The following is a 72,089-nucleotide window of genomic DNA, read 5'->3' as shown; positions in this document are numbered from 1 at the left end:
TGCAGTTTATGTATTTTTCTCTTTCATACTGCTGGAGACAGATGTCTCTATGCTTTTGATTGTTTGAAGAATACTGGAAGCATGTGATAAGAACGATGTGTCCCACCGAAATTAATATGGCAACTTTACCATTGGGATACTAGTCGCTTCGGTATACAGTTTGTCGAAAGGCCCCGTAGGAATAATTTTGTTGCTCTATTCACAGAACAAAGCTGAAGTCCGAAGTGTTGAGGCTTTTGTACAGTGCGCTGCTGTTTCTTCAAGTGAAGAATTCAAAAAGCAGTAACCCCAAAAAAATTTCCTAGTCTAATATAAACGTTCAATATCAGCGTAAGCGTCCCCATTGGACCAGTTCCTTACTTACTGTACGGCGATGAGAACTTAATAGGGCTATAGTAGCCATGAGATATCTTTACTCCATGCAAATTTGTAATACTTCTAGAACGTAAATCACACACCTTCAGGCGACGAGTAAAATTAGACGATAGGTCCTCTTCTAACAGCAGCTTATAACAGGTCGCTGGAATAACGAAAGGTACTAACCCGATGCACACCAAGTAGGTCAGTCTTGTTTTCAAGAAGACACACGTAACTGCAGGCCTATATCACTGACGTTATACCGCTGTAGAACTGTGGAGCATATTTTATGGACACGCATTACGACCTTCTTGGAGATGAGAAACCTCTTCTACAGAAATCAACATGGATTCAGCAAACAGAGATGTAGCGACATTCATCTCGCTATGATTGACTGTGAGATCCAGAGCGCAGAAGAACACCGCGGTCAGGTTAACGTTGTGTTCCTTGACTGCGGTACAGTGCAGTAGTGTAGTAAAACAGAGCTTGGCGAGTGGCAGGCCAGGTGGCTGGCTCCAGGACGTGCTAGCAGACAGAGCTCAAAACGTGTAGCTTAAGGCCAAAGAGAACTCTATAGGGCCGTTACGTTTGCAATATACAGGATGTAATGGATATGAGCTGAGATATTTCTATTGGTGACGGTGATCTGAATAGCATTATAACAGAATTTATGTCATTTGCAGACTAACAATTATAGTTTATGGCATTAAAAGAAAGGATCGCATGATGCGAAATAGTTCATTTCGAGACTAATTTCGTAAGTAACTACGTGTTATCCAGAGAGATTGTCAGATCTCCCAGAAATATAATTACACGTCAGTCTCGACGACATACTGAGAACTTGCTCCAGTTACAATAATACAGTTCCGCATTGGTACGTCGAATATATGAAGCAAACAGGTGTAGAGCTGTGTTATTATAATTGGAGCATGTTCCCAGTATGCCGACAAGACTGGTCTGTTGTTATATTTCCGATATAAATGAGAATCTGCGGATGACGGCTTGCTATTCTCAAAACGGTTTCGAAATGATTTTACGTCAAACTTCTAATATTATAAATTACAACATAAGATCACCCCAGCAATATTTGTGGACTATAGCTATACAAGGATCGTTCAATAAGTAATGTAACACTTTCATTGTGAAAACAGTTTGGTTTTATTGACGATTCCATTTCGCCATATTATTCCCCACTCTTGTGGTCAGAAAAAATATATTGTTTCAACATAATTTCCATTCAGTGCGGTTGCCTTACGCCATCTCACTGATGTCTCTCTTTCCTTGTTCCTTTCTCGAATAGTGCATGGGAAGAACACCTTTCGGCAAAGCTTATTTCTCTGATTTTTTCGTCCTTCCGTGAACCATCTACCGGAAAATAACGTACGCTCACGGAATTTCAACAAGAAATCTCTCTGCGACGTACACTGCCTCTCTTACAGCGTCTGTAAGAATCTCGCACTTACCAACGACCCCACGATAAAACGCAACGCCTTCGCTGCATCTTGTTTCTCTTTACTAGTAGCTCTTTCTGGTAATGGTCCAATACTGATGAGCAATACTCAAGAAATTAGAGGACGAATGTTTTGTAAGTCACTTCTTTCTTGGATGAGTTAACACTCTGCTCAAGTATGCTACAATAAATGTCAGCCTCTTATCTGCTGGCTATTCTCAGGTTCTTTCCGGTTCTTATTGTCTCCAGTGATTTATCGCTTGTGGTATAAAAGAAAGGTAACGGATGCCCTGAATTATGTGTTTGTGTAAGATCTATGTCAACTACACAAGTCGTCAATCCTTTGCAGGTGTTCCTGGATTTCGATACAGTTTCGTGATTTACATCTACATCTACATGGATACTCTGGAAATCACATTTAAGTGCCTGGCAGAGGGTTTCTCTATTATTCCAATCTCGAATAGGGTGCGGAAAGAATGAACACCTATATCTTTCCTTACAAGATCTGATTTCCCTCTTTTATCGTTGTGATTTTTCTCCCTATGTAGGTCGATGACAACAAAATATTTTCGCATTTGGAGGAGAAAGTTGGTGATTTGAATTTCGCGAGAAGATTCCGTTGCAACGATCAACGCATTTCATTTAATGATGTCCAGCCCAAATCCTGTATCATTTAAGTGACACTCTCAAGAATCCGAACGTCAACGCAAGGCTTTGCAAAGGGCGCGCACCTACGGGGAGCTCACAAAACTTCATTGAATTGATCCTTCTCATCCCCCTTACATGTCAGATATCGGACCTTCCGACTTCCATCTGTTTGGCCCAATGAAGGATGCACTCTGCGTGAACAGTACGTGGATGATGGGGAGGTTTTTGATGCAACAACACGTTGGCTCCGTTGTCGACCACGCGTGCATACAGGTCCACGCAGTGAGGTGGCGTAAGGCAACCGCACTGAATGGAAATTATGTTGAAACAATATATTTTTGTAGACAAAAGAGTGGGGAATAATATGGCGAAATGAAATCTTCAATAAAACCAAACTGTTTTCACAATGAAAGTGTTGCATTACTTATTGAACGATCCTGTTATAGCTATAGTCCACAAATATTGCTGGAGTGACCTAATATTGTAATTTATAATTTTAGAAGTTTGACGTAAAATCATTTCGAAACCAATTTCGAGAGTAGCTAGCTGTCATCCGCAGATTCTCATTTCTCTCGGAAATATAATTACAGACCAGTGTTGTCGATATACTGGGAACATGCTCCAATTATAATAATATAGCTCTACACCTGTTTGCTTCATATATTCGACGTACCAATGGGGAACTGTATTATTGTCACTGGAGCAAGTTCTCAGTATGTCGTTGAGACTGACAAGTAATTATATTTCTGGGAGATCTGAGAATCTCAGGATGACACATAGTTACTTACGAAATTAGTCTCGAAATGAACAATTTCACATCAAGCGATCCTTTCTTTTAATGCTATAAATTATAATTGTTAGCCTGCAAATGACATAAATTCTGTTATAATGCTATTCAGATCACCGTCACCAATAGAAATATCTCAACTCATATCCATTACATCCTGTATATTGCAAACGTAACGGCCCTGTAGAGCTCCCTTAGACCTTAAGCTACACGTTTTGAGCTCTGTCTGCTAGCACGTCCTGGAGCCAGCCACCTGGCCTGCCACTCGCCAAGCTCTGTTTTACTACACTACTGCACTGTACCGCAGTCAAGGACCACAACGTTAAGCTGACCGCGGTGTTCTTCTGCGCTCTGGATCTCACAGTCAATCATAGCGAGATGAATGTCGCTACATCTCTGTTTACTGAATTCATGTTGATTTCTGTAGAAGAGGTTTCTCATCTCCAAGAAGGCCGTAATGCGTGACCATAAAATAAGCTCCACAGTTCTACAACGGTATAACGTCAGTGATATAGGCCTGCAGTTACGTGTGTCTTCTTGAAAACGAGACTGACCTACTTGGTGTGCATCGGGTTAGTACCTTTCGTTATTCCAGCGACCTGTTATAAGCTGCTGTTAGAAGAGGACCTATCGTCTAATTTTACTCGTCGCCTGAAGGTGTGTGATTTACGTTCTAGAAGTATTACAAATTTGCATGGAGTAAAGATATCTCATGGCTACTATAGCTCTATTAAGTTCTCATCGCCATACAGTAAGTAAGGAACTGGTCCAATGCGGAAGCTTACGTTGAAACTGAACGTTTATATTAGACTAGGAAAGTTAATTTGGGTTACTGCTTCCTGTATTCTTCACTTGAAGAAACAGCAGCACACTGCGCAAAAGCCTCAACAATTCGGAGTTAAGCTTTGTTCTGTGAATAGAGCAAAAAAATTATTCGTACGGACCCTTTCGACAAAGTGTATACCGAAGAGACTAGTATGCCAATGGCAAAGTTGCCATCGTTCTCATCACATGCCTCCCGTATTGTTTAAACAATCATAAGCATAGTGATATTTGTCTCCAGCAGTATGAAAGAGAAAAATACATGAACTGCAAAGAATAGGGGTTGTTTCAGGAAACAACATTCCTTCGGCACGAGGCGGTCGGCAGAGTCATTATGGCGCTGACCTACAGAATTTTAGCGTTAATTTGACCGGTGAGATGTATTGGCGTGGAAAGGATAGAACGCAGACAATACGACACCATAGTAATTGGTTCAGCTTGAGACTTGGATATCGCCCGTCGGGTCTGTGCTGTGATGTACATGTGTGTGTCAGATGACATACGCATACAGGCAAAGCAACAGTTGTTTTGCTTAGGGGCGCTTGTAGTGTCAGCTTATGCCGTGCTTACAGTTTGGGTTGGGTTTATAGAGAGTGTTGAAAATTCTGACGGTGTGGGTAGTTAGTGAAAGCATAAGTTTAGTTAATAGAAATAATGAGCTTGTACTTTGTTTACGCTCCTAATCATCCAGAGCTTAAATATTATCTTTGGTTGTCGTAGTAACGAGGATAACAGTGGTTACAACTTGTGTGTGCTTGGAATCACTTGTTAATGCATCTTTCTGTCGACATTTATTTCTCTCAGTTTATTTAGTGAACACTAGTAGTAATATCACTGAAATAAGAAAAGTTGATACTTTGACGATTACGAAATACGTAAGTCTGCAGATTTTAATTCTAAATAAAAACTGACTATTTTAACGTAACTGTAAAATGTGATACGTTTTGAGGTTTTAAGTTGTGCTGTATTGGTGAATCCATGGTTTCGATACTGTTTTAAGTCCGTTGCTGTAATTTCTTTCTTTTTGTATTGATATACAGATATTCGTTGTGCTATATAGGTCAGGTGTTGGTGCCAAGTGCACGGTCCATTTACACTCGACGGCTTTGGTCAGTGACGTCCCGTGTGCCGCCTTGAGTTTACGATGTTGTTAGCGGTGGCTGATTCTTTCGGGTGGACGTTTGGGTTTGTGATTAGGTAATTTCCAGGAACGTTTGCCTATCGAAGTGGCGGAGTCCAGACAGTACATATCGAACGTGCTGTCCTAAATCGATCACGCGACTCTGATGGCGGGCGTTATGAGTATGTTTACGGTTGTCACTGCAGCAATGACAAAAGAAAACTGTTACAATAATACTTGTAATTACAAAGCTTATTCGTCGTCGGTGTTATCGTCATGCGAAAGGCCATGTGTTTTGTAAGCTACGGGAACAATTCTCTTTTTGCCATTAATTTGTGGTGGTATGTATCTTAGAGCAACTAAGGGAACGACGGAAAACAGATAAAAATGACAATCGCAAATAATGGATCATAGCGCCGTCAGCAGAGTCACATGACCGATTTACAATCGCACGTTCGATATGTACCGTTTAGACCCCGCCACTTCGATAGGCAATTAATCTTCGAAATTACCTGTGATTTGGTTTGTAGTGAAGGTGCAGTTGAATAAGACCGACTCCTTGGTAGTTATTGGTTTGTTATTTGTTTTTCGTATCTGATGTGTTATTTTTCGTTTACAGCTTGCTGAATTTTTAGATTGAATGTTGTGCGTCATTTGTTTCTTTGGTGTTTTGCCTTGCAGTGGTGCTTGAATATTTTGTTGCTTGCTGTTTGGTGTGTGTGTGTGTGTGTGTGTTGTGGGGTTGGATCTCATTAATTTGAAGTTGTCTGTGGTTAGTAAGAAACTACGTATGATCTTTTTTATTCAGTGTGCGACTGTACTTTGCTTATGGATGGGATATTTCATACTAATGAGATTTTCAATTTTATGCTTGGTTAATTTTAATTTAGGGTACCATGGGGTTATGGCACCGATGACTGCATTCCGCTATATTCAATTAGTGAAATACACAATGCTTGTTATTATTGTTTTATTTGGAGGGGGGAGTGGGGAGGGGGTGGTCTACTCTGTGTTACAGCTATATACGTCAGATGGAATTCCCAGTACTAATTATAATGGCTGCTTTTTCGGTGGTGTGCGGCAGGGTGGGGGAAAGGGGGTATCGCTGCTTTTGTTTCAGCTATATAGATCAAGTAAAATATTCGATTCCAGTCGTGCGATTCTTGAATTTCTTTGTCCCCTTTATTCTGGAAGAATCCGTGCGCGTTATTATTCGATTATGTGGTTGTCTTGCAGTGATGTTACTCATTTTGTAGTACTTTTAGTTTAACCCCTCCCAGAACCCTAATTTTCGCTCTTGGACAATTAATTTCATTTCATTAAATGACTAAAATATTTCGCGTATTTCTTATGTTTGTCTGCAGCCGTAATGGTCTAACTTGCCGTCGTTATATTGAAGCATGTCAGCGGCCTGGTTATAAAATGTTATTTGTGGTTGTGTTTATCAAGTGGAGTAAAGGCGGAATCGGGCCGTGCGCTAATCCCAAATGCTGTACTTGTTACCGCGTTCCATTAACCGCTGCGACCTTTGGCCATAAGTATTGGTACTGCTTTTTGGCTTCCTGTATTGTTACCACTGTTTTCTTTTTATACTGATGCCTGGCTTTTCAGTTGAGTTATGTAGGACAAATGATGTTTCAAATACCAGATGCGCCGCACTAATTTCATGCTTCTACATTTACATTTTCGACGACAATCGTCGAATTGTGTTCTTCCGGTTGTTTTGGTTTGTATGTTTCACTATCATCGTGATATTGTTGTTTTTAGTTGATAATTGAATTTCTGTCCACCCAAAACCGCGAATTGGCCTGAGTTTCCTCGTTAAGTTGAATATTTAATATCCGTAATTTTTACAATTCTGTAATTTGTTTGTTTTTATATTGGCGCATGGGTGCTGGTGGTTATGACGTCCTGGTCAACATTTTTAAATCAAATTTGTGTTGCATTTTGGGTCTGTGATGAAGTAATTAGCCAAAGTGGATGGTAGGTATAGAAGTCTCTGGCTTATCCCAATAATTCACCAAGCACTAGGGGCTCACAAAGCAGTTCTGTCACCTGGGGGACTTTATCCAGATCACGTCACAGCAGATCAAAGGTGTAAATCAGTTTAGTAAAGATTTAATGTGTAATTATGTCGCAAGTGGACAATTATTTCACTAGTGAAGTAAATTTAACGATTAAAATGTTGGAGTGCCGTGCTGTGGTACCGTAATGACCAAAATAGCTCAAAGTTTCTGCCTCAGATACAAGACTCACTGTTAAATTATGGAGTCAAAGATCAATTCGCTACATTCAAAAGTCTTTGACACTCGAGAGTAAGACGCCTAAAAAGTCATTTTATTGAGAGGGGAAAAGTAATTTTTTCCTTGAAAGTGCGTATTATGAGAAAAAATTAACAAAGATATCGCCTACACAAACCTTCCAAATCGCTCATTAGTTTGGAGAAAGAGATAAAAAATAAAGTAAAAATGTGTCTCCTACCACATAATTTGCGTCTCTAGCATTGCTATAGTACTCAAAGTGAAAGTTAAATGATTAATAATCGTTGGGGAAAGGGTACGTCATAAGAAGCGACATCTGCAGTATAAGCAGTACTGGGTTTACTTGTTTCTGGTTGTATAGATATGCTAATGAATTATTGTTCGCGCAACGGGGTGCAATGAAATGCAGGATCAGTTTGATTACGCTAACAGTGCTTTAACTTATGTTTCCAACTTGCAGTCACTCGTCATGCTCCTGTTATGGCCAACTGTTAAGTTGTCAACATACCTTCTATTTGGCACCGATATAGTTTTGCAGGTACGAGTAAAGGTGGTCATTAATGAATAAAAACCACCCCAGTGACGTAACATTGTATCCTGACGACATCAGTTGTTGATTACGCTTTAGTTTCTGTGTATTTTAGGGTTATGTTGCATGTGGCACAGTGAGTTACTGAGTGATCGCCTGGATTACAGGGACTAACTTGTGATCCTTAGATGCATAGACATTTTAAGCCACTCTTCTCTTTTAAGTGTTATCAATAGTGCCAGTGATTATGCTATCAAATTTGCATAGCAAATCTTGAAAGGTTAATCCTGTGAGCTATAAATATTTGCATTCGTGGACCATTAGGACACCAACATTTTTAAAATATTGTCAAATCAATTTCTTACTCCAATGAAGTAGGGAAACAGAATTATTTGGGTCTAACGTCCATCGACGGAGAGGTGATGACAGGCGGAGCTCGCATTGGGGAGGAAATCATTGAAGTCTTATTAGGAAGAACTGGCATACAGTTGCCTTAATCTATTCAGAGAAACCACTCAAACCCTAGATCTTAATGGTCAAATAGGGACTTGTACCACGGTCAATCCAAATGCGAGTCACGTGTGTTATCACAACGCCACCGAACTAAAATAAATAACGCGACCAAGTTATAGCATTAAACCGAAGTTTTATTGAATTGGCGACTGTCATTACAGGTGGTGTTGGCCGCGGTATCGCAGTCTAGCGGTTTAGCAGCCAGACAGTCTTCTGCGGACGCCGAGTTGACGGCGGCGTCCCCAACGAGCAGCGTATGGTTTGGTGGCTCTGAACAGCTGCACGGTGTGGAGTGTGGAGCCTCCGTGGTTGGCGTGGAGGCTGCTGGACTCACCTGAAGACAAATTTAAATTTCAGAACTAAAAACGTGATAATATTACAGTGGGTTCCTATGACACGTAAAGAGAATTATCTGAGGACCAGATGTTTGATTTCTGTATCGATATTGCAAACACTGCGAAACAGATACGAAGCAAAGTTAGTAGTTTATATCCATTGGAAGAAATGTAGTTTTAGCAGAGGGATGGTCCTGTAGCCGCTATTCATCAACCCAAGGATACTAAGTATCGTAAATATGATCTTAAAATTAAAACCTACCAACAACGACTGTTTGCCATTACCCTCCTCCCTGAGTTCAGTTCCTTCTCAAGAAATTGATTACAAACTCGTTATATCATCATGGTAGATAGTTGATGTATAAGAATATTTCGACCATTATATCGACCGTTATACTCAATTAACATCTGCACATAATGAAACTGAGAGAACTGTGACTACTGGTGTACCTACGTATGCCGGAATTTTGGTGTTTCTTGAAAAGGTTTTCGAATTGTTCAACTGAAATTTGGAGGGCTTCATGGATAGTTACGTGATAGGAAAATAAACGCTGATATTGAATAAAAGAACGGAACCAAAAGAAAAGTAAAAGCAGCGTGGAACGCTCAAGGTGAAACTATACCCAAAACCTGATAACTCTTTTGTGGGAGGGAAGACACAGAGAGAAATGTTTTTTTTTCTTTTTTTTTTGTGATCCTCTCTATACTCTGAAAGTGTACGCAACCGTAATGTACAGTTGATTCTCGAGTTTAACTGGAACCTACCATTACTAGAGCAAAATAATCACTGCCGCTGAAGAGCTACGTCACATTTCATAATTCTTACAGAACAACAATATTGCATGTATCACGATAACTAACCACAGTTCAGTATAATAGAATTTACGGGTGGGCCATTGAATTTTGGATTTTGTTCGCTTATCGTTCTATCTAAGATGACAGATGTTTTGTGATATTAAAAGGTGCAATTGTAGATTCGGGAAAATAACACAGATCACCATTCTGAAGGTAGTTACGATGTGGTCATGAAACGAGAAACACTTAGAAATTAAAATCTGTTGTTCTCCATACAGATCGAAGTTTCACTCACCTTATCAGCATGACTTTATTCATCTTCCTGGAGCCGTTTCTGCAGTAGCTCCACAAAAAACTCGTCCAGTGTGAACTGACGCTCCTGTTGGAAAAGCAATTATTAGTTTTTGCTATTCAACATATCAAGTAACTCAGAAGTTAGGAATACAGAAGTTATGCTAATTCATATGATATAAAATTGTTATATTTATCACGAATTTAGCAGGTTACAATATCGATATTAAGTTTTCAGTGATTCACTCTCATGTCCAAGTAACGTCACTCGTCCTCACATATCAGCAAGTGGTAATACTAACAAATAACTAATATCCCGTTATCTCTAAGATTTTCGCGGCGTCATTGGTTAATGATGTGCTTCCGGAAGTTTTGTCGTGTTTCTGTTCCTATTTCGAGGGAAATATTTCAACAACTGATCTAGCCATCTCCTTCTGGTCGTTTGACGTTTGCGGAGTGGTTAAGAGTCCATGCAATGAGTACACGTAACAGCAAAACTCGCAGCACCCGAGGAAGACGGCTGGGACGTTCATAGAAAAATTGTGCACAAAATCAAACAACGCGGTAAAACACCAGGAAGCAGAGCCATAACCAGTATCACGTTAGGAAGTGAGTGTACATGTAATCATGATACGAAAATTACACTTTGAAGCACGAGCTATCATTGTCTATACTGATTGCAACTACACTCACCGGACTGGCACGGATTTCTTCTTTTTCTTCCTGCAGCCGTTTCTGCAGTAACTGCACAAAAAACTCTTCCAGTGTGAACTGACGAACCTGTGGAACAAGAACTTATTAGTTTTATTAAATAGAACATCTTTATGATTCAGACATAGCACTACAGGTGTTACAAGGTGTGACATTTATTGAGTATTTGTGGGTCTGGAGATAACGGTAGTGAGCATACACTGATTGGCTGCAACATCCAAGCTATACCTCTGTCCTTCCACGTTCACTTCCTTTATACTGCGGACGAAGTGTCAAGTTGGAACGCAAGAGCGCTACTATGATACAGTGGAACTACTTGAGGCACAGCTATAATCTTTTTATTCCGTTTTCTTGCTTGTTCTTGCGAACACAACATTAGGCTTGGACGTCTTAAATCCCAGTAGAAATTTCCTTTGGTCATCATATATTAACCCTGGTTAGCAGGTAATTCGTAGAGCAGTCAAATGGTCTGCAATTTCGTCTTCAACCAGTCACATGGTTTGGACGCATGTTAAGTGAAGTCCTGCTCTTACAAGACCTTTCAGCATAATTCTTTACAACTTAACAGGGACACTTCCATTGCCCCCCCCCCTCATACCACAATCATACTGCGAATGTTCTTAAATAATGTCACTTACACAACTTCCTGGCATGTTCATTATTTGGTTAGTATAAACTCACCATGTCTTAGGTCAGAGTTAAATCTGATGGCCTTCAACAGAGTTCTTGCAATCATTTAATCGGCATCTGGGATAAGATGTCAGCATTACCTTATCTAATGGCAGAAGTGGGGATATAATGTGCTAATAACATAGAAGAGAGTAGCTAGGGGCTGTGGGATCTGTGGAAAAGAGCAAGCAAATCATGCAGGCAAGGAGGCCTGTAGGAAACGCAACGAGACAAAACGTGCCATTATCCTGCAGGTCAGAAAAACATACGACTGCAGGAGAAGGTGTGACTGGCCAGTTGTCCGGCCTAGTACCACCACATACTTATCACTCTGACACGCTGAAGTCAACCTGACTGCCATCTGAATAGGACATATTTCCAACTAATGACTTAATACTCTGGAGAGAGGACCACACGATCTGTAATGCCCGTGGCAAAAAAAATTCTTGTATGCCATATTTTATGTGCATATAACCTTTTGATGAGAAGGCATAAGTGAATTTAAGAAGAGACAAGCTCTTTTTTTTACGTGAAATCGACACATGATAATTTTTTTTTAAAAATTCTGTAGTTCTGGTGTCGACATTGAACACTTTTGTGTGTTGCTGAGTGACTAGCTCATCTCATTTCGCTCTGAATGACTAGCTCATCCCATTTCGGCCCAGTAATCAACAAATTCACCCATCCACCAGTGACATTCATCTGTGGCGGTATTTTAGATGTGGCCACGAAAGCAGACAACAGCCCCTCCATATCTGCATCAAGTGACGCCTATCGGCTCAGGATGACATGACGGTCGGTCGGTGAGATTTTTTTATAATTTTTATATTTTATCTTTTAGTTGAATATTTACTGTTTTACCACCTCGAACCACACTTATCATAAACGCCCTGCCTTTCCTACACCCAACCCAACATACAATCGATATAAGCGCAACTCGAGCAGAGATGCCCGTTTAAAACATACTACTTACGATGACTTGTCACATGGGGTGCCTAAAGGAGCCACAGATTCATTTGCAGCAGGCATTCCCAAAGTGGTCGATATCGATCCCTTGGGGTCGATATCGGGTTCCTAGGGGTCGACATAAACGATAACTGTTCTTGGGGGTCAACGAGGTCTAAAAATCGACCCCTATTAAATTAACACAAGTTCTTATTTAAAACTTTCAAGATAGGTAGGTACTGTATTGTTTATGTTGTGTTACGTGTACTAAGAATTATTAATATTTTTGTAGCAAATAGCATTGTTGTAGTAATTTAATGTCTCAAGTTCGTGCAAGTCTGTGTGGACAAGTTTGTGCAAGATAATGAGTTCGAAAGTACGTCTTTCAGTCGCGTTTGAAAAAAAACACTCTGTAGCAGCTGTTTTAAGTTAGCGGACCAGTATGAATAAGGGGGTTGATCTTAAAAGTAGGCAATGTGGCCATGGGGGTCTGAAGTAACAGTTCATTTTCGAAAAGGGGTCACTTGTCCAAAATAGTTTGGGGATCCCTGATTTACAGTAAATACTGACAGTATGTAATATTTATTGACCATAAAATGTACAACAATGTAGCTCTAAGGCAGTAATGCTTTGCATATTATATCTATAACGCAAAGTGACATGGCTCACCTCAACAGCGACCAAGTTCTTCTCCAGTCGCAGACCTTCGTCTTTCTCCCCTCCCACACACCGGGAGAAAAACGTCCTCATGCGTCGGAACATTGCTGAAACGATAACGGGCAGTTCATTAGATATGGCCAGACCATCTCCATAAGTTAATTTAATAGCAGTCCCACAAGTGGATCGCAAGAAAAAACTTGAGATCGTGATGTCGTGTCTGTAAGCTTAGTCTTTGTAAAAAAAAATAGCTGTCAGTGTTAGAAACAACCTATAAAATCCAAATCGATGGAATCTCATTGCTTTACTTGAAAAAGCAAATCCATTTACTACTAGCCAAAAACTGCTTCAGTTCTTCGTCAGTAATTCATAATACTTGAATCAAAATAACATCAGTTCTTCGATTCCAGCCAAAGTCATGTTCATTATGTGCTACATTTATTCTGTAAAAAATAATTTTGTTTTGATAGTAAATACACTCCTGGAAATTGAAATAAGAACACCGTGAATTCATTGTCCCAGGAAGGGGAAACGTTATTGACACATTCCTGGGATCAGATATCACATGATCACACTGACAGAACCACAGGCACATAGACACAGGCAACAGAGCATGCACAATGTCGGCACTAGTACAGTGTATATCCACCTTTCGCAGCAATGCAGGCTGCTATTCTCCCATGGAGACGATCGTAGAGATGCTGGATGTAGTCCTGTGCAACGGCTTGCCATGCCATTTCCACCTGGCCCCTCAGTTGGACCAGCGTTCGTGCTGGACGTGCAGACCGCGTGAGACGACGCTTCATCCAGTCCCAAACATGCTCAATGGGGGACAGATCCGGAGATCTTGCTGGCCAGGGTAGTTGACTTACACCTTCTAGAGCACGTTGGGTGGCACGGGATACATGCGGACGTGCATTGTCCTGTTGGAACAGCAAGTTCCCTTGCCGGTCTAGGAATGGTAGAACGATGGGTTCGATGACGGTTTGGATGTACCGTGCACTATTCAGTGTCCCCTCGACGATCACCAGTGGTGTACGGCCAGTGTAGGAGATCGCTCCCCACACCATGATGCCGGGTGTTGGCCCTGTGTGCCTCGGTCGTATGCAGTCCTGATTGTGGCGCTCACCTGCACGGCGCCAAACACGCATACGACCATCATTGGCACCAAGGCAGAAGCGACTCTCATCGCTGAAGACGACACGTCTCCATTCGTCCCTCCATTCACGCCTGTCGCGACACCACTGGAGGCGGGCTGCACGATGTTGGGGCGTGAGCGGAAGACGGCCTAACGGTGTGCGGGACCGTAGTCCAGCTTCATGGAGACTGTTGCGAATGGTCCTCGCCGATACCCCAGGAGCAACAGTGTCCCTAATTTGCTGGGAAGTGGCGGTGCGGTCCCCTATGGCACTGCGTAGGATCCTACGGTCTTGGCGTGCATCCGTGCGTCGCTGCGGTCCGGTCCCAGGTCGACGGGCACGAGCACCTTCCGCCGACCACTGGCGACAACATCGATGTACTGTGGAGACCTCACGCCCCACGTGCTGAGCAATTCGGCGGTACGTCCACCCGGCCTCCCGCATGCCCACTATACGCCCTCGCTCAAAGTCCGTCAACTGCACATACGGTTCACGTCCACGCTGTCGCGGCATGCTACCAGTGTTAAAGACTGCGATGGAGCTCCGTATGCCACGGCAAACTGGCTGACACTGACGGCGGCGGTGCACAAATGCTGCGCAGCTAGCGCCATTCGACGGCCAACACCGCGGTTCCTGGTGTGTCCGCTGTGCCGTGCGTGTGATCATTGCTTGTACAGCCCTCTCGCAGTGTCCGGAGCAAGTATGGTGGGTCTGACACACCGGTGTCAATGTGTTCTTTTTTCCATTTCCAGGAGTGTATTTATAGGCTTGACTGTTGATAGAACATTAACAAACAAGACAGTAAAACACAACGCTACTTTCACACATACGCCATGTACAGTTATCAGAACTTCATATTTGACCAGTTATTATGCCATGCCTGATTACTAACCTACGTCCTGCGCAATATGGGACTGTGGGGCAGGAGCGGTAATCTGATTTGTATGTACCTGTGGCAGCGTCTTTTTGGTGGCATAGACTTTACTAATTAATTAACTATGTGACAGTGTGGTGGCTTTAATCCCTAATGTCTCAGCAGTGTGTGACGAGATTAAGATTTTTACAGCTACCCCTCCGTCTGTGTCAGTGTTTTCTCCACAGGCTGCAGCTTTCCTTTTCGTGTGGCAGAGTCATCAACAACGTAAGTTCAACACCAAACCTAGAAGCATCCTTCACCGCCATGTGAAATAAACAACAACACGTATGACGTAACAACCATACTTGTCATTGAAATTTACCCAGGGATATCTAAATGAAGAAAACACAAGTTCAGCTTATAAGCACACAACGGAATTAACATTTAACGATGCTCTAAGATATTAATTTCATTGCCTTAAGTGACAGGAAGAGAAAATACTTCTGCTTCTGTGCCATGACAACTCATTGTGACCCTATGCAGCTGGAACTTATTCACAGACGGCAGAAAGTAACATATTATGTGATAGCGATAGGCGACGCCCTTCCCGCTGTGAAACTAAGCAATAATTTTGAGAATACACGATTCCAGCAACTGAACATCGTCAAATGCTCAGTAAAGAGATCTGTACCTACAAGTAAAACACGCTAATAACTATTTTTAGCTGCATGACGTACGTGCAACAATGCACTGGAATGATATTCCCAGTACTTCTCCACTAAATACCTAGTTATTTAAAACATTTTACGATACTGAAACTGCATCTGCTTCTATACGGTAAAGAAACATTTGACAGCTAAATAAATAGCTCATACCACTTGCGGGTATAATGTTCTTGCTTCTGGAATAGGGCGTTCGCACACGAAGCTTACAAATGTCCTCAAGAACTTTGTCTTTAACTCAAAAACTCGGAGAACGACTTCTTTCAATTTCTAGAGAGAGTACGGTAGTAACTGCCAGACAAGCGATCCCGAGTGTTCAGACGACAACACTGTTGTTAGCATGGCCTGAGATCGACATTAAATAACAACGCCAGTAACTGCAGAGTGCAACACCATTTAGCAACGTCAACAGTAAAGGTTAAACGTGCAGCGGTGTAAAATTTTAAATAACTTTAATGTATGTAACACAAAATAATCATATTTTGCGACTGAAAGACATCCAGCAGTATCTGACGAAAACACCTGAATAGCTAACCAGCTCCCAACGGACTTAACAGCTACAACACTCCAAGATATTCAGTTTCTTTAAGCAACAGGAAAAGAAAACTCTTTTGTTCTAGAGCCAGCTTACTCTGCAGTTGCTACCAGTTTTCAACGATTCTTCTTCTTCACAGACGAAAGAAAGTTCCAGCATGTAATGGTGCTTGAATTACGTAACCATTACTTCACCTCACCTCAACCTCTCGATACCAGCAATATTCTGCTGTGTTTCTGTAAAATACTTATATATTTCTGTGACAACATTTAGATTTGATTTCATTAATGTAGAGCTACTTCGATACATCGATATGTGTATATTGCAATGATATTAATCTTATGTGTATTCTTTCTTTTTTCACTATGATCATTGACGTACTTGTAACTCTGATTTTTGGGCGCGTACTTTTTTACATCACCATTGTCCTAACTTGCAAAAGTTTAATTTTCAAGAATAGTTTATGAAACACATCTATAAAGCTTTTGAATATCGCAGAATGACACCTAGGCCTCTTTGCATCCGAGATTGGAATAATCACTATCTAGATTTTCGACGATTGAGCCATGAGTTCACAACGAGACCAGCGTGGGAGACACGAAAAGATGAGTGCCTAGTTATCCATTATTTCAAGACATGACTTTATTAACTGTGCTCTAATGACACCTGCCACGTAATATAACTTTGTTGTTGCCCGAAAATGCAATCTTTTTCAGCGTGAACAACACTAGAATCACAATTTTTGACCTTTGTTGTGGTAGGGTTGTTAGAAACAGCACGACGGAGTCATCATCGCAGGCAGTACGTATGGAGGCAAGGTTACCATTGTGAAACTAGGTAATTAATTTGAAAATATGAGATAAATGTACGGGAACTTCGTCAGAAACTCAGTAAACCTAGCTTGTCTCTACAAGTCAAGTACGAAACCTTTGAAACTGTATGAAAAATAAAGACAACGCGATTTTCACATCTTACACTGTTACTAATTACATGTTCCGAAATCACGGCACTGTCCGTTGTAAAGCTTCAACTTGTCGCTACTTCTCCACTAAATTCACAGTTATTTAAACACTTACACGATATTCTAACTGCAGGTGATTCTGTAAGGTGCAGATGATACTGTATGGTAAATAAATACATGATAGTTAAGTCAATGGCTCACACCTCTTGAGGGTACAGCGGGCCTCGCTTCTGAAGCTGGGCGTTCCCTTCGCTCAAACTTCTAAAGTTACCCAAAAACTTTAAAATGTTCCCTTAGTTGTTCCCGAAACACAGACTTAAACGCTATAACACTTTAATCAAATCTGATGCTTCTTTTACTCAATAACTTTAGTACTCAAGAGAATACGGAAGTAAGACAACGGTTCTCGACGGCTTAGGTAACAGAGAATTGTTGTTAGCATACCCTGCGATCTACATTAAACAGGAACCGCAGGAAATGTAGAGCACACCATTGTATAGGAACGTCGATATCAATAGTAAAACAAGCACACGAATGAAGTTTTAAATAATTTAAATGTATGTAAGACGAAATAATCACGTTTTGCTATTGAAAGATATCCAACAGTGTCTAAATGAGGAAAATGCCAAAATAGATAATAAACTCCCAATTAATTTAACAGTTAAAAATACTCCAAGCTATTAATTCAACTGCCTTAAGCAACGGGAGTGGTATACTCAGTAGAACTCCACACACTTTGCACCAGTTTCCAAAATGTGTTCACCTTCAAAGACGGAAGAAAATTACAGCAGAATGACCCTAGAAAGATCACGTACAGTATGTATGGGTAGTCGACAAGCGGGAAAGATCGCTGAGATTATTGACATTGTGGAACTAAGTAACTAAAGAGAATAGAGCACGCTACAGTTCTACCCCTCTACTTTGCCTCACGACGTCATATTTACAGTAAAGTTGATAGTTTGCACGTGTGAGAATGACAGCCACAGATGATATTTAATAAGAGTCTCATGACATTCTTCAAGATGGCAGCCACAATATAGACCATTATGGTCGAAAAGAAACATAAAAAATATTTTGTGGAAGTGGTGTTGTATAAATTTAAGGAATATTAAGAACTGCATTATACAGTACACAGGTGTAACGGTACATTTTACTAGAGACGATCGATTTCGGTCTAGAATCAGATCATCATGGGTGCAAAAACCGTCTCGGACATGCGTTTGTGTAATTGCAATAGCAGTTAGCAAGTGTACGTAGCACCATCATTGATGTTATCTGTAGATATGTAACATTGGGAAAGAACGTCTATGAGGTTAAATAGACATATTGTTACGTAAATACAGATAATATTACTCTTGGAACAATGTACATTCGATAACTGCGGCTCCAGTTATCGCAGAAGCATACCGGAGATAGTTTTTGGACGCCATGATGGTCTGTTCCTAGACCGAAATGGATCGTCTCTACTACAATGTACTGCTGCAACTGTGTGTTGCATAATACAATTCTTAACCAACATAAAAAGGCACGAAGTATTTCAATCAGCAAATAAAATGAAAGTAACGGGACAAAGGTAGGAATGAGAGAGTTTTGGGTGGGGATAAACTATAAAAAGTTTAATTAACCTAAGATCATTCCAGAGCAACCAAAATATCGAAAAATAATCCACTCTTATTCCTCAAGAATAAACCAAAGGAAAATATACAGAAAATACAAAGCTCGATTTGAATAATTCTCTTGACCTATACAGATCAAACAAAGACAGTGATACTAGACACAGCCCAACGAAACGACATAATCGATAAATAACACCCAGGAACTGGTCAGTAATAAACCCGATAAATATAAAAAACGTACCAAGCAGTGATATCTCTGTGTACATAGAACATATAGCCTGTATAGCTCAACATAAAACAACAGTACCAGTCTGCCCATCCACCCCCTTCCCACACACCCACCCACCCTCCAAAAAAACACAAAAAATCACCTAACCCAAAAATGAGACACGAATTTCTCGAGGGTAAACTGAACACAAGAAACAAAGACACAAACACACACACAAAACCTGACTCATGTCTTTCGAGTGACCTCTATTGCTAAAACAAGCACAGAGATACAAAGAAAAACCACGTGACATCATCTTAATCGAAGGATGACAACACAAATTCCTCAAGAACAAGCCGAAAGAAAATATGTACAAAAAATTGGAATCAAACTAAAAACAAAAATTAAAATCTCAAAAGCCTAAAATAAATAAGTGACCAATAAATACCAAAAACTCAATGCCATTCAGCTAAACCATTACTACGAACCACGGCACAAAAGCAATTAGGTAGCGCAAAAGTTAGTCACTGCAAAAACAATATGAGCCTAATATTAACAACCGATTTCACACACGCGAACCTCAGCGAAGTAACATTCGAAAAATAGCCAAATATTTGTAAATTAAAAAAATTATTAATAACATCACTACTCGTTTCACTCACGGCTATATCAACAAAGCAGTTAAGGTTCCTGGCTAACCTCAACCTCAACAAACTTCCTACCTTATAAAGACAGTTAAATAATTGTAAAAATCAACATGATAACTATCATCACTAATCGTTTCTCTCGCAAAAATTTATCTTTTGCTCTGTAGGTTCTGCCTACCATTACCCTCGGAAATCGTGCAAAATACAGAAAGAAACAGCCAAATATTTGTCAGAAAACAAAATAAGCTGTGACCTCAAGTTACATCCATACCACATAGGACATATTTGACATAAAAAACATGGTTTACAAACATCATGGATTACACTCGTCACTAACACAAGCACAGGTTAACATTTAGTAACAACCCGCCCGGTTCACATCCCTCGCAACGTAAATTCACAACGTCACACAGGGTGTCATAGGTCAAAGCAGATGTGTGGAACCGGGTAGTGCGCTAGACATGGTTGCCATTGTGGAATTAAGAATTTAATTTCAGAATACAAGGTGAAAGCACTTGAACTTCTCCAGAAACTAGGTAACGAGATCTGCCTCTCCAAGTAAGCACTTAACATTGCAAAATTAACACTATGCGCTATTTTATGTTATATACTGTCAATAACTTCACGTTCTGTAATCACATCACACTCTACCTGACACTTCTATTTGACAGTAAGTCTGCACTAAATAAACCGTCATTTAAAAGCTTATACGACATTCTAACTGCAGATGATCCTGTGTGATGAATAAGTAGGTGATAGATAAGTCAATGGCTCATACCTCTTGCGGGTACAATGCACCTCGCCTATGAGGCCGAGTATTCGCTTAGCTCATAGCTTCTAAGGCTCCCCAAGAACTTTAAAATGTTTCCTTAGTTGTTCTCAAAAAGCAAAATCCAACGCAAAATCACTTGATTCAAAGCTGAAGCTCCTTTTACTGAATAACTCACAGAACGAATTCGTATATACAATTCTAGTACACGAGAGAATATGAAAGTAATTCCTAGGCAACGGTCCTCGACGGTTTTAGGTTACATAGAATTGTTGTTAGTATACCCTGTGATCAACGTTAAACAGAAATCCCAGTAAATACAAATCATGTTGTTTAGGAAAGTAAATATCAAAAATTAGAAAAGCACTGCAACAAGGTTTTGAATAAATTAAATCTATGTACGACGAAATAGTCATGTTATACTATTGAAAGATGTCCTGCAGTTCCTAAATCATGAAAACGCCCAGATAGGTTATAAACTCAAAGTCGAATTAACAATTAACTATACTTCAAAATATTAATTAAATTTGAGGTAGGCCTAAAGGGAACATTGCCTATCAATAGTACAAGTTTTTCGCTGGCACAAATCACTTCTGTAAGGTCGACAGGACGTTGAAACTGAACATTTTTATGGAAGACCTTCACCTACGAAAACCGATGAAAATGTTGAACGTGTGCGTACTCTTGTCAGATCAGACCGGCATTTAATAATGCGGATAATTGGTGACCTGTTAAACTTAGACACATTTACCGTACATTATAGTTTGACTAAAGTTTTTCACATGCGAAAGATTTGTGCAAAAATGCTGCCGAAAAACCTCACAACTGAGCAGAATGACAATCTAAGAAACGTGTGCTTTTATCCTGTTAAGAGAGTTGCCAATGACAACGAATGGTTCAGTCGTGTTATCACAGCTCGTGAATCCTGGCTTCTTGAGCAAGATCCTGAGACCAAGTGACAAGGTAAGGGGTGGCACACAGAGACATCTCCTCGACGAAAATAGCTCGAATGAACAAATCAGAGATAAAAGCAAAGCTGATTTCCTTTTTTGACATTTGTTTTCTTGCATAAAGAATTTGTTCATCCAGAGAACACTGTCAACCAACTGTTTTAGAAAGATGTTCTAGAAAGACTTAGGGAAAGGTTGAACGCGAATGAGACAGGACATTGCAGACAAGTGGATGCTCCGTCACTCCAATTGTCACGCGGCCACTCCCAACAAGGAATTTTTGATCTCAAAAGGCATTGCTGTTGCTCCATAGCCCCCCTATTCACCTCACCTGAGTCCTTGTGACGTTTTTGTTTTGCAGAAATTGAACAGTGTCTTAAAAGAACGTAATTTTTTTCTGTGTAGAATTTTCAAACCTATGTGTCCGCCATGTTAAAAACCCTACCAGTTGAAGGCTTTCAGTGCCGCTGGGGAGACTGGGAACAACGTCGCCGCCGGTGTACGGCAGTCGAAAGGAACTGCTTTGACGGGGAGAATATTGTGGTTGAAAAAAAAAAAAAGTCTGATTCAAAATCTGTATCATTGCTTTTCTCGCACACCTCATGCTCCAATATATTTATTCAATTTCCTTAAGCAACAGAGGAGAAAAAAGCATTTGTTACGGTGACAGCTCAACTCAATATCACTCTACACAACTGGTATCAGTACCAGAATGACTTCATTACAGACAAAAAAAAAATAAATAAAAATTGCAGCAGCACAATTCTGCAATGATACAACGATCACGGGCAACATTTAAGTGTAATCGACAAGTAAGAAAAATCGGTTACACTGTCGTCGTTGTGAAACTAAGCAAGTCATATGCGAATACACTTAATACACTTAATTCGTGTCCTGAAACACATAACTCTTCGCCACACTCTTCAGTTTGCCAGTATTTCTCAGCTAAATACACAGTCTTTTACAGCTTATACGATTTTCTCACTGTTGATGCCATTGTTTGGTAAATAAATAGATGATAGTTAAATAAATGACTCATACCTCCTGAGAGTAAATGCACCTCGCTTTTGAAGCTGGGCGCTCGCTTCGCACAAAGCTTGTAAAGTTCTTGAAGAACTTTAAAATGCTTCGTTAGTTGTTCTCGAAACGCAAAACCCAACGCTACAACACTTCAATCAAATCTGATGCTCCTTTTACTCAATAACTCACAGAACGAATTCGTATAGGCACTTCTAGTACTCGAGTGAATACGGAAGTAATTGCTAGGCAACGGTCCTCGACGGTTTAGGCGACGTAGCATTGTTGTTGCATACTCTGTGATCAAAGTTAAACAGCAACCACAGAAACAACAGAGCACATCATTGAATAAGACGCTTACAAGACCACTGAAATGAAATTTTGAAGAAGTTAAACGTATGTAACAGCTTTTCAAAGCATCGAAGCGAAACGACATCGCACGCCCGCGTCCTCGATCCCACACGTAGTCTTACGTTCAAATGCTTTCACACGCACAAACATTGTTTCCCTCAGTGCAGCGAACTTCCACTTCGGTTCGATGTCCGTTTATTGATACCACTGATATATTTTTTGTATTAATTTCCTGTATCTTTCGATGTATCTCTCCGTGAAAATGGAAGACTGGTCAATGCGACGGATCGCGTGAGGCATAAGTACTTTTCTTAGCCTCGTCCACATACAACGATGGAAAAAACTGAATAAATCGAGCAGTACCAGTATGAGCCAGCAAATCATGTTTTCTGAGCGTTAGTTACCTCTGAGACTGGACGTAGTTAGTTGGTGTCACCCAAGAACGCCCTTAAGGCGACAAAGACGCCATTACCGTATCCTCACTGACTTCTAGTGGGATGGTGTAATAGGGCAAGGAGAAGCTGGTTGTTCCTTCTGCTGTATTGCGGTCTAGGGTGTGATTTCGTATGGCAGCAGGAGAACTCTTGTGGTTATCCCACTCACCTTCGCTGCAAAATTGTACATCAATTGGTGATTCGACCTATTCTGCTGCTAATCATGAACAGCATTCAAGTGGGTGTTTTCCAGCAGGATAACTCATTTCCACATACCGCTGTTGTAACACAGCATGCTCTTCAGAATGTCGACATGTTGCCTTGGCCTGAACGATCAACAGATCTGCTTCCAGTCGAGCAGATACGGGAAGTCATCGGAAGACAATTCCAGCGCTGTCCACAACCAGCAACAACCGTTCCTGTGTTGGCGGATCAAGTCCAATGGGCGTGGAATTCCGCCCCGCAAACTGACATCCGGCACCTGCATAACGAAATGCACGCACGTTTGCTTACTTGCGTTCAACAATTTGGCAGTTAAAACTGTTATAAATGTACCAGCATTTCACATTAGCCATGGCTTATCTCATGCTTACATTAACCTGTGCTCTTGCATTGTTAGTCATTTAAACATGTTGCCTAGACAAATGTATTCCCGAAATTTCTTTACTCTACATTAATAACTTTTTGGTGCTGCGATTTTTTGCGTCAGTGTATTTTACTATTTTATTAATACATTTAACGTATACAACTAAGGTCTGATGCCTTTATATATTTTAACTGGTATTCAACAGAAAGAACTATTTTAGGGGGCAAATTTTCACTGTCCAACTAAACTAGGGTGATTTCGAGAACAGAGGCTCAACATGGCGCTTTGAAAGCAAGTCTTGCATCCTGGAACTTTTTCTTGAGTTTCCAGACGGAGGAATAGTAGCAGGAAAGAATGTCAGCCCTGCGATTTCGAGGCCTCCTCCGCTATCAGTATTTTTATATACGGCGCGTCTGTTTAAATATCTAATAAAAGTGTAAATATTATCATTTCAAATTTTCTCGGCGGTTCGTTGGGTACGCGTCAGAGCACGAAACACAGAGGTAACGACGACTGACGGGGATAACGATCACGTATCAAAATGGTTCAAGTGGCTCTGAGCACTATGGGACTTAACTTCTGAGGTCATCAGTCCCATAGAACTTAGAACTACTTAAACCTAACTAACATAAGGACATCACACACACACACACACACACACACACACACACACACACACACATTCCCGGGGCAGGATTCGAACCTGCGACCATAGCGATAGCGCGATTCCAGATTGAAGCGCCTAGAACCGCTCGACCACCCCGGTCGGCGATTACGTATCCGTCTTTCCAAAGATGACTACAAAAATTCAATAATATTGAGTCCTGTTGGTGTGGTGTTTCTTACGCATTACGAATTAATTTCTCTTTTGTGTGAATCTTGTGACATAGTGTACAGAGACCGTACTGAGTGACCTAGAGTGTTTACTTCAGCTTTTTTGAACATACTAGAAAGGTATTATATTTTTATCTTAATTGTACTGAACAGCGTTGTTTAATTCCATGTTCCTTTGGATGTATAGACAGTATTTCACATTATTCATCGTAAAGGGATAAATTTGACTACAGTAAGGCACCAGGTGTGATGTGAATAGTAGTGACACAAGAACCTTGTTGTATAGTTATATCATTGTTGTTTGGAAACAATTCACTGCATCAAAATTCTGAATAAACTTCGTTACAATATACAGAGTGAGTCACTAACTATTGCCACCAAGAATAACTCCAAAAGTATGATAGGAGATGAAAAGTTTGAAGGCTAAAAGTTGCATGGGACAACGGGTGCCACAATATGACGTTGGTTTTTTGTTGCTAGGTGGGGTCGCTTCAGAGATATGAAGGTCAACTTTCTTTTTTAAATCAGATGCTACAGTTTGGTACTTATTTTCTGATAGCGGCTATCGAGACGAATCCAATGATGTGTAACAGTAAGGTCTTTGAAGGTCAACGAAGGTCACAAAGGTGGCATAAACGTCTATTTACAAAAGGTGTTCCAAGGGATGACCAATGGTATAAGTGCAGTGCTGCAATCTTCTTATCATACATTGAGTGGCATTCCTTATCACATCAGCACTTATCGAAGCACATGCTCTGACAGTTCTCTCTCGCATATCTTCAGGTGTAGTTGGAACGTCTTTATAAACAATGTCTTTTCCGAATCCCCACAAGAAAATATCCAGAGGCGTCAAGTCTGGCGAACGAGCCGGCCACGACACATCTCCTTCCCGTCCAAGCGAACGATTTGGGAATTATCTCTGCAAATCATTTCTAGCCATCAGCGAAAAATGTGCCGGACAGCCATCGTGTTGATACCACAATCTGTTCCTTGTTGCTGAAGGTATTTCTTCCAGTAACAGACCTAATGCTTCTTGTAGGAATGTGGTGTACTTTCTACCATTAAGATTTTCTTCGATGAAATACGAGCCTATAATTCTATCCTCCAGAAACCCACACTATACATTCACCGACCACGGTTTTTGGTGTGCAACTTGTCACAGTCAACATGGATTTTCAGTTGCCCAATAATGCATGTTACGAAAATTAATATTTTCCATGGTTCGTGAATGTAGCCTCGTCAGTAAATAAAATCAAATTAATAAATGTGTCATCCTTCTGAATCTGAAGCTGAACCCCGGCAGAATTGTATGCGACGCATACAACCCGTACCTGTTAATTGTTAGTAGAGGCTGATATGGTAAGGATGATATTCATGGTGATGCAGAACACGAGCAACACTACTCTGGCTCATGCGAAGTAACACAAGGATCTCGAACCACAGTGCAAGAGTACCAATTTCCGTTTCCTCGGTAGTAACCTTCCTCTGCCGGATATGTTTCCTATGAGTTAAAAATCTAGTTGTTATCAATTTATCATAAACATATTTAAATGTACGACGTTTAGGGTGAGTAGGTTGAGGATACCGTTCAGCGTATAAGTAGCTCTCACTGAACTTCGTTGGCATTATCCTTAGGTGAGAAGGATATCGATTTGTTCTTCCAAGAAATACGTCATTCACATTCGCTTGATTCGACGATACTACTCTTACCGTTCCTATTAGTATTGTTGTATTGCGAAACCGTAGAAGTTAGAGGGATAAGCGTATTTGGCGTTTATTTACTATTTACACGATAAGCGAGAGATAATTGTCAGAGCGTGTTCTTCGATAAGTGCCGAAGTGATAAGGAATACCATTCAATCCATGATAAGAAGATTGCAGCACTGCGTTCACACCAACGGTCACCACTTCGAACACCTTCTGTAATTCCACGTTCACGCCAGCTTCACAATAAGAAATTGATGAAATGTATGATGAGATAAAAGAAATTATTCAGGTAGTCAAGGGTGACGAAAATTTAATAGTCATGGGTGACTGGAATTCGAGAGTAGGAAAAGGGAGAGAAGGAAACATCGTAGGTGAATATGGATTGGGGGGAAGAAATGAAAGAGGAAGCCGCCTTGTAGAATTTTGCACAGAACATAACTTAATCAAAGCTAACACTTGGTTCAAGAATCATGAAAGAAGGTTGTACACATGGAAGAATCCTGGAGATACTAAAAGGTATCAGATAGATTATATAATGGTAAGACAGAGATTTAGGAACCAGGTTTTAAATTGTAAGACATTTACAGGGGCAGATGTGGACTCTGACCACAATCTATTGGTTATGAACCGTAGATTAAAATCGAAGAAACTGCAAAAAGGTAGGAATTTAAGGAGATGGGACCTGGATAAACGGATAGAACCAGAGGTTGTACAGAGTTTCAGGAAGAGCATAGGGGAACAATTGACAGGAATGTGGGAAAGAAATACAGTAGAAGCAGAATGGGTAGCTCTGAGGGATGAAATAGTGAAGGCAGCAGAGGATCAAATAGGTAAAAAGACGAGGGCTAGTAGAAACCCTTGGGTAACAGAAGAAATATTGAGTTTAATTGATGAAAGGAGAAAATATAAAAATGCAGTAAATGAAGCAGGCAAAAAGGAATACAAACGTCTCAAAAATGATATGATAAGTGCAAAATGGCTAAGCTGGGATGGCTAGAGGACAAATGTAAGGATGTAGAGGCTTATCTCACTAGGGGTAAGATAGAGACTGCCTACAGGAAATTTAAAGAGACCTTTGGAGCCAAGAGAACCACTTGTATGAATATCATGAGCTTTCATGGAAACCCAATTCTAAGCAAAGAAGGGAAAGCACAAAGGTGGAAGGAGTATATAGAGGGTCTATACAAGGGCGATGTACTTGAGGACAATATTATGGAAATGGAAGAGGATTTAGATGAAGATGAAATGGGAGATATGATACTGCGTGAAGAGTTTGACAGAGCACTGAAGGACCTGCGTCGAAACAAGGCCCCCGGAGCAGACAACATTCCATTACAACTACTGACAGCCTTGGGAGCGCCAGTCCTGACTAAACTCTACCATCAGGTGAAATACCCTCAGACTTCAAGAAGAATATAATAATTCCAATCGCAAAGAAAGCCGGTGTTGACAGATGTGAAAATTACCGAACTATCAGTTTAATAACTCACAGCTGCAAAATACTAACGCGAATTCTTTACAGGTGAATAGGAAAACTGGTAGAAGCTGATCTCGGGGAAGATCAGTTTGGATTCCGTAGAAATGTTGGAACACGTGAGGCAATACTAACCTTACGACTTATCTTAGAAGAAAGATTAAGAAAAGGCAAACCTACGTTTCTAGCATTTGTAGACTTAGAGAAAGCTTTTGACAACGTTAACTGGAATACCCTCTTTCAAATTCTGAAGGTGGCAGGGGTAAAATACAGGGAGCGAAAGGCTATTTACAATTTGTACAGAAACCAGATGGCAGTTATAAGAGTCGAGGGACATGAAAGGGAAGCAGTGGTTGGGAAAGGAGTGAGACAGGGTTGTAGCCTCTCCCCGATGTTATTCAATCTGTATACTGAGCAAGCAGTAAAGGAAACAAAAGAAAAATTCGGTGTAGGTATTAAAATTCATGGAGAAGAAATAAAAACTTTGAGGTTCACCGATGACATTGTACTTCTGTCAGAGACAGCAAAGGACTTGGAAGAGCAGTTGAAAGGAATGGACAGTGTCTGGAAAGGAGGGTATAAGATGAACATCAACAAAATCAAAGCGAGGATAATGGAATGTAGTCGAATCAAGTCGGGTGATGCTGAGGGAATTAGATTAGGAAATGAGACACTGAAGGTAGTAAATGAGTTTTGCTATTTGGAGAGCAAAATAACTGATGATGGTCGAAGTAGAGAGGATATAAAATGTAGACTGGCAATGGCAAGGAAAGCGTTTCTGAAGAAGAAATATTTGTTAACATCGAGTATAGATTTAAATGTCAGGAAGTCGTTTCTGAAAGTATTTGTATGGAGTGTAGCCGTATACGGAAGTGAAACGTGGACGATAAATAGTTTATACAAAAAGAGAATAGAAGCTTTCGAAATGTGGTGCTACAGAAGACTGCTGAGGATTAGATGGGTAGATCACATAACCAATGAGGAGGTATTGAATAAAATTGGGGAGAAGAGGAGCTTGTGGCACAACTTGACTAGAAGAAGGGATCGGTTGGTAGGACATGTTCTGAGACATAGACGGATCACCAATTTAGTACTGGAGGGCAGTGTGGAAGGTAAAAATCGTAGAGGGAGAACAAGAGATGAATACACTAAGCAGATTCAGAAGGATGTAGTCTGCAGTAGGTAATGGGAGATGAAGAAGCTTGCACAGGATAGAGTAGCATGGAGAGCTGCTTCAAACCAGTCTCAGGACTGAAGACCACAACAACAACAAAGTTTCAAAGACCTTACTGTTACACATCATTGGATTCGTCTCAATAGCCGCTATCAGAAAATAAGTACTAAACTATAGCAGCCCATTTAAAAAAAAAGGTTGGCCTTCATATCTCTGATCTCTGACGCGATACCACCTACCAACAAAAAATCTACGTTATATTATGGCCCCCGTTGTCCCATGCAACATTTGTCCCACGAACTCTTCAGCTCCTGTCATACTTTCGGAGTAATTCTAGGTGGCAACAGTTACTGACTCACCCTGTATACAGCGTAATTACACAAGTGTAGTGACCTAAGAAGCTTGATCCAGTCTCTGCCATACTACTCAATTTATGAGCTCAGAGTCCCAAATAAATCTACAAATTCAGCAGGATTCAATATGAGGTGCCACTGTCCATTTATTAAAGTTGACAGTGATCAGAAAGTGACCACAGTATATGTTTGTGACCCATAAAAACTGAAAGAGCTACACATAAGCAGAAAGATTGTGTTTGACACTATTTATATAGAAATTCGAATGGAGTCATCTGATAGAAAACTAATGCCTGAGATTCTCTAACTCTTCACCTTAGATGATACTCATTTGTCTCTCAGCTTTTTGCTGTTCACTGTCTTGATTATAGTTACTGACGCTTTTTAAATAACTAATTTGTGATCATCATACGAAGGCACCAACATAATATCGGACGTCTGTAATCACTTACTACGTGTTAAATGCTTTAGACAACAACAAAATCCATGAAAATACGATTTACGAAAACTGTTTGACATATTAAATTCCACAAGTTTCTTGTGGAGATAACCGTTGAGATCTGACTTTCATCAGTGATAGAGTGGTTGTAAGAGGGAAAGGCTATGGTTGGGGTATTACTGCGATAAAAAATAAACTTACATGGAAAATGTATCAAAAAATTGTAAGATGTATCTTGTGTAATTCAATTTTTTATCAGTACTTAGTATTTTATTTTTACTCTGAAATGGTCATTAATTAGAAAATAGCTTCTGTAAGAGTGCTTAAAACAGCAAAGAAGGTGTAGAATTTCCGCGTACAGGTTTTGCCTTACATTTTATTTACGTGAAAAGGGTGTCGAAACCCATGAAGTGGAGGGGCGATGTAGCGGGGACTGCTGAAGGAGAATCGATTGTGGCAAATGTATCGCGGCATGGCACGTCCATTGTCACTGCGTCTGTACTAAAAGCATTTAAGTGGTTGGACTCCTTGAAGTAGACAGGCAATTAACCTCCTTGGTCTTCTAAGGATAGACAGCTTTATGTGCCCCTGTGCGTATTTGTGTTTGCCAAGAAGCATCGACTGTTATCTCTCACTGGGTTGATGCTACTGGAAGTCGCTACTTTATTATGCAACTCAAAGAAAGGTCTACTTCCGTCTTACCACGCTTATTACATAGACACGGCGGGTTAAGCGTTCCGTTGATCCAAACTTTGAATTCCGTTGCACCAACCTCAAGATACCTCCAAATTGTTTAATTGGATTTGCTCAAAATGGTTCAAGTGGCTCTGAGCACTATGGGACTTAACTGCTGTGGTCATCAGTCCCCTAGAACTTAGAACTACTTAAACCTAACTAACCTAAGGACATCACACACATCCATGCCCGAGGCAGGATTCGAACCTGCGACCGTAGCGGTCGCGCGGTTCCATACTGTAGCGCCTAGAACCGCTCGGCCACTCTGGCCGGCTTGGATTTGCTCTCGCTGTTTCTACAGAAATAGGAATTCGTATTAGTAACAGTCTTTACAATAGTCCTTACACATTCTTTAAGTACAGTCCAGGGAGCGCCGTGATAATTGAACGACGAATGTAGTGAAATCGATTTCATGGAAATGATCGTACACTAACAATACAAAAATGATTAGAGTTACAGTATTACACATAACACACGCAATGAGAGAATGTAAGTCAGAATGTGTCTGAAAATATTCCAAAAGAACTGCCCTTGCCTAAGTTTTGCATAAGTTTATAAATTTTAGAGAATCAATAGGAAATGATTGTATGGAAGACTGTCGAATCAATCTCCACGTACGCTAATCACAAACTGCTAGCCCTTTGTTATTACGAACCTGGCTGAATGCGAGTGTTCAAAATCTCAAAACCATAAAACACTACAGTATACCATCACTACTACAAGAAGTACAGTCAGTAATTTCCTAAATATTACACAGGTGACTATAATTGGTATCCATTATGAACATCTATTTAAAAGACACGTTTAGAAAATCCTCGGTCTCATGTCCCACATGCAACTCATTGTTTCATAATCGTTTAAGTTTCAATATCTGGAAAAATCTTGAAGAGAAATTATATACCCTCAATATAATATCGTTCACAGCTGGTACTATATGCTCTCAACGACAACATTCTTTGAAGATGCTAACAAACGAACAAATATAGTATTATATCCAATGATATAATCTCACTTTCCAATAGATAATGCCTTTTATTAAGTAGTAACGCGATCTACAAAAAGTCTAAAGATTAAAAAAATATTCAGTGCGCTGTACCACCTCAGATATAACTAGAAAACTGCTATATACCATTGTGTAATGTGATTCTTACAACGTAGGTAAATAAAAAACCAAATGAAAGGTTTGTAGAAAACTGGTTTCACTTTTACACAGCATCGCCTAAAAAAAAAAAAAAGTCATATACAGGGTTGTTCGGAAGTTCTCATTACAAACTTCTAGAACTGGTAGAGGGGGTGAGTGCACACTATTTTGAATGGGAACCAATGTCCGGAAGCGTACCATTTCCGTTTTTACAAGGGTTTCATCTCAGATGGGGTTCCATCTAAGATGTTTAACTCTTCCACATCTATTTGAGGAACTAAATTAGGCTTGACACAGTACAATTATTAGGTAAAATTTTGAAAGGAAACATAACGAAGAATCCATTTATTAAAAAAATGGCTCTGAGCACTACAGGACTCAACTGCTGAGGTCATAAGTCCCCTGTAACTTAGAACTACTTAAACCTAACTAACCTAAGGACAACACACACATCCATGCCCGAGGCAGGATTCGAACCTGCTACCGTAGCGGTCGCGCGGTTTCAGACTGTAGCGCCTAGAACCGCTCGGCCACCAGCGGCCCGCAATCCATTTATCACCTAAGCAAATTTGCTTGCAGAAACACCTAAATAGTATGTGTTTACATTAAACCAAAACAAAAATAACCGAGCGTAGAGCACTGTACAGATGCATTACAACAGCGGTGACCATCAACGTTGTTACAGGCACTGTACCTTTAAAACATGTTCTGGAATACACTCCCCATGACGCCTGGTATCTCTTCCAATTCCGACGTCCAATATGAATGCGAATCTATCAAAACCAAACGTCTGTCCCTTCAATGCAGCGCCCGCATCTCGTGGTCGTGCGGTGGAGTTCTCGCTTCCCACGCCCGGGTTCCCGGGTTCGATTCCCGGCGGGGTCAGGGATTTTCTCTGCCTCGTGATGGCTGGGTGTTGTGTGCTGTCCTTAGGTTAGTTAGGTTTAAGTAGTTCTAAGTTCTAGGGGACTGATGACCTAAGATGTTAAGTCCCATAGTGCTCAGAGCCATTTGAACCATTTGAACCTTCAATGCAGCAATCTATGATGCGTGGTGGCACCATCATTCTGTCAAGACACCACAGACGAGCAGCATCCCCACAGGCTTCGTATCACATTCCACCTCCACCGTCGACGACGTTCCCTCGTCTCTACCCCTACCACCCAGCATGGCAATCGTGTCAACACCGAAGCAGCCATTGTCTCAGCCTTCCGTCAGCAAGGAATTTACTATCACGAACCAGCGGCGGCAGCGGTTTCCAACGATGTTCTCCAAACACTCTTCCTCACCCACACCTTTAACAACACGGAGGTGGCATCCTTGATGATAGTGATCATAGCAGATGAAGTGGCGGCCGTGATCGCCAATGTCGCGAAGAACAGATCAGGACCCGATGACCTCCCATCTCAATTTTATAGGTCCTTCAGCGCATCCACTCACTTTCGCCCTCTGTAGACGGCCTTATGTGAATGTTGGTAACTTATTGCGTTGCTTGCGTTCTGCGGCGTCCCTGTGGCACTGCCGTCGATAGATATCAGCAGCGTCTTCAGAAGGTGGCACAATGCATGGGGCTCCACCCCATCGATCATAGACGCCATTCAGCACTTACTTCACAAATCCCAGGTCCATGGTCCAGATGAACGAACGATTGGCCAGGCAGATCATTATCCAGCGTTTGGTGTCCACTATTGCTAGAACACTTCGAGCGATAGTGGACACCGAAACATACTGAAGAAGGTCCCAGCACAGGGTCGAAACGACGGTTATTTTAGAAGGAAGCATGACGCGGCCTAACAACTCAGTAGATTTTAACTTTAGTGACAATGGCCACGATAGCTTGCAGACTGACACAGGCATGCACTTTGTCTACTATTTTGCATACAATCGCCCTCGAGCCCGTCATCAAAGGCCTCCTACCCCGCCTTAGGGGACATACTGCGTGGCCACAATTCCGCTGCCGTGCTTATGTGGACGACCTCCTGTTTCTTGCAATGCTCACCCACAGAAGTACACGAAGCCACAGCATGGATCAAGCAATCTGGACGATCGTCGGGCAGTCATCTTAACGTTACCAAATCACTCCAAGTCAAGGGACCACAACCACTGCCCACTGTGACATCACTTGGTTACGTGGCTATCGACTTTACCAGTCCTACCCAACATACCACAGCGAAAACGTACCACCTGTTGTTGCAGTCCACGTGTTACCATGTTCATCACAACTATTTTGCCAGACTGAATCCACTGAAGAGAGTGAGTTACGTCAGCACATACGTGTCGTCTAAATTGGTCCATTCTGCCCAGATTCTCCCTCTACCATCGATCTGGCGTGTCAGTTCCAGCAGGTCGTCGTGCACTTCGTCTCGGCTGCCACCATCTTAAAAATCTGAAACGCGACCATCACACTACCTCTTACTGAAGGTCTTTATGTACAAGATCCTCTTTCGACAACTCACCCTCTGCAGTTGAAAGATTTTTGTAAGTTGTTGTTGATGCATACGCTCCACAGTGCGTTGAAAGGATAATGCCAGGACATGTAACGGCCGACGGTGAGACAGATTTAGTTCACAAAATTAAAAGCGAATGGAAACATAGCACAGCACCGACGACGCTTAAAGAGAAATTTGCATGCCCAGAAGTAATTCAGAATCTTGACAAATCTTTTACAAGGGAAATATTTGTAGGACCTTCCTCTGTACAGAGGAGGTGGATAGCAAATGATAAACAATGTACTAGCCACACGGTGGCAGATATTTCAGCACGAGCGAGGCTAGAGAAATTCACCGTGGCCCAGGCGTATCGTTTGGTCTTCCAAATGCACCCAGTTAAGATAGCAGACGGCGTTAAGTAGAGCGATAATTGCCCTCCTTTTTCCTCTAAAGACCGGGAACCTAATTTGATTTTAACCCCCACTGAGAAGAAATGTGTTTACTGGAGACATCGGTTAATTTTCCATTCTACAGTGATCTGCTTTCTAGCAGAAAATTTCCTTCACTTGCACCCTATCTGAGATTCCTCTGGCTTAGGTGTCGCCTATTCGATATCGAATTTCGATTAAAACTTTCACTGAATGGAACTGTCGTGGCCCCTTGACTTCCACGTGATGTAATTACAATCACCATAACTAAGTGTATGTCAGACACGCCTACCATAAAACTGTAGGCCATCGTTTTGATGGATTCATTTCTTCCATTACCCCTCCTAGTAACAGTGTGGTGGAGGTCTATTTTCGATACGGAACTTTCTCCATACCACACATCACTATGAGGCAAGCCACGTGACAGGTTGTAACGTTTCTTTAATATCAAAAAAAGGCTGATAATACCACTGAGACAATAATGAATCACAGGCAGTTAAATAGGAGGCGAATCCTTCAGGGGAGCGAATAGTAAATCTGTGAATCCAGAATCAAACTCTATATTTTACGTTTTATAGTCTTGGTCCTAGACAAGTTGTCGTCTGTAAGTCATCACCTGTCTAGGAAGTAAGTGCATAGCTGGGATTAGTCGATTCTCATCTACTTACACTGCTGTTATTGTCGAAAGATGCTACAGCTTTCAACTTCCACGCTCCCTATTCGTTGCTGAAATAGTTAAATTATTTTCGAAGCTTTCCTGATTATTATATAGGGTGTTTACAGTCCCCTACACTCCTGAGCAGTCGACAAAGTTGAGTCATTGATCTGTTACGTGTAATGGCATCTAGACAAGCCTGCACTCCTGAAAGCAATCCTGAAATCAAAGACGCAGAGAAAACCTGAGCAGTCACATTGTCTTCTCATGTTTTAAACTCAATTCTCGAATTTCCATCAAAAATGCATTATAAGAGAAAAATTTTGAATAACATCTCTTTCAAATTTACTCAGTTATTTCCAGTTACCGCACACTATCACCTAAGCTATGAAACGCTCAGACCACACAGTTCAGTACAAGGCAAACTCACTGTCATTGAGTGCAGAGCTTTAGGTGATGCAACGTCCGAAAGCGGATGTTCAAACTTTCTTCTTGTTCATATTTATAATAACTTGGTTTTGAATTCGCATGTCTTCCAAAAGCCTAAAACAGAGCAAAGTGATCGTGTGGTCAGAGCCCTTGTCCTCAAATTCAGACTTGGGTGTTCTGCTGTTTCCCGACAACGCTTAAAGTAAAACCCGGAATGGTTCCTTTGAAAATGACACGAGTTTTCTTCCCACTACTTATCCTATTCGAATTTCCACTCCAACTCTGATGGAAACTTTGTTCACGGGACGTTAAGGATAAATCCTCCTTCCTCTTCCCATTAAATTCTGGTAAAATTGTAAGGTGCAATATTTTTTATGGTTTACTTATTCTAGGATTCAAGACAACTGTGTAAGTTGAAATGACAGGTTTAATGACGCAATATCAACACAAAATACACGATTTTACAGTTTTCAATGCAACAATAAAAAACAGTTGTCAGGATAAGGCAACTCGTCAGCATCAAACAGTGAAATAATCCTAAACACAACAATATTAAATATTAACCCTCAGAACGTTAAATTATTCTAAACACGACAATATTAAAGTTTAACTAGAAGTTTCTTTACAAAATCGTTCCTACACTTACGTTATGATGTTGGTCAGTACTACGAAAATCGTCCGATTCCGGTTCAAAGTTCGGTACTATTTTTAGGTTGACAATCAAGTCTACGATGGATGGTTAGCTGTGTGACAAATTGAGCAAAAGATTACCAAAGGTCGCTCGAGTTTACAGTGGACGCAGTCTGGTGAACCAACAAGTTTACGCCGCTGCATGCGGTATTTACCTTCAGCTGCGATGAGCTGTCGTCTGCTAGACCACTCTCTTCCGCTGAATTTCCTATAAAACTAATTACACCTTTGCTGAATTTTCCGGCAGAAACTTTCCCTATGTTTCCTGTTATGCGAAAGAACCTCATCCCTAGTCTTAGAATGTGGCGATATACACGCGCGTGTTGGAGCAGCGTGCATATTGTAATGCCCTCTCAGTTCTAGCAAGAACAATTAACTAATCGGTTGGTTCGTTTCTCCACAGTTGGAGCTAAACGATGCTACAGCTAATTTCTAGCTGGATATCAGCCGCTGTGGACGTAGTGTTCACACAAATAACTCCTCTGCGCCATTCAGTTCAGAGAAGAGTCCCCGAAAATTTCCATCTTGTCTTACTCATAGCCGAACTGTCTCCCCATCTGGGTTCTTTCGTTCTGAATGTCACGGCTTTTTCTGACAAATAGCTGTGTTCCTCTTATTTTGTGGAAACTCTATCTACCTATCACAAAGCCCCTACCATTAAACTGCGTCGAAACTTTGGCTCTTTTCTCCTTCCTAGCTCGTTTCCGCCAATCGGACGTTTTGTGCCCGTTCCAGACGCCTAAATGCACATGTTGACTCTCTCATGGATGTACCACTCACTGGACACGTGATCGAAAATGCGTCACTGGTCTTGTTTCGTATCCATTTGGAATTCCGAAATGCACTTTTCTAAAAGCTTTCCTTCCTGTCCTCCCTCAGATGGGCAGTTATACTCGCTCTCCCTATCCGAGTCACCTGGTCAGTCATTGACTTTCTGCCTGGGACACCCCTTTAAGTGGTTTCCGCGGTACCCCCCGGTAGCGTGGCCTTATCTCTGCGTCGTCCCTCTGAATAACAAACTAAAACACCTCTCGCTGCTTGTTTCACCTCCCACTCAAAATTGCATAACAGGAACTTTGTGTTAATTGCTGTCGATTGAATGTCATCCCTTTTTGCATTACATACTGGTAGGCAAATTTGCCCATTACCACCGAATTAAGTTAGGTGCCATATTCATCTTCCTGGTGCGATATATAAAGCTCTCATCAAAGGTGTGAATCTGACCATTTATTCTGCCACCTTACAACATCTACCAATGAACTATATTGATTTCAGCATGAAAAATATGAGAACCATATACTATGAGTATAATAAGGTATAGCTCAGAAAAATATTCCTATAATTAAACACTTAGCTATTTCGAAGAGGACCATCACCTTATCTGTCTACATCAGTATTAGAATCAGCGTTTGAGCTCGAAAGAGCAAATCGGAAGCCATCTTTGTAAATATTATGTACTTTAGTTAAGGTTATGATCGCATGAATCACTACACATATATTATAGCAAAAGAGTTAAAATCCTATTGAATAATCGATATTACATATCTGTGAGTTTTCCTTCTTTGTATGAAAGAAAGAATTGTATGTCCAAATCCTCACATCAGGTGAACGTGGTGGTGGTGGTGGTAATGCTGGTAGAAAGTAACCAGTTATTCACGTTAAATGTTTTTGAAACATCTCATTCACATTTTTTAAACAGAAGAAAAACATATTTATTTCTACACTGAGGTATCAGAGGTCATGGGGCACCTTCTAATATCGTCTCACACCTCCTTTTGCCTGGCGTAGTGCGGAAACTCGACGTGGCATGGACTCAACAAGTTGTTGAAAGTCCCCTGTAGAAATACTGAGCCATGCTGCCTCTACAACCTTCCACAATAGCGATAGTATGGCCGGTGCAGGATTTTGTGCCTTAACTGACCTCTCGGTTATGTCGCATGTATGTTTGATGGGATTCATGTCGGACGATCTGGGTGGGGAAATCATGTGCTAGAATTGTCCAGAATGTTCCTCAAGCCGGCCGAAGTGGCCGTGCGGTTAAAGGCGCTGCAGTCTGGAACCGCGAGACCGCTACGGTCGCAGGTTCGAATCCTGCCTCGGGCATGGATGTTTGTGATGTCCTTAGGTTAGTTAGGTTTAACTAGTTCTAAGTTCTAGGGGACTAATGACCTCAGCAGTTGAGTCCCATAGTGCTCAGAGCCATTTGAACCAATGTTCCTCAAACCAATCGCGAACAACTGTGGCCTTGAGTGTGGCCACGCGGTTAAAGGCGCTTCAGTCTGGAACCGCAAGACCGCTACGGTCGCAGGTTCGAATCCTGCCCCGGGCATGGATGTGTATGATGTCCTTAGGTTAGTTAGGTTTAAGTAGTTCTAAGTTCTAGGGGACTGATGACCTCAGATATTAAGTCCCACAGTGCTCAGAGCCATTTGAACCATTTGAACTGTGGCCTTGTGACGTGGCATACTGTCATCCATAAAAATTCCTTCGTTGTTTACGAACATGACGCCCATTAATGGCTGCAAATAGGTGAATATAACCATTTCCAATCAGTGGTTGGTTCAGTTGGACGAGAGGATCCAATCCATTCCATGTAAGCACAGTCCACACCATTATGGAGCCATCATCAACTTGCAGAGCGGCTTATTGATAACTCAGTTCCCATAAAGGATCAGCGTCGTACTCGAACCCTACCATAACGTCTTACCAACTGAAATCGGGACTCATCTGGCCAGGCCATGGCTCTCTAGTCGTCTGGGAAACAACCGATGTGGTCACGAGAACAAGAGATGCGCTGCAGGCGATGTCGTGCTGTTAGCAAAGGCACTCGCGTCGTTCGTCTGCTGCCATAGCGCATTAACGCCAAATTTCGCCGCACTGCCCTAACGGATGCGTTTGTCGTACGTCCCACATTGAGTTCTGCGGTCTTCTCGCGCAGCGTTACTTGTGTGTTAGTGCCAACAATTCTACGCCAACTCCACTTTTCTCGGTCGTTAAGTAAACACCGTCGACCTCAGCGTTGTCCTTGGTGAGAGGTAACGACTAAAATTTGGCATTCTTGGCACACTCTTGACGCTGTGTATCTCGGAATATACAATTCTCTGAAGATTTCCGAAATGGAATATCCCATGCACCTAACTTCAACTATCATTCAGTGTTCAAAGACTGTTATCTACGGTCATGCGGCTATAATCACATCGGAGACCATTTCGTACGAATCACCTAAGTACCAGTAACAGCTCCGCCAATGCACTACTCTTTTATATCTAGCGTATACTACCGCCATCTGAATACGTGCGTATCACTATACCAAGACTTTTGTCAGCTCAGTGTATAACCATTTAATATAATAATTGAACTGTGTTGTACACTAATGAATAGCCCATTTCCAGAAATTGCAGCAATTATTTTTGTACTCATTGTAAGCATGATTGAAACACCTTTGAAGTGACAGTGTAAACATAATGTACAGTGGAGAGAACACGCAACAATAAACCGTATACACTACACTTTAATCTCACAAATTAACGTTTGTTAACTTTAATTACGCCTTTTCTGAGGACATAATTTTATCACCACCAAAAACGCGCTGTCATCTGTCTTGGACTTTGTCTGCTGCTGTGGAAAGGTGTCTGTGCTTTTCACTAACACCAGATATGTAACTAAACAATTGTCCACGTGAGGACGTCGGTGCAAGCCATCGAAACGCGCAGTGGCAAAATAAATAAGTAACTGATCAGATCAGATCTTGTTTCAAGTCATTTTTCATTCTATTAGCACCATTTCATTACTACCTGTCAAATTAAAAGTATGATCATTTTTGTTTCTCTAAAAGAGCTGCTCCGATGTACCCGATTGCCGGAAGGCTATAATCTGAGCAAGTTAAATAATGGAATAATTTTTTTCGTACCATTCCATGTGCTGATTCATTCAGTCTACCGCAAGCAATAACCAGGATGTTTATTTTAACATCTCGACCTTAATCTCACAGGAAATGTTTGCGACCAATTGGAACAGGGGCTGAAACGTCGCAATCAACATTCCCTCACTATTGGTGGACTGCGGAAGCTAATAATCAGGTAATGGTTTCAGATGGATACTGTATGCATGAAGACAGTAGTGGATTCTGTTTCTCGCCTAACTGAGGCCATTATCAATTCTACTGGCGGTCTTATACGTTACTAGCATGATGTCTCCTCTTCTTTATTTCTTTTACCATATGCTTTCTTACGCTGAAGAACCAGTAATTACATTTCGAAAATTAAATGTGCTCTGGTTTTTTATATAAATGTATCAAGGCAGAGCGAAAATTGCTTGAATAGTGTTGTACTATGAAATGAATCGATTACCAACCCACAAAGTGTTTTCCGCATGTGGGTAGGCACCATATATTCGCAATTTAAATCTAATGGATTGAAATTGAACTGACGGTCAAAGGAGAAAACTTCATTCCTAAAAAAATTAACATGCTTTATTTATTTATTTTTTCATGTTGTGAGTGCTCACTACTATTGGACGATCCAGAAAACATACCTCATCTTTATTAATATATCATTATGTCAATAATAGCTCTACGGAAACGTTTGCGAAACACCGTACAACATTAAGGAATCTTTGGCTCTTAAATACCCTCGTTGGGCATTTCTTAAACTTTAATCACATCGCAGACGGCAACTGAGATGATGCTGTGACAGCAACACTGTTATTTAACGCCAAGAAGACTACAGTTTCTACGCAGGTGTTGCTGCGAAACCGTACTGACTTTGATGAGCCAACAGTCCTTTTATGTTGAATAACCCGTATAAGAGCCACATTTACATCGCGTGAGTACTGTGCGCCACTTACGAAGCAAGATAGAAAACAAGAAAACTAGTTCTTAAGTTTAAATAAAACTGCCCAACTTGCCAGTGACGTAGCATTCTACTTCAACCATTCCTGGGAGACCAGTAGTAGATTCCAATGCAGCACTGCAGGTTTACTGTAACCCTCGGACCTTCACATTGACGATGAAACAAAGAAATTGCATCGGGATTGAACACAAAAGGCACAATGCCGACTTCCGTCCAGGGGAGTAACGCTTCAAACAGTCTGTGTTTGTGACGTTCCTGGGAGACCAGTATTAGATTCCGATGTACCGAGGCAGGTTTACTGTAACGCTTGGACATTCACATTGCCGATGAAATTCAGAAATTGAATGGGGATTTAATGCAAAACACACAATACCGACTTCTGTCCAGGAGGAGTAACGCTTCAAACGGTCTGTGCATTGAACCTTTCTTGGGAAACCAGTATTAGATTCCGATGCAAAACACGGCAGGTTTACTGTAACCCTTCGACCTTCACATTGACGATGAAACACAGAAATTACATCGGAATTGAAAAAAAAAGCACAATGCCGACTTCTGGCCACGGGAAGTAACGCTTCAAACAGACTGGATATTGAACCTTTCCTGGGAGACCAGTATTACATTCCAATGCAACGCGGAGGGTTTACTGTAACCCTTCGACCTTCACATTGACGATGAAACACAAAAATTGCATCGGAATTGAAAAAAAAACGTACACTGCCGACTTCTGTCCAGGGGGAGAAACCATTCAAACAGTCTGTGCTTTGAACCTTCCCTGGGAGACCAGTATTACATTCCGATATACCATTGCAGGTTTACTGTTACCCCTGCAAATTCACATTGACGATGAAACACAGAAATTGAATGGGGACTGAATACAAAACGCACATTACCGACTTCTGTCCAGGGAGAGAAACGCTATAACGGTCTGTACATTGAACCTACCTTGGGAAGCCAGTATTCGATTCCAATGCACCGCGGCAGGATTTGCTGTAAACCTTGGACCTTCACAAAGACGATGAAACACAGAAATTGCATTGGGATTAAATACAAAAGGCACAATGCCGACTTCTGTACAGCGGGAGTAACGCTTCAAACAGTTAGTGCTTTAATCCTTTCCTGGGATTCCGGTAGTGGATTCCGATGCACCACTGCATGTTTACCATAGCCCAGGGAACTTCACACTGACAATGAAACACAGACGTTGCATGGGGATTCAATATAAAAGGCTCAATGCCGCCTTCTCTCCAGTGCGAGTAATGCTTCAAACAGTCTGTGCTTTCAACACTTCCTGGGAGACCAGTTTAGATTCCGATGCAACACGGCAGGTTTTCTGTAACAATACCTTCACATTGCCGATGAAACACAGAAATTTCATGGGGATTGAATACAAAACGCACAATACCAACTTCTGTCCAGGGGGAGTAACGCTTTCAACGGTCTGTGTATTGAACCTTTCTTGGGGAACCAGTATTCGATTCCAATGCACTGTGGCAAGATTTGCTGTAATCCTTGGACCTTCACAATGACGATGAAACACAGAAATTGCATCGGAATTGAATACAAAAGGTTCAATGCTGACTTCTATCCAGTGTGAGTACTGCTTCAAACAGGCTGTGCTTTGAAAATTTCCTGCAAGGCCAGTATTAGATTCCGATGCACCACGGCAGGTTAAGTGTAACCCTTGGACCTTCGCAGTGACGATGGAAGACAGAAATTGCATCGGGATTGAATTCAAAAGGCACTATACTGACTTCTGTAAAGGGGGAGTAACGCTTCAGAAGGTCTGTACGTTGAAACTTTCCTTGGAGACCAGTATTCGATTCCGATGCACGACGGCAGGTTTTGCTCTAGTCCTTGGAATTTCACACTGACGATGAAACACACTTATTCCACTGGTATTGAATACATAACGCGCAATGCCGACTTCTGTCCAGGGGGAGAAACCATTCTAACAGTCAGAGCTTTGAACCTTCGCTGGGAGTCCGGTAGTAGATTCCGTTGCAGTACTGCAGGTTTACTGTAACCCTTAGACCTTCACAATGACGATGAAACACAAAAATTGCATCGGTAATGAGTACAAAAGGATCAATGCCGACTTCTGTCCAGGGCGAGTAGTGCTTCAAACGGTCGGTGGTTTGAACCTGCCCTGGGAGCCCAGTAGTACATTCAGATGCACCACTGCAGGTTTACTGTAAAACCTTGTAGCTCCCCATTGGCGATGAAACAAAGAAATTGGACGGGATTCAATAAAAAAGGCTCAATGTCGACTTAAGTCCAGGGGGAGTTACGCTACAAAAAGTCTGTGGAACCTTTCCTGGGAGTCCAGTAGTAGATTCTGATGCACCACGGCAGGTTTACTGTATCCCTTGGACCTTCAGATTGACGATGAAACACAGAAATTGCATTGGGATTGAATACAAAAGGCACCATATTGACTTCTGTCCATGGGGAGTAACACTGTGCATTGAACCTTTTCTGGAGACCTGCACATGGATTCCGATGCACCACGATAGGTTTTGTTGTATCCCTTGGTCCATCACATTGACGATGAAATACAGAAATTGCATCAGGATTGAATATGAAACACACAGGGCCGACTTCTGTCCAGGGCGAGAAGCCATTCAAACAGTCTGTGTTTTGAACCTTCCCTGGGAGACAAGTATTACATTCCGATGCACCGTTGCAGGTTTACTGTAATACCTGTAAGTTCACATTGACGATGAAACACAGAAATTGAATGGGGATTGAATACAAAACGCACAATACCGACTTCTGTCCTGGGGGAGAAACGCTCTAACGGTGTACATTGAACCTACCTTGGGAAGCCAGTATTCGATTCCAATGCACCGCGGCAAGATTTGCTGTAACCCTTGGACCTTCACAATGACGATGAAAAACAGAAATTGCATCTGGACTGAACACAAAATTCACAATGTCGACTTCTGTCCAGGGGGAGTAACGCTTCAAACAGTTCGTGCTTTACACCTTTCCTGGGATTCCGGTAGTGGATTCCAATGCACCACTGCATGTTTACCATAGCCCAGGGAACTTCATACTGTCACTGACACACAGAAATTGCATGATGATTGAATATAAAAGGTATAGTGGAGACTTCTGTCCAGTGCGAGTAATGCTTCAAACAGTCTGTACTTTGAAAATTTCCTGCAAGACCAGTATTAGTTTGTGATGCACCACTGCAGGTTTACTGTAACCCTTAGACCTTCACATTGACGATGAAACACAGAAATTGCATAGGTACTGAATACATAACGCACAATGCCGACTTCTATCCATGGGGAGTAAAGCTTCAAACAGTCTGTGCTTTAAACCATTCCTGGGAGTCCGGTAGTAGCTTCCGTTGCAGCACTGCAGGTTTACTGTAATCCTTAGACCTTCACATTGACGATGAAACACAGAAATTGCGTCGGTATTGAATACAAAAGGCACAATGCCAACTTCTGTCCAGCTTCAAACGGTCTGTGCTTTGAACCTGCCCTGGGAGTCCAGTAGTAGATTCCGAAAAACCACTGCAGGTTTACTGTAAATCCTTGGTGCTTCACATTGGCGATGAAACAAAGAAATTGCAATGGGATTGAATAAAAAAAGGCACAATGTCGACTTAAGTCCAGGGGGACCTTGAAATTGACGACGAAACACAGAAATTGCATTGGGATTGAATACAAAAGGCACCATACAGACTTCTGTCCATGGGGAATAACACTTGAAACGCTCTGTGCCTTGAACCTTTCCTTCGGGACCTATATTAGATTCCGATGCACCACGGCAGGTTTTGCTGTAACCCTTGGTCCATCACATTGACGATGAAACACAGAAATTGCATCAGGGTTGAATACAAAACGTAAAGTGCGGACTTCTGTGCAGGGGGAGTAAAGCTTCAAACAGATTGCGTTTGTAATGTTCCTGGGAGACCAGCATTAGATTCCGGTGCACCACGGCAGGTTTACTGTAACTCATGGACCGTCACATTGCCGATGAAACACAGAAATTGCATCAGGGTTGAATACAAAACGTACAGTGCAGACTTCTGTCCATGAGGAGTAACGCTTGAAACAGTCTGTGCTTTGAACCTATCCTTGGAGACCAGTATTAGATTCCAATGCACCACGGGGGGGTTAACTGTATCCCTTGGACTTTCACATTGACGATGAAGCACAGAAATTGCATCAGCATTGAATACACAAGGCACAATGCCAACTTCAGTCCAGAGGGAGCAACGCTTCAAGCGGCATGTGTTTGAAACTTTCCTGAGAGGCCAGCATTACACTACGATGCACCACGACAGGTTTACAAAGTACCCTTGGACGTGCACATTCATGATGAAACACAGAAATTGCATCGGAATCATATAAAAAATGCACAATGCCTATTTCTATCCAGGGGGAATCGCGGTACAACAGTCTCTGTTGGAACATTTCATGGGAGTCCAGCAGTAAATTACGCACCCCATTGGAAGTTTACTATAATCCTTCGAACTTCACATTGACGAGGAAACACAGAATTTGTATCGGGATTGAATACAAAAAGGCACAATAACGACTACTGCCCTGGGGGACTGACGCTTCATACAGTCTGTGTTGGAATCTTCACTGGGAAACCACTATTAAAATCCTATGCACCACGGCAGGTTCATTATAACCATCAGACCTTCAAATTGACGATGAAACACAGAAATTGCATCGGATTGAATACAAAAGGCAGCATTAAGACTTCTGTCCATGGGGAGTAACCCTTGAAACGCTCTGTACCTTGAACCTTTCGTGGAGACCTGTATTAGATTCCGATGCACCACGGCAGGTTTTGCTGTAACCCTTGTACCATCTCATTGACGATGAAACACAGAAATTGCATCGGGGTTGATTACAAAAGGCACAATGACAACTTATGCCCAGCGGTAGTAACGCTTCAAATAGTCTGTGTTCGAAACTTTCCTGGGAGACCAGTAGTATAGTATATTCGGATGCACCGCTGCAGGTTTACTGTAACCCTAGGAGCTTCATATTGACGATGGAACGCAGAAATTGCATCGGGATTGAATACAAAAGGCACAATGACGACTTCTGTCCAGGGGGGAAAGCCTTCAAACTGTCTGTGTTGGATCCCTTTCTTGTACTCCAGTAGTAGATTCCGATGCAGCACTGTAGGTTTACTGTGACCGTTAAGCCCTCACATTGACGATGAAAAACAGAATATATATCGGGATTAAATACAAAAGGCACAATGCCGACATCTGTCCACGGCGAATAACGCTTCAAGCATTCCGTGCTTTGAAACATTCCTGGGAAACACTATTAGATTCCGACGGAGCACGGCAAGTTTACTGAAACCCCTGGACCTTCACATTGACGATGAAACACATAAATTGCAACGGGATTGAATACAAAAAGGACATTGCTGTCTTCCCTCGTGGGGGAGTAAAGCTTCACACTGTGTTTGGAACCTTTCCCGGCAGTCCGGTAGTAGATTCCGATGCACCACTGCAGGTTTACTGTAACCGTCTGACCTTCACACTGACGATGAAACAGAGAAATTGGATCGGTGTTAAATGCAAAAGGCACAATACCGTCTTCTGTCCGGGGAGAGTAACGCTACAAACAATCTGTGCTTTGAACCTTTCCTCGGAGACCAGTAGTAGATTCCGATGAACCACGGCAAGTTTGCTGTAAGACTTGGACCTTCACATTGACGATAAAAGAAAGATATTGCATCGGGATTGAATTCAAAAGGCACATACCGACTTCAGTACAGGGGGAGTTACGCTTCAAACAGTCTGTGTTGGATCCCTTCCTAGGACTCCAGTAGTAGAGTTTGATGCACCACTGCAGGTTTACTGTAACCCTTAAACCTTCACATTGACGATGAAACACTAAAATTGCATCGGGATTGAATCCAAAAGGCACAATGCCGATTTCTTTTCATGGGGTGTGGCACCTCAAACACTCTGTGCTTTGACTTTTTCCTGGAAGACCAGTATCAGATTCCGATGCAGCACAGAAGGATTACTGTAACCGTTGGACCTTCACATATACGATGAAACACAGAAATACCATCGGGATTGAATACATAGGGCACATTGCCGACTTCTGTCCAGGGAGAGTAACGTTACAAACAATCTGTGCTTTGAACCTTTCCTGGGAGACCAGTAGTAGATTCCGATGAACCACGGCAAGTTTGCTGTAACCCTTGGACCTTCACATTGACAATAAAAGAAAGATATTGCATCGGGATTGAATATAAAAGGCACATACCGACTTCAGTAGAGGGGGTGTTACTCTTCAAACAGTCTGTGTTAGATCCCTTCCAAGGACTCCAGTAGTAGATTCCAATGCACCACTGCAGCTTTTCTGTAACCCTCTGACCTACACACTGACGATGAAAAACAAAGCCGACTTCTGTCGAGGAAGAATAACGCTTAGAATTGTCTGTGCTTTGAACCTGCACAATGCCGATTTCTGTGTTAAAACCTCACATTGACGATGAAACACAGAAATTGCATCGGGATTGAATACAAAAAGCACGATGCCGACTTCTGTCCAGGGGGAGTTGCGGTACAAACAGTCTCTGTTGGAACATTCCCTAGGAGACCAGCAGTAGATTCTGACCCACCACTGGAGGATTACTGTAACCGTTCGACCTTCACTTCACATTGACGATGAAACACAGAAATTAGATCGGGATTAAATACAAAAGGCGCAATGCCGACATCTGTCCACGGCGAATAATGCCTCAAGCATTCTGTGCTTTGAAACATTCCTGGGAAACACTAATAGATTCCGACAGAGCATGGCAGGTTCACTGTAACCCTTGCAACTTCACATTGACGATGAAACAGAGAAAACGCATCCGGATTGGTTGCATAAGGCACAATGTCGACTTCTGTCCAGAGGGAGTAACGCATCAAACGGTCTGTGTTTTTAACCTTTGTGGGAGTCCAGTATTTCATTCCGAAGCACTACTGCATGTTTACTGTAACCCTTGGACCTTCACATTGACGATGGAACAAAGATATTGCATCGGTATTGAATACATAACGCACAATGACGACTTTTGTCCAGGGGGGATAACGCCTCAAACAGTCTGTGCTTTGAACTCTTCCTGGGAGACATCTATTAGATTCCGACGCAGCACGGCAGGTTTACTGAAACCCTTGGGCTTTCATATTGACGATGAAACACAGAAATTGTAATGGGATTGAATACAAAAAGGACATTGCTGAATTCCGTCCTGAGAGAGTAAAGCTTCAAACTGTCTGTGTTTGGAACCTTTCCCGGCAGTCCAATAGTAGATTCCGATGCACCACTGCAGGTTTACTGTAACCCTTGGACCTTCTCACTGACGATGAAACACAGAAATTGGATCGGTGTTACATGCAAAAGGCTTCTGTCCAGGGAGAGTAACGATACAAACAATCTGTGCTTTGAACGTTTCCTGGGAGACCAGTAGTAGATTCCGATGAACCACGGCAAGTTTGCTGTAACTCCTGGACCTTCACATTGACGATAGAAGAAAGATATTGCATCGGGATTGAATACAAAAGGCACATATCGACTTCAATCTGCGTTGGATCCCTTGCTAGGACTCCAGTAGTAGATTTCGATGCACCACTGCAGGTTTACTGTAACCCTTAAACCTTCACATTGACGATGAAACACTGAAATTGCATCGGGATTGAAACCAAAAGGCACAATGCCGACTTCTTGCCAGGGGGAGTGGCACCTCAAACAATCTGTGCTTTGACCCTTTCCTGGGAGACCAGTAGTAGATTCCGATGAACCACGGCATGTTTGCTGTACCTTTGGACCTTCACAATGACAATGAAACACAGAAATTTCATTGGGATAGAATGCAAAAGGCACAATGAAGAGTTCTGTCCAGGGGGAGTAAAGCTTCAAATGGTATGTGTTCTGAACCTTTGTGGCTATACCAGTATTGGATTCCTAGAAAACACTGCAGGTTTACTGTAAGCCTTGGACCTTCACATTGACGATGAAACAAAGAAATGACATCGGGATTGAATACAAAAGGCACAATGCCGGCTTCAGTAGAGGGAGAGTTACGCTTCAAACAGTTGGTGTTGGATCCGCTCCTAGGACTCCAGTAGTAGATTTCGATGCACCACTACAGGTTTACTGTAACCCTCTGACCTTCACACTGATGATGAAACACAGAAATTGCATCGGGATTGAATACAAAAGTCACAATGCCGACTTCTGTCCAGGGGGAGTAACGCTTCAAACAGTCTGTGATTTGAACCTTTCCTGGAAGACCAGTATTAGGTTCCGATGCACCACGGGAATTTTACAGTAACCTTTGGACTTTCACATTGCCGATGAAACACAAGAATTGCGTTGGGATTGAATACAAAAGGCACAATGCCGACTTCTGCCCAGGGGGTGTAACGCATCAAACAGTCTGTGATTTGAGCGGTTATGGGAGACCAGTATTAGAGTCCGATGCTCCATTGCAGGTTACTGTAACCCTTAGACCTTCACATTCACGAGGAAACAAAGAAATTACAACGGCATTGAATAAAAAAGGCACAATGCCGACTTCTGTCCAGTAGGAGTAACGCTTCAAACAGTCTATCTTTTGAACCTTTGTGGGAGAGCAGTATTAGATTCCGATGCACAACAGTAGGTTTACTGTAACCCTTGGACCTTCACATTGACGATGAAACAAAGAAATTGTATCGGGATTGAATAGAAAAGCACAATTCCGACTTCAGTAGAGGGGGAGTTACGCATCAAACAGTCAGTGTTGGATCCCTTGCTAGGACTCCAGTAGTAGATTTCGATGCACCACTGCGGGTTTACTGTAACCCTTAAACCTTCACATTGACGATGAAACACTGAAATTCCATCGGGATTGAATCCAAAAGGCACAATGCCGACTTCTGTCCAGGGGGAGTAACGGTACAAACAGTCTGTGTTTTAAACCTTGCCTAGGAGTCCGATAGTAGATTCTGATGCGTCATTGCAGCTTTACTGTATCCCTTGGTACCTCACATTGACGATTAAATACAGAAATTGCATCGGGATTCAATACAAAGGGCACAATGCCGATTTCTTTCCAGGGGGAGTAACGCTTCCAACAGTTGTGTTGGAACCTTACCTGGGAGACCAGTGTTAGATTCCGATGCACCACTGCAGGTTTTCTGTAACCCTTGGAGCTTCACATAGACGATGAAGCAAAGAAATTGCATCAGGATAGAATACAAATGGCACAATGCCGGGTTCAGTCCAGGGGGAGTTACACTTCAAACAGTCTGTGTTGGAACCCTTACTGTGGGTCCAGTAGTTGATTCCGACGCACCACTGCAGGTTTACTGTAAGCCTTGGACTTTCACATTCACGATGAACCACAGAAACTGCATCGCTATTGAATAAAAAGCGCAGAATGCTATCTTCTGTCAGGGGTACTAACGCTTCAAACAGTCTTGTTGGAAACAATCCTGCGAGTCCATAAGTAGATTCCGGGCGCCACTATAGGTTCACTGTAACCATTGGACCTTAACATTGACGATGAAACCCAGAAATACATCGGGATTGAATACAAAGGGCACAATTCCGGCTTCTGTCCAGGGGGAATAACGTTTCATACGGTCTGTGTTTTGAACGTTTGTGGGAGACCAGTATTAGAGTCCGATGCACAATTTTAGGTTACTGTAAACCTTGGACCTTCACACTGACGATGAAACAAAGAAATTGCATCGGGGTTGAATACAAAAGGCGCAATGACGACTTCTGTCCAAGGGGAGTAATGCCTCAAACAGTGTGTGCTTTGAACCTTTCCTGGGTGTGCAGTAGTAGATTCCGATGCACCACTGCATGTTTACTGTAACCCTCTGACCTTCACACTGACGATGAAACACAGAAATCGCATAGGGATTAAATACAAAAGGCACAATGCCGACTTCTGTCCAAGGAAAGTAACGCCTCAAACAGTCTGCGCTTTGAACCTTTCCTGGGAGTCCAGTAGTAGATAACGATGCACCACTGAAAGTTTACCGTTACCCTTGGACCTTCACATTGACGATGAAACAAAGAAATTGCATCGGGGTTGAATAGCAAAGGCATAATGCCGACTTCTGTCCTGGGGGAGAAACGCTTCAAACGGTCTGTGTTATGAACCTTTGTGGCAGGCCAATAGTGACTTCCGATGCACCACTGCTGGTTTACTGTAACCCTTGGACCTCCGAATTGACGATTAAACACAGAAATTGCATCTGGATTGAATACAAAAGTCAAAATAGCGACTTCTTTCCAGTGGGAGTAACGCTTCAAGCAGTCTGCGTTTGAACCTTTCCTGGGAGACCACTATTAGACTCCGACGCAAACGACAGATTTACTGTAACCCTTGGACCTTCATATCGTGGTAGAAGCACAGAAATTGCATCGGGATTGAATACAAAAGGCACAATGCGGACTTCTGTCTAGGGGGAGTAGCGGTACAAACAGACTCTGTTGGAACTTTTCCTGCGAGACCAACAGTAGATTGCGATGCATCACTGCAAGTTTTCTGTCAGCTTTGGATCTTCACATTGACCATGAAACACAGAAATTGAATCGGGATTGAATACAAAAGGCACAAAACCGACTTCTGTCCATAGGGAATAACGCCTCGAATTGTCTATGTTTTGAATGTGTCCTGATAGACCAGTGTTAGGTTCCGATGCACCACAGCAATTTTACTGCAACCTCTGGACTTTCACATTGACGATGCAACACAGAGACTGCATCGGGATTGAATACAAAATGCACAATGTCGATTTCTGTCCAGGGGTAATAGCGTTATAAACATTCTCTGTTGGAACATTTCCTGGGAGACCAGCAGTAGATTCTGACCCACAACTGGAAGTTTACTGTAACCCATCGTCCTTCACATTGATGAGGAAACAAAGAAATTGCATCGGGATTGAATACAAAAGGCACAATATCGACTGAAGTAGAGGGGGATTTACGCTTCAAACAGTCTGTGTTGGATCCTTTCCTAGGACTCCAGTAGTAGATTCCGATGCACCACTGCAGGTTTACTGTAACCCTTAAACCTTCACATTGACGATGAAACACTGAAATACAATAGGCACAATGCCGACTTCTGTCCAGGGGGAGTAACGCCTTAAAAGAGTCTGTGCTTTGACCCTTTCCTGGGAGACCAGTATTAGATTCCGATGCAGCACAGTAGGTTTACTGTGACCATTGGACCTTCACATTGACGATGAAACACAGAAATTGCTTAGGGATTGAATGTAAAATGCACAATGCAGAATTCTGTCCAAGGGGAGTAGCGGTACAAACAGTCTCTGTTGGAACATTTCCTGGGAGACCAGCAGTAGATTCCGATGCACCACTGCAAGTTTACTGTAACCCTTCGACCATCACATTGACGATGAAACACAGAAATTGTATCCGGATTGAATACAAAAGGCACAATGACGATTTTGTCGCTGGCGGCTCGCCATGTTCGGACGCCGACATTGACTAGCTTCTGGTGAGTTGTACACCACGTTATTTGTTACCTGCTAAATTCCAGCTTCACGAGCACTGTCACCTCAGGCAAGCTGAAACTAGTCCACCTCATGTAACGTAGCCACAATATGACATGCTGAATCATCCTACTGTTATCAGTCTGTAGCAGCCAGTGCTTTTTAGTTACGTACTATTCATTTGAACACTCAGTTCTTAGCTATGGTTTTTTTCGGGGGAACAAATGCACATAATACAGACACAATTTCAACAACAGTGAAATGGCCTAACAATAATAAACAAAAATAATAGATACTCCGACTCACTGTAAAGATCTATCTGAAAGACTGAGGATTTAAGCTTCTATCTGTGTACATTTGCCAGTAATATATGTACATCAAAAAATAATTTGGTACTGTTTACCTAAACAGAATTATCTATGGTCATGAAACATAATTTGGACTGAACTGCCATTCCTCAAGAAAGACTAAAAATAAAATTTTAAAATACAAAATTCTACAATAAATTGCCTAAGAGATTAATAAAATCAAGTTATTTCAAAAGTCTGTTAGAAGGTAGCTAAAAGAAAGCCCTTGTGTCATTTCGCAACACAGTTTTCCTACCACATTTTTTCAGTAAAATCTTTCACCAAATCTCTGCAATGAATAATGCCGACATTGTATCCCCTTTCTGATATCAGCATCTCGCTCACAATGTAAGTTTACCGACTTAGTTTTTCAGGTAAGAGTGGGAAAATCCAGCACACAAAATAGAAACCAGAAATCATTGCCATTGTCCTTATGGCAGTTGATAATGCATTTAGTGTGCACAGTGATTCGTTTTGAGAGGTCAATAAACAGTGCAGCGTTGGACCATGTATTATGAAAAAACTTTTTCGCAGTGGTGTATAAACCAAACGGTGTTGTGCACTATCAGTAAACCAATGGGGTTTCTCATTTTAAAAGACTGGGCTCGTATTCGGCAGGATGGAGGTTCCATTATGGAATCATAGATAGCCCAACTTGGAAGCAAGAGGAAAACTTAAAGATTATCACTCTCGAGGTTGGCTGAAGAACAATGTAACTAAAAACTTCATTTTGTAACTTGCTACGGTAATTATACGAATATCTACAATAATATTCCACTGTCACGCATTTCTTTTTAAGTCAATCATATACAACATTAATTTAATGTTTGCTTCATAAAATTCAACTAATCTGCACGGTCCACATTACCAGCAAACTGTGAAATCCGGGAATTTATGGAATGCCTATTCAGTACACACGTAATACCAAAACGCATTAGGCAGGGTATAAAAGCATCTTAATTAATACTTTGCCGTGGCATTAATAGAATGCTGGGACGTATAAGGCAAAGCATGAAACAGAGAGAGATTACATATTTTAACAGTTACAGTATCCAGAGACATCACTGTTGTAAGAGTTTCAGTCCAGTTTGATGCAGTTCGTTATGTCAGAGCACCACATTGGATGAAAAGGAGACTTCACTTGACTATTGAGAAAATGCAGCGAGACAGGGCTTTTATAGAGATTTACAGATAATGGGGGGTAATTCTTCTAAGAACAGGTTCTTTTTTTCTAAGAGACGGCTGATTCGAGGAAGTAATAATGGACGTGAATGCGGCAAAAACTGCGGAAAAGAAGCAACTTCGTCATTAAAGATTAATGACGAATTACAGTGTAATGACCGTGTTGGAAACATAGAAACTGATACAATCCCTGAATGAAAAATGTGGGACAAGAAACTTTATGAGACCCATTCTGATGAAAAGTGTTGCTATAGTAGGCGAGACAGCATACTAGATATGTTAATGTAACTCATCATGAAACAGAACTTTTCAACGAGATCTGTCAACCCTGCCAGCAGAGCAGAAGGGCTATAGAAAAGAGATGGCTGTAAGAATCACAGATTTCTTGATTCGGCATATCCCCCCTCGCCCCCTCTTGAGTTCGTTACACCTATGACTCACCAGTGGTCAAAGAAGGAATTGCAAAGAAGTTGTACACAAAGTCACAGTCCACAGCGTATAAGACTTCTATCCTAAATACTGAAGATATTCCAGTGAACAAAGAAGTACCCCACAGGTCACATGCAACTCTTTCTATACGTGCAAAGAACAGTTATTTGCAATTTATAAAGACATATCAGTTCTGCTTGCGGCAGTAAATAAAAATTTTTGATTGTTTATTAGATATTAGTAATTGTTTAATGCTGTTAAGAAACATTTACTTCGGGATAAGCCAAAATTCAGAGACAAGCAGTTGTGGTAACTTTTGTGTTTTAATTTAACATTCATTAAATACATAAATTTCTAATTTGTACATGTTACTTCATGCAATTTTATTTCTTTCCAGTGTTCATTTCCCATTTTATAAAATACCTGGACATTTTATCCATTTTCTAGAAACAGTATTACATTAAAATTAAATCAAACACCTTGCCAGAAAGTTGAAGGTATTCCATACAGTACCTAGGCGTCGTATACGGATTTGACCATTTGCGGGTAACATACGCCTTTGATAACAGTAAATTTAGGTTTATAAACCATACTGCTATCGAAGTTCTGCGATAGTATAACGAGACATACTAGCTTGATATTAATAAAATAAGACTGTTTACATTAGTACGAAAATATTTCGCGTGGCTTATTAGCATGCAACGCATCTTCACCCTCGATTCATTTCCCTGCGATAAAACACTTCCCATCAGAATCAATCAGCTAGAATGAGGCCGAGGTTCAGTTTACTACAGAAATGTTCTTGAGTCCTCCGAAAAAGCCGGGTATGAAAATAGTATACTTGAAGCATTACAGTAGTCAAACACTTTTTATACGAAATGAACGTGGACTCCACCGACAAAATTTCACAATGTTCAGATTTACTTCCCGAGGATTTTGGTGTATGGGTCCCGTAGTCTCCACGACTCACTACTGAGTAATCGCATTTTATGTAATTTCCTATCTCTGTTTGTCTTTGTATCTGTACTACAGTGAAAATGTCTGGACAAAAGCTCGAATGCTCACGGAATATGCATTGTCTCTCTCGTTTGGAAACAAAATTGTTCGATTCACTGAGGATTCTTCATCTTAACAATAAAAATCCCCACTTCACTTCTTGCCCTCAAGTTATCAGTCGGCACTGCCCGGCCCCGTCAGTTGTTTTTTTTCTTCCGGCAGTGTCAGTTACATATTAATATTGATAAACACCGGTACGGACAGGCCTGCAAAGTTAGCTAATTTACGATACGTGTGTGGGCTCACTGAAAGTAGTAGAAGGGAGGGCCACCGGCAATATGCTGAATTGTTCCTGCAAATAAGACAGGCATGCAGTACTTTTGCTTGTGTACACAGGCGACTAAGAGAAACCGTATTAGAATGGATGATACTGCCCATACAAGGTACACCAGAACACCCGTTCTGGAAGAAAACGTGTTACACGTTGGTGGCATTAGTGCCACCAGCAGTAGTCAGCCTACACGAACTCTCACCACAAGCCAGACAGATGTTTTGAGAATCTCACATAAACAACGACTGCACTTAAGTCATGCACAGCCAGCGAGATTCCCCTGTCAAGTGGAGTTTCCAGATTCGTTTCTACAACAATGTGCGGAAAACCAGTTTTCCTGCTTACGTGTTGTGTACTGACGAGGCCACGTTCACAAGAGAGGTCGTTCTCAACATTAAGAGTAGCGATGTGTCGAATGTCGAGAACCCACAGGCACTGGTGTGTCGATCCCATCAGCACAGGTTCGCTACGAATGTTTGGGGTAGTATTGTGAGAGATTATGTGATTGGACTTGACGTACTTCCCTATAAATTCAGCGGAATGGTATAAAAAAATATTCCTCCGGCGTGCGTCACAGTTCGTAAGAGATATGTTGCAGAGAATTCGTCGGCTTAAGGAATTTCAGAATGACAGAGCACCCGCACACTTTGCATTACATGTTATAAACCACACTGACGTACAGTTTGGATAGTAATGGAGTGATCGCGGACATCCTGATTCATAGTCTAATCGTTCGCCAGGCATTGCACCAATCGACTTTTTCTTCAGGGAACATGTGATTAGCTTCCGACTGTTACAGCGCGTATTTAAAGCAAACGTGATTTCCAACTTCATAGTAGCGCTACTAGCGTCGCTCTTATGCGACTGAAACGAAATCTGAAAAGATATCTTCTTTCAGATGTAGAAACACGCCTACCATCTTTCGTCTATGTCGCACAACTCCTTCGTGGGTTTGTGATTTTCAATGAGCGTTAGCATACATAGGTAGCTACGCATATTCATTAAAGTTCTTTTTTTACCAAGTAACTTCCTGTCTCTGTGAATATTTCGTTAATCATTTATGGGAAGATCGCGATGTCAATTGAACACGGGGGCATAGCATAATAAATCTGGACTTTACTTAGCTATTCGTGACAGTAGCTCATTCTTATAATACAGCACACCGCCTAAACAATGTCATATGGACAGACCGTAACGATGTAACAGTATTGTAAGAGACTGTAGTGGGTGCTAGCTATAAATTTTCACTGCATGTATACTGTCTGAAATGGTTTCGGTTTACGTTACATTCATTATAATGGAGCCCGTGTTACATGTCTGTAGCAACGTTATGATTATCTTTTGTGTTACATAGTATCTGTACTTTCTTATCGTCCACCGATCGAGGTGGCGCAGTGGTTAGCACAGTGAACTAGCATTCTGGAGGACGACGGTTCAAACCCGCGTCCGGTCATCCTAATTTAGGTTTTCCGTGATTTCCCTAAATCGCTCCACGCAAAAGCCGGGATGGTTCCTCTGAAAGGGCACTGCCAACTTCCTTCCCCATCCTTCCCTAATCCGAGCTTGTGCTCCGTCTCTAATGACCTCGACGCCGAAGGGACGTTAAGCACTAATCTCTTCCCCTCTTGTCCGCAGCTCATGGTCTAGTGGCTAGCGTTGCTGTCTCTGGATCACGGGGCACGGGGTTCGATTCCCGGCCGGGTTGTGGATGTTTCTCTGACCGGGGACTGGGTGTTTGTGTTGTCCTCATTATTTCATCATCATCATCATCATTCGTGACTGTGGCTAGACAAAACTGTGAAAAAAATTAGACTGTGTAAAAATTAGTTCTTTGTACGGGCGCTGATGAGCACGCAATTCAGCGCCCTACAAGCCAAACATCATCAGTATCATCCTCCCCTCTTATTGTCCGCCTTATTGGCTGCCCTCTGTAATAAGAAAGACTGAGGAAAGTAATTGCACATGAGCCTGACCGGGTTGCCACGTGACGTCCACCTACACCAAATACAACTAACAACAACGATCTAGAAGAAGGACTGCAGTGGACCCGGGTTAGATTCCCGGCCGGACTAAAGATTTTCTCCTCTTGGGGACGGGTTATTCAACTGTAATTACCATCGACAGGCAACTCGCCCTGTCTGACGTCAGATGAAAAGACTTGCATCTCTGCGACCGAACTACACCATCACTGTCATGCGATCATTTCATTTGTACATTCTGAAGAAAATGTACTTTATTTCCCTTTTTTCAAAGTCACTAAAGAAAAAAGCTGAAAGCCGAGACCACAGTTACAAAATTTGATTCATTAACTACTGATGTATCAATCATGTGGTCCTCCACACTCACTAGCAACATATCTTCACAATCTGCGACAGAGTATTCCCAGACAAAACATTAGAGACATCTTGAAACCCTGCAAGATATTCCATCTCCTTACAGGTTCTTGTTCTATAAGCAAAAAGGTGGTCCAAAGTGTGACGAGAAATGGCATCAGCTCTAGAACGTCTGAGTAATACTGATGGGCAGAAGATTAGAATGTAACGTTCCGTCGATGACGAGGTTCTTAGTGGTGGAAAACAAGTTTACACTGACGAAGGTTCGGAAAGGACAACGTGCGTGTCTACTCCAAATTCCTTATTCAGTCTGGGGAAACTGTGGAAGCACTAAATTTGGATCGGCGAGACCATATTTCGTTGGACAATGGAAATGTTGGATGGATCTATTTCCTAAGACTAAAAATTTGAGATTCGGGCATGTAAAAATAAGTTGTATCTCTGTGTCACGATGTGGAACTTTTGTTAGAGACTGGCATTCTCTCTGATGTCCTGAGAGGTAATTAATGCATGTGTTGTTGTTTTGGCCATTATATGTGTGGTTTGTCTGGTGCAGTTCTCCATCCTCTTTGTTTGCGAACTATCCACTTCTTTTGTGTATAACTGCTGCAGCCTGCACCATCAACGATCTGCTTTACCTTCAAGGAGGTTCTTTCAATCCAGCTTACCTTCATCCATAGCTTATAACAACGACTCATGTAGAAATATGTGTCAAATTATTCTATCTCTTCGTTTCACTATTTTTCCCATTATACATTTTTTCATAGTGACTCATTACAAGATTCATTCCTTACCTTATCAGGCCATTAGACATCGAAAAATGTCATGCAGCACAAAATTTTAAACGCTTTTAATCGATTCATTTATGTCTTCCCGTAAAAAGCTGTGCTTCAAACATAAATTTTCATGCGCTTTTTCTCTGGTCTAGAGATTTTTTTGAATGTTTGCATCCACACAGTGGTCTCCGATTCGAACACAGTGAAGTACAACTGCTGACTTATGCAGATGATACAGTGTTGCTGAGTGAAACTGAAGAAGAACTGAAAGATATGTACAGATCTCTGAGCCACAGTGCCAGCAAAATGGGGATTTTGATTAACCAAGAGAAAACAGAATATATGGAAATAGATCGAGTCATAAACCCAAATCCTTACTTTGAAATTGACCAACATTCTAAATTCAGAAAAGTTCTTTAAATACCTTGGATCACGTTTCAACAGTTAAAATATCATAACAATGGATATAAACGGAAGAATAGCCTCAGGGTCAAGATGTCTGTACTCACAAAGCATCCCACTCAAAAGTAAAGCTTTGTCAATCACCACAAAGATGAAGATATACAACACTATCATCTGCCCCGTATTACTGTACGGTTCAGAAAGCTGGACACTTACAAAGAATGAACGAGAAAAACTGAATGTTTTCGAAAGACAAGTAATGAGAAAAATCTGGGGACCTGTGTTGGAAAATGGCTTATGGGGAATTCGAAAGAACAATGAAATTTGTCAGATAATGAAGCAACCCAACATCATCCAGAAATTGAAAAGTAGGAAACTGCAATGGGCTGGACATGAGGCAGAATTACCAAAAAAGCATTTGAACTAACTCTCCAGGCAACAAGACCACTGGGCCGACCTCGCAAAAAGTGGAAAGATGACATAAAGAAGGACATCGCAGCATTAGGAGTTTCTGTAGGGTGGAGAGAGAGACTGCATGAGACAGAAGGCGGTGGAAGCAGATGGTAGATGCAGCGCTTTGTCTACAGGGCCTGTGATAGCTGAGGAGAAGTCCCTTTACCTTGTGCAATCCTTGCTACTATATCTTTCCTAGATCTTCCTTTCTTTATCTTCTCTTCTTTGTCGGTAGATAAATTGTTCTACCTCTTCGACATCTTCTTGCCCAAGTTGGACACATCCACCTGCGGCGCAGATCTAAGTTTCCTTCATATTTATGTGCATACACCACCCGTCCAAAAACTTCCACGTGACTGAAATGCAAAACGTGGACGATTCCCAGTGTGAAGCACGAGTTGAACAACATCCCAAAGAAGGACTTTTCTAACAGTTTCACATGGTTGTGATTGCGAGGGACTATATACAACACCTGAAAGATTAAAACCACAATCTTATTAATCCAGTCTCGATACTTTACAGCCAGCAGTTATCATTCCATTATACAGCTGAAGCAATTCCTATTCACTTTCGGCGATTATTGCTACGTCGTCACTGTCCATGAAAATCATTCTCACACCTATATAGTCTATAAAACAATGTAGCTAGCGAGGAGCTGAGAGCGGTAAGGAGAGGGTTGCACCAGAAAATATATTTATTCATAAAATCAATAAATGCCATTACTATGAAATAATTTATTGTTAGTCACCTGAGAGCTTCAATGCGTACAATCAACACACAAAGAGAATTTTACAATTAGAACTTGTAATATAAAATCTGTTAGTCTCATGCTCTCCTGCATCTCTGCTTCCAACTGTATTGGAAAAATACATATGACCTAAAGCAGAAATATGAGTATTCATTATCCAGTTATATACTAATAAAACTAAAGTAAAAGAAGTATTGATCATCGGCTCAGTGTGTTACAAAACACTGTGAGATGATATCAGAAACAGAACTGAAGCCAGAGTTGTCTGTGTCAAAGTGTACATCACAGAAATCAAAATGTGCTGTTGGATAACATTCACCACTGTATAGCTCCACCCAGTGTATTGTGACTTGCCAGGAGCCTCCTAGGAATGCTGTGTAGAAGATGGCCGTCATGCAACTGCTGAAGCCTGTGCCAGTCTTAGACAGTGGTCCTCCAGAGGTCATACGGTGTTTGACGATTGTACCTGCCACGATTTGCTGCAACTCCAACGCGCGTTCTTTTCGTAGTCATCAGTCCCCTGACTGTGCTGGGTGTATTCCAGTCTCTGTCTTACCCTACATTTTTAACTTCTACATTCCCGTCTACTGACAAGGATGTTGTTCAGTGATGCCTTGTCACTTGCCCTATCATTCTATCCCATCTGCTCGCTGTTCTCCACGTGTTCCTTTCTTCGCCGATTCAGCGTAGAACCTCCTCATTTCTCATCTTATCAGTCTGCCACAATCTCAAACATATCAGACGCCTCGATTGTCTTCTGTTCCGGTTCTCTTACAGTCCGTATTCACCACCATACAATGTTGTGCTCCAAACCTACATTCCCACAAATTTCCTCCCTGATTTAAGGTATATGACTGACACCTGTATACTTCTCCTGGCCAGATATGTCTTCTTTGCTTGTTCTAGTCCGCTTTTTAAGTCCTTCTTACTTCGTTTGTCATGGGTTTTTTTCCTTCCAAGGGTAAAAGATTTCCTTTATTTCGTGTACTTCGTGAAGATCAATTCTGGTGTTATATTCCTTGCTTTTGTCATTTCTGGTACCTTTCGTTACTTTGGACTTCCTTCGATTTACTCTCAGTCCACATTATGTACTCATTAGACTGTTCATTCCAATCAACGGATCATGCAGATCTTCTTCACTTTCACTAAGGTTAGCAATCTCATCAACAAATCTTATCGTTAATAACTTTTCACCTCCAGTTTTAATCCCACTCTTGGAGCCTTCTTTAATTTTCGTCATTGTTTCTTCAAGATATAGGTTGAACAGCAGGGGCGAAAAATAACACCCCTGTCTTACGCTATTTTTAGTTAGTGTACGTCGTCCTTAGTCTTCCAGTCTTATAGTACGTTATCTGCCTGTCACTATAGCTTACTCCTATTTTTTCAGAATTTCAAACATCTTGCACTATTTTACATTGTCTCACTCGATTTCTAGGTAAGCTAGATCTCATGAGCGTGTCTTGATTTTGATCCATTATCAGTGACCTATAGGGGTGCCGTTATCTTTCCTAAAGCCCAGTTGATCGACTTCTAATTTTCGTCCTCATTCTTTGGTATATAATTTTTATCAGAAACTAGGATGCATGAGCTATTAAGCTGACTGTGCGATAGTTCTCGCACTAACCTCCCGTTGCTATCTTCTGAGTTGTGTGGATGACATTTCTCTGAAGCACACCTCCATTTCAGCACCCAATTCCGTCAGACTGATTCCTATCTCTTGCAGGAAAATGTCTAAGAGGTGAGTGGCGTCTGTTCCTGAATTTTCGTCTTGAACATGTCACCAAAATTTTGACTGTGTGGGTAGACATAGGTCGAAATTTTCTGTGCCCATAGTGCTCTATACTCAAATTAGCCTAGATTATTATGAGAGGCGGCCGACACATGTATGTGATTCGAGATCGAAACGTAACTGACCATCTTCTCTGCAGATCACTTCCCACCCTTTGGATCTGACTATTTCTATTTTTAAGAATTCCTCTTGCCATTCTCGATTGATATTTCCCGTATTTCTGTCATGCTCATTTCAGTCACTGTGCAAGTTTTGTAAGTAGGCTGTTTAGGTTTTTTTATTGGTAACGCCACCTCTGTATGAAAATCACTGGCTGTGCTGTGTGCAGTCTGTGTCTAGTTTGCATTGTTGTCTGACATTGTAGTGTTGGGCAGCGGCAGCTGGATGTGAACAGCGCATAGCGTTGCGCAGTTGGAGATGAGCCGCCAGCAGTGGTGGATGTGGGGAGAGAGATGGCGGAGTTTTGAAATTTGTCATGAACTGCTATATATATTATGACTATTGAGGTAAATACATTGGTTGTTCTCTATCAAAATCTTTCATTTGCTAACTATGCCTATCAGTAGTTAGTGCCTTCAGTACTTTGAATCTTTTATTTAGCTGGCAGTAGTGATGCTCGCTGTATTGCAGTAGCTTGAGTAGCGAAGATTTTTTGTGAGGTAAGTGATTTGTGAAACTTATAGGTTAATGTTAGTCAGGGCCATTCTTTTGTAGGGATTTTTGAAAGTCAGATTGCGTTGCGCTAAAAAAATATTGTGTATCAGTTTAAGGACAGTCGTGTATAATTGTTCTAAGGGGACGTTTCATAAGTATGTTTTGTAGCTGCCAGCGGTGTGAGTCATTGCCTATTGTCTCTTTGTTGGCGCGCGTCGTTATTGGGGTTTGGAGACCTAACTTCTACAAATTCACCGTGACGAGAGGGCCCTGCTCCGTTTGAATCCCGCCAGTTCTGATGCAATTCAGGTCTGTCGTTACGATCACATCGTCTGTCGTCATGTCGGTAGTTCCTGTAGTTTCTTTCTTGTCGGTTAAGTGGTGGAGAATTTCTCCCTGAATCGTAACTGCGCGCTGGACCGTTGCGTCTAAAGTTATTCTGTCTCCCGTAATAATAATTGTTTTGGTTCCCATATTGTCTGTTTCTCTGACTGTCTCTGTGATAGTCATTACCGTGGAGAGGTGATCTTTCCCTGTAATTATTACTACTCTGCCAACGGTTGTCACATGGGTGGTGTCTGTTTTGGTCACGATTTGTGTTGTGAGAATAGCCTTGTCGCGTCCAGTTATTATCGAGGAATTGTGACGGATGTGACCTGTAATTGTTGTGTTCCTGTTTCCGCATTCCGCGATTGTCAGTGTCAATTTCCAATTCTTGTAACAGTCCCTGAAAAGCTTCAATGTCGTCTTTGCAACGTCCTGCCAAAAGAATGTGTCGTAAATGTTCAGGCAATTTGATTAAGCAAATGCAGATAAGTTCTGAGGGGCTGTATGGGTTTGACAGGTACTGATTCTTGTGCAACATGTCTTCAAAATATTTCATAAGACTGGAAAATTCAGATTGTTCGAAACGTTTCATCATTATGATGCTATGTTTTACTCGGTCTTGTGTGGCTTGAGACCAATACGCTGAGAGGAAGGCATAGTAAAACTCTCCTTCACTGTGGCAATCGTGAATGACCGACCGCATTCTTACAGCTGGTTCATTCTCTAAGTAGCCACACATAAATTCTAATCTGTGCTCTAATGACCAGTTGGGAGGAAAACAATGAGAGAATTGATGGAGCCACGCTTGTGGATGAATGTCGTTGCCAGAATTCTTAAACGTTTTGAATTTACGTGTAGTAATGAACAGCTTATAGTCAAAATCATCGTGTCGGCGAGTCGCATGTCCGTCATTGTTACGTCGTGTCGGCGGTTCAATCTCAAAATTCGGTGCACATTGCCAATTTCTTTCATAATTTCCGAAGTGTCCTGTGTTATTATTTTGTGGTTGTTCCGTATTTCTAAGTCCCTCTTCCCGTATTGGAGCGCGAGTGGCCTCTGAAATACGTAATTCTTGTATTACCTGAGTCAGCTGATCTTGTATTTCCCGGATTTCTCTTTGGTGTTGCGTATTAATTTGATTCTGATTTTGTTTGAATTTCCTAATTTGTTCGCACTCTTCTGTGTCATTAAAGACTACCGGTTTTGTGTCGTTCAGATTATCATCTACTTTCGTAGATAAGTTAGTGAACTGATCCGAAAGTTCGGCTACTTTCTCCGATAGTGAACACATTTCCTCAATGTGTTTTTCTGAACCAAGTTTCAGAGTGTCCATTTGTGTTGAAATCGAATCTACTGTGTCCTTTAAGTTTTCCTGAGTTTTTGCAAGTTGCGTAACCGAATCGGTAGATGCAACTGAGTCAAATTTAGCTTGAAAGGTCTCATGATTTTCATGAACAATAGTTTGCAGTTCTTTTATGGGTGCTTCGTGATTCGGTAATGCATTTTCATGCCGCGAAAAAATAGATTGAAAATGCTCACAAATTTGTGTTTTTACGTCATTACAGACTTTTTGACATTTCGATTCAATGTTATGTAACTCAGTAGTTAAATCTTCACGTGTTTGTTCAAGAGTTTGTTCCAATGAGTCTAACTTTTGAAGCTTTTGCTGTGTTTGTCTCTGATTTTGTTCCATTGTGTCTAACTTTTTAAGATTTTGTTCCACTCTGTCTAACTTTTGAAGATTTTGTCCCATTTGTCTCTGATTTTGTTCCATTTGTTGCATTAATTGCAATAATAATATATTAGTGTCTGGAATCTGTTTCTCTATGTTTTTTGGCAGTGCATTTTCACCGGCAACATTCACATTTTGACAAGCAGAAAATGTGTCTTGACTCATTTGAAAAAACGGTGAGGACGCAAAACCTGAATCTACAGTATTTGCAAAATTGTTTCCTGTCATTTCGGATTCCTGAGGCGAGCTGTTGCCGAGCGATCGATCGATAATGCTTCCCTGTTCACTACCTGATTCACTGTCTACGGCATTGTTTGCCGCCCGCTCCATTTCCCTATGCACAGTTACCAAATTACTACTTTGAACGTCTGTTAATTCATTACTCAGTGGTGCTGGCAAGCTACGCTCGTCGTCACTATTATTTCTCAGTTTACTTTGGAGCCTAGTGTTACGTTTTTCACACGCCATTATTGTCACAATATTTCACACGATAACACAGAAAAGTACAATTTGAAGAGCAAAAATAAGAGAACACATTAACATAGCACTGAAAATAATATCTAGTTAATTGCAAGCGCAGCTGCGAAATACTTGGTGCAAATCTAAATGCATGCCACAACTGTGTACAACAATGAAAAACTACAACTACAAAGGAAATTCTCTCAACAATTACGCGCTAGCAATAAACAATAGCTACACTAATTACACAAACTACAAGAAAAAAAATCAGAAGATTTCAGTGAGGTATCCTAGGCTAAGGGTCGACATATGAAACGTCCCCTTAGAACAATTATACACGACTGTCCTTAAACTGATACACAATATTTTTTTTAGCGCAACGCAATCTGACTTTCAAAAATCCCTACAAAAGAATGGCCCTGACTAACATTAACCTATAAGTTTCACAAATCACTTACCTCACAAAAAATCTTCGCTACTCAAGCTACTGCAATACAGCGAGCATCACTACTGCCAGCTAAATGAAAGATTCAAAGTACTGAAGGCACTAACTACTGATAGGCATAGTTAGCAAATGAAAGATTTTGATAGAGAACAACCAATGTATTTACCTCAATAGTCATAATATATATAGCAGTTCATGACAAATTTCAAAACTCCGCCATCTCTCTCCCCACATCCACCACTGCTGGCGGCTCACCTCCAACTGCGCAACGCTATGCGCTGTTCACATCCAGCTGCCGCTGCCCAACACTACAATGGCAGGCAACAATGCAAACTAGACATAGACTGCACACAGCACAGCCAGTGATTTTCATACAGAGGTGGCGTTACCAATAAAAAAACCTAAACAGCCTACTTACAGTTTGATAAATTTCAAGTGTTATAATTTAATTTCTGTTGGTCAATCAGACATTTAAATCACATGAAGTGTAGAATGTAAACGAATACAACAGTTCATAGTTATCCCCGAATGCTAAGATGAACGTAAAGGTGGCTGCGCGAACTTCGCCCAAGCCAGTTATTGCGGTTTATACAACACTCACCCATTTTTCCACTTGATAACTTAATAATAATATGCGAGACAGATTAATGTTAAGAAATAGTAAAGCGAGAGTCATTACTGGTATAAAACAGACAGTTATTCGCACCAGTACATTCAAAACGACACATATATCTTAACATACCAAGGCCAGGATGAGGAAAGGTGAAAAGGGAATTGACAAATGAAGGATATCAGAAAAAACACGAATATAAATTTGAGAAAGATGGTCGTTTCACTCCCTCTACTCGTCTCAAGTTTAACTGATACCATTTTTATGATTTTACATTTTAAACCCATAAGTTATTTTCTTATTATAGATAACATGTACTATAGTCATACTATTATATGCGTTCTGAAAAGTTATAAATTTCATTTAAACAAGAAAGTACAGAACAAATTTCATGGTGTGTGTGTGTAGGTACCACACCACACATGAATATAGTACTGAGAGAAGATATGTTTATTTGCAACGGAAACAAGCAATCACAGTACGAATCATGTTTATTATAATGAAGCTTGAACATATGGATTAGTCACTGATATAAGTAACTGAACGTATAATAAATGGCCAAAGGATTGTGTTTATGAAATCTAACTTTGCCCCTGGTGAAAGAGCACAATAAAAGAATAAACATGGGAATTGGATACTGCAAGGATGGGTAGTGGTATAAGGAAACAATACGGAAAAATAAGAACGAACACCAGCAGAATTGCCAAAAAGCATGATACGAGCAACTGCATGGCTGAGAAGAGTAAAACTGCGCACTTAGGCCGTCATGAAAGGTACCTAGCATCATGTCCCCCTCGACTCGGTGATACTATTGCCAGCACATTCTTACCACTCTCATACAGCGTGTATGCGGAAGTCAGCGGTGATTACAGCTGGGAACCCTCAGTCCAGCTCGCCCTCTGTACTCAGTACTTAAGTGGAGACATCGTTCAGTATGGACGCAGGTGTCGTCTGGCAGCAAGTCTTTTTTCGCCTGTCTTTTTTTCACCTGTCCGCAAGTGTTTACTCTTCCCTCTGCTAGCGACAACTTCTCTCTCTCTCTCTCTCTCAACCAGATGCAACTTGACTGTTTCTACCAGTGTAGGAATCTCTGTGAGAAATTGCATTACCATGTGTTTATTGAACAGAAATAACGAGCTTATGCTTTACTCTGCTTACACTCCTAATCATCCAGAGCTTAAACATTATCTTTGGTTGTCTTAGTAACGAGGATAACAGTGGTTACAACTTGCGTGTACTTGGAATCACTTGCTAATGCATCTTCCTGTCGACATTTATCTCTCTCAGTTTATTTAGTGAACACTACTAGTAATATCATTGAAATAAGAAAAGGTGATACTGCGACGATTACGAAATACGTAAGTCTGCAGATTTTAGTTCTACGTAAAAATTGAGTATTTTCACGTAATTGCAAAATGTGAGACTTTTTGCGGTTTTAAGTTGTGCTGTATTGGTGAAGCAATGGTTTCGATACTGCGTTTTGTCCATTGCTGCAATTTATTGTTTTTTGTATTGATATTGGGCTATTCGTTGTGCTATATGGGTCAGGTGTTGGTGCCAAGTGCACGGTCCGTTTCCAAAAATGGTTCAAATGGCTCTGAGCACTATACGACTTAACTTCTGAGGTCATCAGTCACCTAGAACTTAGAACTAATTCAACCTAACTAACCTAAGGACATCACACACATCCATGCCCGAGGCAGGATTCGAACCTGCGACCGTAGCGGTCACGCGGTTCCAGACTGAAGCGCCTTTAACCGCACGGCCACACCGGCCGGCGGTCCGTTTCCAATCGACGGCTTTCACCAATGACGTCCCGTGTAGCGTCTTGACTTTACAATGCGAAAGATGTTAGCGGCCGGCTTTTAGTAAATGGTGTACACTATATATGCTATTTATTCCAAACATGATCTCCTGAATCAAAGCTGATGGGTGAAATCGGATCATGCGTTAATCCCCCAAACGTCTCGCTGTTTCTTTCCTTATGTGACACGATTTCCGAGGGTAGGCAGGAACCTAAAAGAACAGCTTAAATTGTTGCGAGATAAACGATTTGTGGTTATATTTATAATCTTGCTTCTCACACATATTTGGTTGTTTCTCGAATGTAGCACGTTTGTCGAGGGTGAGGTTAGGTAGGTATCTAAGAGCGCAGCTCAAATTGTTACGAACGAAGCGAGTAGTGATCATACTAATAATCTTCGTTCTTATAGATTTATTTCAGTTTTTTTTTTTTTCGAGTGTCACATCGTGGAGCCGCGGCGTACTTGAAATGGATTGTTTTTGTAGGAGACATGTTGTTGTTAGCGGCGATTGATTCTTTGTGGTGGGCGTTTGGGTTTGTAGTGAAGGTGCAGTTGAACGAGATTGAATCTTTGGTAATTATTGGTTAGTTATTTGTTTTTGGTATATGAACCGTTATTTTTCGTTTACAGCTAGTTTGATTTTTAGATTGAACGTTCTGCGTTTCTCATTTTTTTTGTGTGGAGTTTTGCCTTGGAGTAGTGTTTGAATATTTTGTTATTGTTGTGCGTGCGTGTGTGTGTGTGTGTTTTGGTGCTAGATTTCATTAATTTCAAGTTGACTATGGTTGGTAAGAACCTTCCTATGATCTTTTTATTCAATAACCGCTTTCCTTCTTTTATGGAATGGATATTTCTTACAAATGAGGTTTTCAAATTTATGTTTGGTTAATTTTAATCTAGGGTATGATGGGGTTATGGTGCCGATCTCTGCGTTTGTGCTATATAGAAGTAGTAAAATACGTAATGGTTATTATTATTTTTCTTTTTTTTTGTGGGGGGGGGGTCTACTTTCAGTGTCTTCGTTTCTGCTATAAACGTCAGATGAAATTCCCAGTACTAATTATTATAGCTGTTTTTTTTAGGTGGGGGGGGGGGGGGTATCGCTGCTTTTGTTTCAGCTATATAGGTCAAGTAAAATTTTCGATTCCAGTCGTGCGATTCTTCAATTTCTTTGACCCCTTTATTCTGGAGGAATACGTGTGCGTTATTTTTCGATTATGTGGTTGTGTTGCAGTGTTGTTACTCATATTGTAGTATTTTTAGTTTAACCCCGCCCAGAACCCCTAATTTTCGCTCTTGGACAATTAATTTCATTTCATTAAATGACTAAAATATTTCGCGTATTTCTTATGTTTGTCTGCAGCCGTAATGGTCTAACTTGCCGTCGTCATATTGAAGCATGTCAGCGGCCTGGTTATAAAATGTTATTTGTGGTTGTGTTTATCAAGTGGAGTAAGCTATGCTTTATATTCCAAATATGACGTCTTGCATCACAGCAGACAGGCGGAATCGGGCCGTGTGCTAATCCCAAATGTAGTTCTTGTTACCGCGTTCCTTTAAACGCCGTGACCTTTGGCCATAAGTATTGTTATCGCTTTTTGGCTATCTACATTGGTACCGCCTTTTTATTTTTATACTGATGGGTGGCTTTTCAGTCGAGTTATGTAAAACAAGTAATGTTTCAGGTACCAGATGCGTCGCACTAATTTGATGGTTTTAATTTTATGTCTTCGACACCAATCGTCGCATTGCCTCCTTCTGGTTGTATTAGTTTGTATGTCTCACTGTCTTCGTGATTTTGTTGTTTGTAATTGATAATTTAACTTGTCTCCGCCTAAAACCCCGAATTGGCCTCGGTTTCCCCGTTAAGTTGAATATTTATTATTCGTAATTTTTAGGATTCTGTAATTGATATTTTTTATATTGGCGCATAGGAGACGGTGATTATGACGTCCTGATCACCATTTTTAAATAAAATTTGTGTTGAATTTTGGGTCTTGTGATGAAGTAATTAGTCAAAGTGGGTGGTATGTGTAGAAGGCTCTGGCTTATCCCAATAATTCACCAAGCACTAGGGGCTCACACAGCAGTTCCGTCACCTCTAGAACTTTGTCCAGATACATCACGGCCGGTCACAGCTGTAAATCAGTTTAGTAAAGATTTAGTGTGTTGTTATGCAGCAAGTGGACAATTATTTGCCGAGTGAAGTAAATTTAAAAGTTGAAGTGACGCCGTGATACTGTAATGACCAAACAGCTCAAAGTTTTTGCCCCAGATTCAAGCCTCACTGTTAAATTGTGAAGGCAAAGATCAATTCGCTACATTAGAAAGTCTTTGGCACTCGAGAGCAAGACGTCTGAACAATCATCTTATTGTGAGGGGAAAAGGAATTTTTTCCTTGAAAGTGGGTATTACAAGAACTAATTAACAAATATATCGTCTACATAAACCTTCCAAATGGCTCATTAGTTTGGAGAAAGAGTTAAAAAATAATAAAGTAAAAATGTGTCTCCTGCCACATAATTTGCCTCTCTAGCATTGCTACAGTGCTCAAAGTGAAAGTTAAAAGATTAAAAATCATAGGAGAAAGGGTGCGTCATAAGAAGCGAAGTCCGCAGTATAAGCAGTACTTGTCACACATGCTCTGTGAATTGTGTGTAGGTTTTAAAGCTAGCATACGTTAGTAGTATCACTTGCTTCATTTATTTGTTTGTGGTTGTACGGATATGCTAATGAATTATTATTCGCGCAACAGGGTACAATGAAATTGAGTAAGTTTCAATACGCGAACAGTGCTTTAACTTATGTTTCTAACTTGCAAAGTCACTCGTCATGCTTCTGTTATGGCCAGTTCCTAAGTGTCTCAACATAGCTTCTATTTCGCACCGATATAGTTTTGCAGGTACGAGAAAAGGTGGTCATTAATAAATAAACGCTAACCGAAAGCCGTAACATTGTATCCTGACGATGTCAATTGTTGATTACGCTTTAGTTTCTGCGTAGTTTAGGGTTATGTTGCATGTGGCACAGTGAGTTACTGAGTGAGCGTCTGGATTACAGGGACTAACTTGTGATTCTTAGATGCATAGGCCTTTTAAGCCACTCTACTCTTTTAAGTGTTATCATTAGTGCCAATGATTTTGCTATAAAACTTGCATAGCAAATAGCCGGCCGAAGTGGCCGTGCGGTTAAAGGCGCTGCAGTCTGGAACCGCAAGACCGCTACGGTCGCAGGTTCGAATCCTGCCTCGGGCATGGATGTTTGTGTTGTCCTTAGGTTAGTTAGGTTTAACTAGTTCTAAGTTCTAGGGGACTAATGACCTCAGCAGTTGAGTCCCATAGTGCTCAGAGCCTTTTGAATTTTTTGCATAGCAAATCTTGAAAGGTTAATCCTGTGAGCTATAAATATTTGCATTCGTGGACCATTACGAAACCAACATTTTTTAAATATTGCTCAAATCAATTTCTTACTCAAATGAAGTAGGGAAATAGAATTATTCGGGCCTAACGTCCATCGACGGAGAGGTGATGACAGACGGAGCTCGCAATCGGGAGAAAATCATTCGAGTCTTATTAGGAAGGAACTGTCATACAGTTGCCTTTAATCTATTTAGAGAAATCACTCAAACCCTAGATCTTGATGGTCAAATAGGGACTTGTACCAAGGTCAATCCAAATGCGAGTCACGTGTGTTATCACAACGCCACCGAACTAAAATAAATAACGCGACCATGTTATAACATTAAACCG

This window comes from Schistocerca piceifrons, chromosome 5 (assembly GCF_021461385.2).
Source record: "Schistocerca piceifrons isolate TAMUIC-IGC-003096 chromosome 5, iqSchPice1.1, whole genome shotgun sequence".
NCBI classification, from domain to species: domain Eukaryota; kingdom Metazoa; phylum Arthropoda; class Insecta; order Orthoptera; family Acrididae; genus Schistocerca; species Schistocerca piceifrons.
Note: the sequence above shows the minus strand (reverse complement) of the source record.